This window comes from Danio rerio, chromosome 17, assembly GCF_052040795.2.
Source record: "Danio rerio strain M-AB ecotype USA chromosome 17, GRCz13ab, whole genome shotgun sequence".
Classification (NCBI taxonomy): domain Eukaryota; kingdom Metazoa; phylum Chordata; class Actinopteri; order Cypriniformes; family Danionidae; genus Danio; species Danio rerio.
Window position 1 is genome coordinate 37,687,230 of NC_141037.1, and position 72,089 is coordinate 37,759,318.

The following is a 72,089-nucleotide window of genomic DNA, read 5'->3' on the forward strand; positions in this document are numbered from 1 at the left end:
GGACAAACAGCTCTCGGTAATATTTCAGCATGCTTTCACTTTCGCATTTACCGGTAAGAATGACATCTCGCCCTGCTCATCATTCCCTCTTCATATAGCCGTATATATGGCTATTACACGATCATGATACACTGTGATATAGCCTGGGTCGTTAGTTCGTTGCATTGTTTTGTTTTCTCGCTACAATCGATACGCTCAATAGGACAGAGACCGCGTCTCATTCAGGCGATCTTGGACTGATTGATTTGGCGCGGAAGCGAGCGCAACTGCTGGATATATGCTAAAAAAACGCGCTAACGGGTGAAACGAGACAGATTCCGAAACAAACGTCTATGTGTGAAAGCACCGTAAGATTGTATTTGCACACAATTGACAGACAGTCGCAGCACGCAGCTCTGGCTCGATCTGGCAGGCAAAAAGGCAGCAGCTGGCCCGATCGAGCCAGTAACATTTTGTACACTGGCCCGAGTGTCTCGCACGCTGGCCCCGGGCCATCGGGCAGTCCTTATTGTCGAGCCCTGGCTCATAATATCGAGTGGAAAAAAAGAAAAAGACCGCTGGGAAGCATAACCTGCTTTGTTTTTTTTTTTTTTTTTTAATTTTTTTAAAAGAAACACAGTTTAGATCTGTTTAGGATAAGAGGAGTGTGAGTTATTGCCACCTATCATTGAATGTGAATATCGAAAACAAAACCAACTTAGCTTAACTCCTTTACCGCCCCTCACACAGCTTGATCCACGCTGGCATTTCTCCTCTTGGGCTTTGGTTTTGAAAAGGGAAAAAATCCCACCACCCAGTCCAAACTTTTAGGATAGCGGGTGTCAGATTTTCACAATCCAATTGCGCAACGATTTGGCTTGTTTCCCTCGCTCGAAAGCTTGACAGAGCCTCTGCCCGTAGCTACGATTGGTAAGCCGCGATTGGTGGGTGGCGGTTTTTGGGCGTGGCTTAGCGAAATGTCAGTTTAACAGGAGGATCCCGTGAGAGCAAAAGCACTAAAGGTATGAGACGCCATCGTAAACAAAAGTCAAGCGAACGCAAAGAGACTGAATGCACGAGAGAGAGAGAGAGAGAGAGAGAGAGAGAGAGAGAGAGAGAGAGAGAGAGAGAGAGAGGTGTATGTTGTATGTGAGAGAGAGAGAGAGCGAGTATTGGCACGCGAGTATTGGCTCGATCTCAAGTTCAAATTCAAATTCTCTCTGCGTTCGCTTGACTTTTGTCCACTCCGGCGCCTCATAGTAGTCACGTTGGATACTGTCGAATCAAAACAATCTACCGTGCTTTGATTGGACGTCAAGCCGAAAGCGCGCATGCTCACACACACGCGCGCGCGCATGCTGTCACACACACGCACACATAAACGGGGAGAGAGAGAGAGCGGTCCATGTCAACATACTTTTTTATCGTTGGGCTTTTCATGGGAAGCAGCAAGTCTTTACAAGTCAATAGGGGCAAGTCCTAGTCAAAGTCCAAGTCATTTATGTTCAAGTCCAAGTCGAGTTGCAAGTCTTTTTATATTTTGTCAAGTCGAGTCTAAAGTCATCAAATTCATGACTCGAGTCTGACTCGAGTCCAAGTCACATGACTCGAGTCCACACCTCTGGTATCAAGTGTACATATGTAGTGTGTATCATGTGTGCATATGTATATAGTGCAGCGTGTCTGTATATGTATGGAGTGTGCTTATGTATGGAGAGTATCATGTCTGTTTATGTATGGAGTGTATCGTGTATAATAGGATCAGCAACTTTCAGTAGCTCAGTGGTAACGTCACTTACCTATAATGCCAGAGACCCGAGATCTATACCAGACCCTGACAGTGTGTGTAGTGTGTATATTTATTTTATTGTACAATATATATTTTATATATATTGTCTAAATGAATAGTGTGTATCAAGTGTGCATATGTATATATGTATCAGTGGATCAGCAACTTCCAGTAGCTCAGTGGGAATGTCACTCGCCTATAACGCCAGGGGCCCGGGTTCAATACCAGACCCTGACAGTGTATCCTGTGTGTATGTGTAATGAATGTATCATGTGTACATATGTATGGAGTGTGTCAAATCTGTATGTATAAAGAATGTATCCTGTGTGCATGTGAATGAAGTGTCAAATCTGTATATGTAAAGAATGTAAATAATGTATCATGTGTGCAAATGTATGGAGTTTATCAAAGCTGTATATTTAAAGAGTAACAATTATGTAAATGTATATAGAGTATCAAATTTGTATATGTATAAAGTTTATCTTGTGTGCATATGTATGGAGTGTGTCAAATCTGTAAATGTATCATGTGTGCATTTGAATGAAGTGTTTCTAATCTGTATATGTAAAGAGTGTAAATGTATTGGATATATCATGTGTGCATATGTATGGAGTTTATAAAAAATGTATAGAGTGTATTGTGTGCATATGAATGAAGAGTATCAAATCTGTATCTTTATAAAGTTTATCATGTGTGCATATGTATGGAGTGTATCAAATATTCATATGTATAGAGTGTATGTATGGGGTGTGTCAAATATGTATGTGTATCATGTGTGCATATGATTGAAGTGTGTCAAATCTGTATATGTAAAGAGTGTAAATGTATTGAATTTATCATGTGTGCATATGTATGGAGTTTATCAAAAATGTATAGTGTATCATGTTTGCATATGTATGGAGTGTATCAAATCTGTATTTGTATAGAATGTATCATGTGTCTATATACATTTTTTTTAGTAACAAATTTGTATATGTATAGAGTGTATCATGTTTGCATATGTATGGAGTGCATCAAATCTGTATATGTAGAGTTTATCATGTGTGCATATGTATGGAGTGTATCAAATATTCATATGTATAGAGTGAATCATGTCTGTATATGTATGGAGTGCATCAATTCTGTATATGTATAGAGTTTATCATGTGTGCATATGTATGGAATGTATTAAATCTTTATATGTATATAATGTATAAAGTGAACATATGTAGTGTGTATCATGTGTGCATCTGTAAGGAGTTCATCAAATTTGTTTATGTGTAAAGTTTATCTTGTGTGCATATGCTTGGAGTGTATCAAATCTATGTTTGTATAGATTGTATCATGTGTCTTTATACACAATTTTTTTAGCAAATTTGTCTATGTATAGAGCGTATCAAGTGTGCATATGTATGGAGTGTATCAAATCTGTATATGTATAGAATGTATCAAGTGTACATATGTAGTGTGTATCATGTGTGCATATGTATATAGTGTAGCCTGTCTGTATATGTATGGAGTGTGCTTATGTATGGAGAGTATCATGTCTGTTTATGTATGGAGTGTATCGTGTATAATAGGTTCAGCAACTTTCAGTAGCTCAGTGGTAACGTCACTTTCCTATAACGCCAGAGACCCGAGATCTATACCACACCCTGACATTGTGTGGAGTGTGCATATTTTGTCTAAATGAATAGAGTGTATCAAGTGTGCATATGTATATATGTATCAGTGGATCATCAACTTCCAGTAGCTCAGTGGTAATGTCACTCGCCTATAACGCTGGGGGCCCGGGTTCAATACCAGACCCTGACAGTGTATCATTTGTGCATATGTATTAAATGTGTTAAATGTGTTAAAAAATGTATGTGTAATGAATGTATCATGTGTACATATATATGGAGTGTGTCAAATCTGTATGTGTATCATGTGTGCATATGAATGAAGTGTGTGAAATCTGTATGTGTAAAGAATGTAAATATAAATAATGTATCATGTGTGCATATGTATGGAGTTTATCAAAGCAGTATATTTAAAGAGTAACAAATAGGTAAATGTATATAAAGTATCAAATCTGTATATGTATAAAGTTTATCTTGTGTGCCTATGTATGGAGTGTGTCAAATCTGTAAATGTATCATGTGTGCATTTGAATGAAGTGCTTCTAATCTGTATATGTAAAGAGTGTAAATGCATTGGATGTATCATGTGTGCATATGTATGGAGTTTATAAAAATGTAAAGAGTGTATCATGTGTGCATATGAATGAAGTGTATCAAATATGTATCTTTATAAAGTTTATCATGTGTGCATATGTATGGAGTGTATCAAATTTGTATTTGTATAGAATGTATCGTGTCTTTATACAAATTTTTTTGTATCAAATTTGTATATGCATAGAGTGTATCATGTTTGCATATGTATGGAGTGCATCAAATCTGTATATGTAGAGTTTATCATGTGTGCATATGTATGGAGTGCATCAAATATTCATATGTATAGAGTGTATGTATGGGGTGTGTCAAATATGTATGTGTATCATGTGTGCATAGATTGAAGTGTGTCAAATCTGTATATGTAAAGAGTGTAAATGTATTGAATCTATCATGTGTGCATATGTATGGAGTTTATCAAAAATGTATAGTGTATCATGTGTGCATGTGTATGGAGTGTATCAAATCTGTATTTGTATAGAATGTATCATGTGTCTATATACATTCTTTTTAGTAACAAATTTGTATATGTATAGTGTGTATCATGTTTGCATATGTATGGAGTGCATCAATTCTGTATATGTAGAGTTTATCATGTGTGCTTATGTATGGAGAGTATCATGTCTGTTTATGTATGGAGTGTATCATGTATAATCAGATCAGCAGCTCAGTAGTAACAATCAGTAGCTCAGTGGTAACGTCACTTGCCTATGATGCTGGATACCCGGGTTCTATATCAGACCCTGACAGTGTATGGACTGTGTATATTTTATTCTAAATGAATAGAGTGTATCAAGGGTGCATATGTATGGAGTGTGTGGCATGTCTGTATTATGTATAGAGTGTTTCATGTTTTAGTGCAGCAACTTCCTGTAGCTCAGTGGTAATGTCACTTGCCTATAAGGCAGGAGGCCCGGGTTTATACCAGACCCTGGCAGTGTATTGTGTGTCAAATCGGTATGTGTAAAGAATGTATTGTGTGCATATGAAAGAAATGTGTCAAATTTTTATATGTAAATGTATTGAATGTATCATGTGTGCGTATGTAATGTATCAAATCTGTATATGAGAAAAAAGTTTATCTTGTGTGCATATGTATGGAGTGTATCAAATCTGCATTTATATAAAATGTATCATGTGTCTTTATACACAATTTTTTGTATCAAATTTGTATATGTATAGAGTTTATCATGTGTGCAAATATATGGAGTGTATCAAAAATCCACATGTATATAATGTATCAAGTGAACATATGTAGTGTGTATAATGTGTGCATGTGTATATAGTGTATCATGTCTGTATATGTATGGGGTGTGCTTATGTAAGGAGAGTATCATGTCTGTATATGTATGGAGTGTATAATGTGTTCATATGTATGGAGTGTATCAAATCTGTATTTGTATAGAATGTATCATGAGTTTTTATACAATTTTTCTTTTATCAAATTTGTATATGTTTAGAGCGTATCAAGTGTGCACATGTATGGAGTGTATCAAATCTGCATATGTATAGAATGTATCAAGTGTGCATATGTTGTGTTTATCGTGTGTGCATATGTATGGAGTTTATCAAAAATGTATAGTGTATCATGTGTGAATATGTATGAAGTGTATCAATTCTGTATTTTTATAGAATGTATCATGTGTCTATAAACATTTTTTTTAGTAACAAATTTGTATATGTATAGAGTGTATCATGTTTGCATGTGTATGGAGTGTATCAAATCTGTATTTGTATAGAGTGTATCATGTTTGCATATGTACACTGTTAGGCCTTACCAGGCTTTTTTACAGTAGAACACTGGCAACACTGTTGCCAGCTACTCACTGTAAAAGTTTGGTTACAGTAAGTAACTGGCAACAGTGTTGCCAGTTATTTATTGTAACTGAACCGATACAGTGAGTAGCTGGCAACAGTGTTGCCAGTTAATTACTGTAATAGAGCAGTAGTGGTAACTAACTGGAAACTGTGTACAGTTAATTACTGTACTGTTACAACTCACAGCATTATACTGCATACACATTAATAGTATGTCAAGGTGTTACTAAAATTAATTAGTATTCTTACCTGTTATTAAAAATAGAAGGCATAAAAATTCTGACAAATTTATTTAATTGTTTTGTCAGCAAACAAATATACAACAGAAAATGTATAACAAAATTAAGAAATCAGCAGATATACATATCATCTTACATATTACTGAGAGCCACAGGTCTGCACAGTAAGGCTGTGGTCACACTAATGTTTGAACATGCGAAATTCTGTCATATGGCACTGTAAAAAAGGAGTGGAATTAAACAAAATAATTAGAGATTGAAAAGGCAAGCAACTGGTCCATAATTTTTGTTCAGAGACGTCATGTTTTGATCTTTGATTGGTATCAAGCAATCACATCATGTGATTTCGCAGGTCAGAGTTCTCCAAGCCTGAACTTTCCAATGCTGCAAACTATAAAATTTGTCGCATGAGCTATCATTCAAGGTTTGCAGAATTCACATTCGTATGAATGGAAGTCTATAGGGAGAAAAGTGCAGTGTGACCGGGACTTTAAGCTGTAACTCTAATTAAACACACCTGATCAAACTAATTAAGGCTTGTTAGAAATCTACAGGTAATGTTAAAGCAGGGTGGGAACTAAACTCTGCTGCCCTGCAGTTCTCCAGCAACTTGGAGTTTGACCCCCATGGTATATAGCAGGGGTGCTCAATCCTGTTCCTGGAGATCTAACTTCCTGCAGATTTTAGTTGCTACCCATATCAAACACACCTGCCTGTAATTATCAAGTGGTGTTCAGGCCCTAATTAATTGGTTCAGGTGTGTTTGATATGCGTAGCAACTGAAATCTGCAGTAAGGTAGATATCCAGGAACAGAATTGAGCACCCCTGGTATAGCATACTTTTAAAGCAACTTCAAACATTTATTACAATCACATATGCAATAAAAAAACACACAACACACACAGAAAGTGCTGAAGTGAAATGTGTTACACTCTCCTCAATGCGAACCATGCATTAAAAAAAAAAAACTGAACAGCAAAAAACACAAAATAATTTTTTTATTTTTTAAATAATTAAAAAATAAGCATATGAAAAGAACACATAGAGTGTATCAAGTCTGAATATGTATAAAGTGTATTATGCTGATTCATGGAATCAGCAACTTCCCAAGGCTCAGAGGTATAATCACTCACCTATAACAGCAGAGACCCAGGTTCTATACCAGACCTTGACAGTGTATCATGTATATATGTGTAAAATGTATGCAGTGTGTATCATGTCTGTATATGTGTAGAGTGTATGAAATCTGTATATGTGTAGAGTGTATCAAGTATGAATATGTATGGAGTGTATTATGCTGATTTAGGGAATCAGCAACTTCCAGTAGCTCACAGGTAATGTCACTCATCTAAAACGCTGGAGACAAAAGGTTTTATTCCAGACACTGACAGTGTGTTTTGTGTGCATATGTATGGAGTGTATTAAATCTGTATATGTTTTGAGTTTATGATGTATGGAGTGCATCAAGACTGTAGGCTATTTGTAAAGCTTAACATTTGTGCATATGTATGGAGCATATCAAATCTGTATATGTATAAAATACATGCAGTGTGCATATGTATAAAGTGTATCATGTGTGTGTGACATGACACACACACACACACACACACACACATATATATATATATATATATATATATATATATATATATATAAATATATATATATATATATATATATATATATATATATATATATATACTATGTATGGATGTATAATGTATCATGTGTGCATATAGTGTAGCGTGTCTGTATATGTATGGAGTGTATCGTGTGCATCAGTAAGGAGTGTATCATGTATAATGGGATCAGCAACTTTCAGTAGCTCAGTGGTAACATCACTTGCCTATGATGCTGGAGACCTGGGTTCTTTATCATGTATGCATATGTATATAGTGTAGCATGACTGTATATGTATGTAGTGTATCATGTGTGCATATGTAAGGAGTTCATCAAATTTTTCTATGTGTAAAGTTTATCTTGTGTGCATCTGCTTGGAGTGTATCAAATCTGTGTTTGTATAGCTTGTATCATGTGTCTTTATAGACAATTTTTTTAGCAATATTGTATATGTATAGAGCTTAACAAGTGTGCATATGTATGGAGTGTATCTAATCTGTATATGTATAGAATGTGTCAAGTGTACATATGTAGTGTGTATCATGTGTGGATATGTATATAGTGTAGCATGTCTGTATATGTATGGAGTGTGCTTATGTATGGAGTGTATCGTGTGCATCAGTAAGGAGTGTATCATGTATAATGGGATCAGCAACTTTCAGTAGCTCAGTGGTAAAGTCACTTGCCTATAAGGCCAGAGACCAGAGTTCTATACCAGACCCTGACAGTGTGTGGAGTGTGTATATTTTGTCTAAATGAATAGAGTGTATCAAGTGTGCATATGTATATATGTATCAGTGAATCAGCAACTTCCAGTAGTTCCGTGGTAATGTCACTCACCTATTACATTGGGGGCCCGGGTTCTATACCAGACTCTGACAGTGTATCATTTGTGTATATGTATTAAATGTGTCAAATCTGTATGTGTAATGAATGTATCATGTGTACATATGTATGGAGTGTGTAAAATCTGTATGTGTAAAGTGTATCATGTGTACATATCAATGAAGTATGTCAAATCTGTATATGTAAAGAATGTAAATGTAAATAAAGTATCATGTGTGCGTATGAATAGAGTTTATCAAAGCTGTATATTTAAAGAGAAACAAATATGTAAATGTATATAGATTATCAAATCTGTATCTGTATAAAGTTTATCTTGTGTCTTTATACACAATTTTTTTTAGCAAATTTGTCTATGTATAGAGTGTATCAAGTGTGCATATGTATGGAGTGTATCAAATCTATGTATAGAATGTATCAAGTGTACATATGTAGTGTGTATCACGTGTGCATATGTATATAGTGCAGCGTGTCTGTATATGTATGGAGTGTGCTTATGTATGGAGAGTATCATGTCTGTTTATGTATGGAGTGTATCGTGTGCATCAGTATGGAGTGTATCATGTATAATAAGATCAGCAACTTTTAGTAGCTCAGTGGTAACGTCACTTGCCTATAATGCTAGAGACCCGAGTTCTATACCAGACCCTGACAGTGTGTGGAGTGTGTATATTTTGTCTAAATGAATAGAGTGTATCAAGTGTGCATATGTATATATGTATTAGTGGATCAGCAACTTCCAGTAGCTCAGTGGTAACGTCACTTGCCTATAACACTGGGGGCCCGGGTTCTATACCAGACTCTGACAGTGTATCTTTTGTGCATATGTATAAAATGTGTCAAATCTGTATGTGTAATGAATGTATCATGTGTGCATATGTATGAAGTGTGCCAAATCTGTATATGTAAAGAATGTAAATGTAAATATTGTATCATGTGTGCATATGTATGGAGTTTATCAAAGCTGTATATTTAAAGAGTAACACATATGTAAATGTATATAGAGTATCAAATCTGTATCTGTATAAAGTTTATCTTGTGTGCATATGTATGGGGTGTGTCAAATCTGTATATGTAAAGAGTGTAAATGTATTGAATCTATCATGTGTGCATATGTATGGAGTTTATCAAAAATGTATAGTGTATCATGTTTGCATATGTATGGAGTGTATCAAATCTGTATTTGTATAGAATGTATCATGTGTCTTAATACATTTTTTAGTAACAAATTTGTATATGTATAGAGTGTATCATGTTTGCATATGTAAGGAGTGCATCAAATCTGTATATGTAGAGTTTATCATGTGTGCATATGTATGGAGTTTATCAAAAATGTATAGTGTATCATGTTTGCATATGTAAGGAGTGCATCAAATCTTTTTTGTATAGAATGTATCATGTGTCTTAATACATTTTTTTAGTAACAAATTTGTATATGTATAGAGTGTATCATGTTTGCATATGTAAGGAGTGCATCAAATCTGTATATGTAGAGTTTATCATGTGTGCATATGTATGAAGTGTATCAAATAGTCATATGTATAGAGTGAATCATGTTTGCATATGTATGGAGTGCATCAATTCTGTATATGTATAGAGTTTATTATGTGTGCATATGTATGGAGTGTATTAAATCTGTATATGTATATAATGTATAAAGTAAACATATGTAGTGTGTATCATGTGTGTATATGTATATAGTGTAGCATGTCTGTATATGTATGGAGTGTATCATGTGTGCATTCGTAAGGAGTTCATCAAATCTGTGTTTGTATAGATTGTATTATGTGTCTTTATACACAATTTTTTTTAGCAAATTTGTCTATGTATAGAGTGTATCAAGTGTGCATATGTATGGAGTGTATCAAATCTATGTATAGAATGTATCAAGTGTACATATGTAGTGTGCATCATGTGTGCATATGTATACAGTGTAGCATGTCTGTATATGTATGGAGTGTGCTTATGTATGGAGAGTATCATGTCTGTTTATGTATGGAGTGTATCGTGTGCATCAGTAAGGAGTGTATCATGTATAATGGGATAAGCAACTTCCAGTAGCGCAGTGGTAATGTCACTTGCCTATAACGCCGGGGGCCCGGGTTCAATACCAGACCCTGACAGTGTATCCTGTGTGTATATGTATTAAATGTGTCAAATCTGTATGTGTAATGAATGTATCATGTGTACATATGTATGGAGTGTGTCAAATCTGTAAGTGTAAAGAGTGTATCATGTGTGCATATGAATGAAGTGTGTCAAATCTGTATATATAAAAATGTTTCATGTGTGCATATGTATTGAGTTTATCAAAGCTGTATATTTGAAGAGTAACAAATATGTAAATGTATATAGAGTATCAAATCTGTATATGTATAAAGTTTATCTTGTGTGCATATGTATGGATTGTGTCAACTCTGTAAATGTATCATGTGTGCATTTGAATGAAGTGTTTCTAATCTGTATATGTAAAGAGTGTAAATGTATTGCATGTATCATGTGTGCATATGTATGGAGTTTATCAAAAATGTATAGAGTGTATCGTGTGCATATGAATGAAGTGTATCAAATCACTTCATGTATATGTATATAATGTATAAAGTGAACATATGTAGTGTGCATATGTATATAGTGTAGCATGTCTGTATATGTATGGAGTGTATCGTGTGTGCATTCGTAAGGAATTCATCAAATTTGTTTATGTGTAAAGTTTATCTTGTGTGCATATGCTTGGAGTGTGTCAAATCTGTGTTTGTATAGATTGTATCATGTGTCTTTATACACAATTTTTTTAGCAAATTTGTCTTTGTATAGAGCGTATCAAGTGTGCATATGTATGGAGTGTATCAAATCTATGTATAGAATGTATCAAGTATACATATGTAGTGTGTATCATGTGTGCATATGTATATAGTGTAGCGTGTCTGTATATGTATGGAGTGTGCTTATGTATGGAGGGTATCATGTCTGTTTATGTATGGAGTGTATCGTGTGCATCAGTATGGAGTGTATCATGTATAATGGGATCAGCAACTTTCAGTAGCTCAGTGGTAACGTCACTTGCTTATAACGCCAGAGACCTGAGTTCTATACTAGACCCTGACAGTGTGTGGAGTGTGTATATTTTGTCTAAATGAATAGAGTGTATCAAGTGTGCATATGTATATATGTATCAGTGGATCAGCAACTTCCAGTAGCTCAGTGGTAATATCACTCGCCTGTAACACTGGGGGCCCGGGTTCTATACCAGACTCTGACAGTGTGTCATTTGTGCATATGTATTAAATGTGTCAAATCTGTATGTGTAATGAATGTATCATGTGTACATATGTATGGTGTGTGTCAAATCTGTATGTGTAAAGAGTGTATCATGTATGAAGTGTGTCAAATCTATATATGTAAAGAATGTAAATGTTAATAATGTATCATGTGTGCATATGTATGGAGTTTATCAAAGCTGTATATTTAAAGAGTAACAAATATGTAAATGTATGTAGAGTATCAAATCTGTATAAAGTTTATCTTGTGTGCATATGTATGGGGTGTGTCAAATATGTGTGTGCATATGATTGAAGTGTGTCAAATCTGTATATGTAAAGAATGTAAATGTATTGAATCTATCATGTGTGCATATGTATGGAGTTTATCAAAAATGTATAGTGTATCATGTGTGCATATGTATGGAGTGTATCAAATCTGTAAATGTATCATGTGTGCATTTGAATGAAGTGCTTCTAATCTGTATATGTAAAAAGTGTAAGTGTATTGGATGTATCATGTAGAGTGTATCATGTGTGCATATGAATGAAGTGCATCAAATCTGTATCTTTATAAAGTTTATCATGTCTGCATATGTAGGGAGTGTATCAAATTTGTATTTGTATAGAATGTATCGTGTCTTTATACAAATTTTTTTTAGTATCAAATGTGTATATGCATAGAGTTTATCATGTGTGCATATGTATGGAGTGCATCAAATATTCATATGTATAGAGTGTATGTATGGGGTGTGTCAAATATGTATGTGTATCATGTGTGCATATGATTGAAGTGTGTCAAATCTGTATATGTAAAGTGTGTAAATGTATTGAATTTATCATGTGTGCATATGTATGGAGTTTATCAAAATGTATAGTGTATCATGTGTGCATATGTATGGAATGTATCAAATCTGTATTTGTATAGAATGTATCATGTGTCTATATACATTTTTTAGTAACAAATTTGTATATGTATAGAGTTTATCATGTGTGCATATGTATGGAGTGAATTAAATCTGTATATGTATATAATGTATAAAGTGAACATATGTAGTGTGTATCATGTGTGCATTCGTAAGGAGTTCATCAAATTTGTTTATGTTTAAAGTTTATCTTGTGTGCATATGCTTGGAGTGTATCAAATCTGTGTTTGTATAAATTGTATCATGTGTCTTTATACACAATTTTTTTAGCAAATTTGTCTATGTATAGAGCGTATCAAGTGTGCATATGTATGGAGTGTATCAAATCTGTATATGTATAGAATGTATCAAGTGTACATATGTAGTGTGTATCATGTGTGCATATGTATATAGTGTAACATGTCTGTATATCTATGGAGTGTGCTTATGTATGGAGAGTATCATGTCTATGTATGGAGCGTATCGTGTGCATCAGTATGGAGTGTATCATGTATAATGGGATCAGCAACTTTCAGTAGCTCAGTGGAAACGTCACTTGCCTATAACGCTGGAAACCCGTGTTCTGTACCAGACCCTGACAGTGTGTAGAGTGTGTATATTTTTTCTAAATGAATAGAGTGTATCAAGTGTGCATATATATATATATGGATTGTATCAAAAATCCATATGCATATAATGTATCAAGTTTACATATGTAGTGTGTATCATGTGTGCATATGTATATAGTGTAGCATGTCTGTATATGCATGGAATGTGCTTATGTATGGAAAGTATCATGTCTGTTTATGTATTGTGTGCATCAGTAAGGAGTGTATCATGTATAATGGGATCAGCAACTTTCAGTAGCTCAGTGGTAACATCACTTGCCTATAACGCCAGAGATTGAGTTCTATACCAGACCCTGACAGTGTGTGGAGTGTGTATATTTTGTCTAAATAAATAGAATGTATCAAGTGTGCCTATGTATATATGTATCAGTGGATTAGCAACTTCCAGTAGCTCAGTGGTAATGTCACCCGCCTATAACGCCGGGGGCCCGGGTTCAATACCAGACCTTGACAGTGTATCCTGTGTGTATATGTATTAAATGTGTCATGTGTCAAATGTGTCATGTGTACATATGTATGGAGTGTGTCAAACCTGGATGTGTAAAGAGTGTATCATGTGTGCATATGAATGAAGTGTGTCAAATCTGTATATATAAATAATGTATCATGTGTGCATATGTATGGAGTTTATCAAAGCTGTATATTTAAAGAGTAACAAATATGTATATGGAGTATCAAATCTGTATATGTCTAAAGTTTATCTTGTGTGCATATGTATGGATTGTGTCAACTCTGTAAATGTATCATGTGTGCATTTGAATGAAGTGTTTCTAATCTGTATATGTAAAGAGTGTAAATGTGTTGGATGTATCATGTGTGCATATGTATGGAGTTTATCAAAAATGTATAGAGTATATCGTGTGCATATGAATGAAGTGTATCAAATCTGTATTTGTATAGAATGTATTGTGTCTTTATACAATTTTTTTAGTATCAAATTTGTATATGCATAGAGTGTATCATGTTTGCATATGTATGGAGTGCATCAAATATGTATATGTAGAGTTTATCATGTGTGCATATGTATGGAGTGCATCAAATATTCATATGTATAGAGTGTATGTATGGGGTGTGTCAAATATGTATGTGTATCATGTGTGCATATGATTGAAGTGTGTCAAATCTGTATATGTAAAGAGTGTAAATGTATTGAATCTATCATGTGTGCATATGTATGGAGTTTTTCAAAAATGTATAGTGTATCATGTTTGCATATGTATGGAGTGTATCAAATCTGTATTTGTATAGAATGTATCATGTGTCTTAATACATTTTTTAGTAACAAATTTGTATATGTATAGAGTGTATCATGTTTGCATATGTAAGGAGTGCATCAAATCTGTATATGTAGAGTTTATCATGTGTGCATATGTATGAAGTGTATCAAATAGTCATATGTATAGAGTGAATCATGTTTGCATATGTATGGAGTGCATCAATTCTGTATATGTATAGAGTTTATTATGTGTGCATATGTATGGAGTGTATTAAATCTGTATATGTATATAATGTATAAAGTAAACATATGTAATGTGTATCATGTGTGCATATGTATATAGTGTAGCATGTCTGTATATGTATGGAGTGTATCATGTGTGCATTCGTAAGGAGTTCATCAAATTTGTTTATGTGTAAAGTTTATCTTGTGTGCATATGCTTGGAGTGTATCAAATCTGTGTTTGTATAGATTGTATCATGTGTCTTTATACACAATTTTTTTAGCAAATTTGTCTATGTATAGAGTGTATCAAGTGTGCATATGTATGGAGTGTATCAAATCTATGTATAGAATGTATCAAGTGTACATATGTAGTGTGTATCATGTGTGCATATGTATATAGTGTAGCGTGTCTGTATATGTATGGAGTGTGCTTATGTATGGAGAGTATCATGTCTGTTTATGTATGGAGTGTATCATGTATAATGGGATCAGCAACTTTCAGTAGCTCAGTGGTAACGTCACTTGCCTATAACGCCAGAGACCTGAGTTCTATACCAGACCCTGACAGTGTGTGGAGTGTGTATATTTTGTCTAAATGAATAGAGTGTATCAAGTGTGCATATGTATATATGTATCAGTGGATCAGCAACTTCCAGTAGCTCAGTGGTAATGTCACTCCCCTATAACACTGAGGGCCCGGGTTCTATACCAGACTCTGACAGTGTATCATTTGTGCATATGTATTAAATGTGTCAAATTTGTATGCGTAATGAATGTATCATGTGTACATATGTATGGAGTGTGTTAAATCTGTATGTGTAGAGAGTGTATCATGTGTGCATATGTATGAAGTGTGCCAAATCTGTAAATGTAAATATTGTATCATGTATAAAGTGAACATATGTAGTGTGTATCATGTAGAGTGTATCATGTGTGCATATGAATGTAGTGCATCAAATCTGTATCTTTATAAAGTTTATCATGTCTGCATATGTAGGGAGTGTATCAAATTTGTATTTGTATAGAATGTATCGTGTCTTTATACAAATTTTTTAGTATCAAATGTGTATATGCATAGAGTTTATCATGTGTGCATATGTATGGAGTGCATCAAATATTCATATGTATAGAGTGTATGTATGGGGTGTGTCAAATATGTATGTGTATCATGTGTGCATATGATTGAAGTGTGTCAAATCTGTATATGTAAAGTGTGTAAATGTATTGAATTTATCATGTGTGCATATGTATGGAGTTTATCAAAAATGTATAGTGTATCATGTGTGCATATGTATGGAATGTATCAAATCTGTATTTGTATAGAATGTATCATGTGTCTAAATACATTTTTTTTAGTAACAAATTTGTATATGTATAGTGTGTATCATGTTTGCATATGTATGGAGTGCATCAAATCTGTATATGTAGATTTTATCATGTGTGCTTATGTATGGAGAGTATCATGTCTGTTTATGTTTGGAGTGTATCATGTATAATCAGATCAGCAGCTCAATAGTAACATTCAGTAGCTCAGTGGTAACGTCACTTGCCTATGATGCTGGAGACCCGGGTTCTATATCAGACCCTGATAGTATATGGAGTGTGTATATTTTGTCTAAATAAATAGAGTGTATCAAGTGTGTATATGTATGGAGTGTGTGGCATGTCTGTATTATTTATAGAGTGTTTCAGTGCAGCAACTTCCAGTAGCTCAGTGGTAATGTCACTTGCCTATAACGCAGGAGACCCGGGTTCTATACCAGACCCTGGCAGTATATCGTGTGTCAAATCTGTATGTGTAAAGAATGTATCAGGTGCATATGAAAGAAATGTGTCAAATTTGTATATGTAAATGTATTGAATGTATCATGTGTGCGTATGTAATGTATCAAATCTGTATATGTGTAAAGTTTATCTTGTGTGCATATGTATGGAGTGTATCAAATCTGCATTTATATAAAATGTATCATGTGTCTTTATACACAATTTTTTGTATCAAATTTGTATATGTATAGAGTTTATCATGTGCATATATATGGAGTGTATCAAAAATCCACATGTACATAATGTATCAAGTGAACATATGTAGTGTGTATAATGTGTGCATATGTATATAGTGTATCATGTCTGTATATGTATGGAGTGTATAATGTGTTCATATGTATGGAGTGTATCAAATCTGTATTTGTATAGAATGTATCATGTGTCTTTATACAATTTTTCTTTTATCAAATTTGTATATGTATAGAGCGTATCAAGTGTGCACATGTATGGAGTGTATCAAATCTGCATATGTATAGAATGTATCAAGTGTGCATATGTTGTGTTTATCATGTGTGCATATGTATATAGTGTATCATGTGTGCATATGTATGGAGTTTATCAAAAATGTATAGTGTATCATGTGTGCATATGTATGAAGTGTATCAATTCTGTATTTTTATAGAATGTATCATGTGTCTATAAACAATTTTTAGTAACAAATTTGTATATGTATAGAGTGTATCATGTTTGCATATGTATGGAGTGTATCAAATATCCGTATGTATAGAGTGTATCATGTGTGCATATGTATAGAGTGTATCATGTTTGCATATGTATGGAGTGCATCAATTCTGTATATGTATAGAGTTTATCATGTGTGCTTATGTATGGAGTGTATTAAATCTGTATATGTATATAATGTATCAAGTGTACATATGTAGTGTGTCATGTGTGCATATGTATATAGTGTAGCATGTCTGTATATGTATGGAGTGTGCTTATGTATGGAGAGTATCATGTCTGTTTATGTATGGAGTGTATCATGTAAGGTCACTTGCCTGTGATGCCGGAGACCCGGGTTCTATATCAGACCCTGACAGTGTATGGAGTGTGTATATTTTGTCTAAATGAATAGAGCATATCAAGTGTACATATGTATGGAGTGGCATGTCTGTATCATGTATGGAGTGTCTCATATATCAGTGGATCAGCAACTTCCTGTAGCTCAGTGGTAATGTAACTTGCCTATAACACTGGAGGCCCGGGTTCTATGCCAGACTCTGACAGTATATCATGTGTGCATATGTATGGAGTGTGTCAAATCTGTATGTGTAAAGAATGTATTGTGTGCATAGGAATGAAACGTGTCAAATCTGTATTTATAAATGTATTGAATGTATCATGTGTGCATAAGTATGTAGTAAATCAAATCTGTATATGTGTAAAGTTTATCTTTTGTGCATATGTATGGGGAGTCTTGGGGAGCATTTTGTTGTTTCAGATTTACCTCCTTCTAGAACAAGTCCTTGAGAAAGAGTTTGTCAGATCATCTAGACTAGCATACGACTGATCTAACCCTTCCCTAAACCCAACACAATGTGTTTTAATAAGCAAACGTGACAGAAAAGTGCATTGCGGTCATGTAGTTTTAAACAGAGCTTACTTTCAAAACAGCTTTAGCTGGCTCGGTTCTGGGTAAGCTTTCCATTTTTAGATGTCTAGTCGCGCTGCCAAGACACACATAAACACACAGCTGCGCGTGCGAGTGTAAACATTTAGCTTGACGCATTGTTTACATTAGCTGGGTAATGTACACCAGCCCTATTTACACCGTTTAGCAATTAGCAAGCAAGCTCTGACAGAATATGTAGTACAAACACTAGCAGTTATCTTTTTTCATCATCTCGCATATGTAAATGAGTGTTTGATTTTGTTCATGCAAATGTGAATTTCAATTAACTGCAAATTTTTAACAGGGACTTGGCGGCGCATTGTAGCCTGCCTGTTTTTCCTTGCCAAAATAAATTATGGATACACAAATAGCATTACACAGCGGAGATAATTACAGCTCTCAAAAAGCATCCTTTAACATGCAAATACATCACTTTGCTTTCTCGCGCAAAGTTCAATCAAAGACGAGCAGGTAAATCCAATCAGCGCTGGAGATTTATGATGCGTTTTATATTTGGAGCACACAGCCCCCACAAAATCCCCAGTTTTTTTTAGTTTGTCTTTATTTGTATTGCATCCGCAGTTCTGACTTAAAAGCAGAGAGGAAATTAGAGGGTTTATATGCTGATAGCGCTGACATATCGGGGTAGTCATTGCTCATATTTACTGCCTTCAAAATGCTTTCACAGCCAAACAGACTTTTTTATTATTATTATTATTCACAGAAGGGATTTCAGCAAATTGCTTCGGTATCAGAAGTGCCTATATGTGAGAATTGTGAAAACGGATCAGCGAGAAAAGAACTGTCAGTGTAAGAAATACCTAAACATAAAGTGTACTAAAAAGATTTTGCAGTCGCAGCTTACAATAAGTGTTTATCTTAAATCCTGTGGCCTGAAAGGATACTTTAAAGAGATATACCTGATTTAACCTATTTGTTTATACTAATACAGTATTTGCAGTCATGAATACGCTGCTATGGCCTTCTCCAAAATTTATTGTAGGCGCATTTTTAATATGTAAAGTCATTCCATTTGATACCAAAGTCATATAATACTGCATGTCCTTAGCCTTAAAATGTATTTAACTCTGAAAGGACACATGTGTGAACTTTAGAAAGTGTCAGCAGATTAAAAATAATTTAAAAAATCAGTTCAACTGGTTCCAAAAGTACTATTAATTCAGAGAAAATATTTAGCGTTGTAAACTGGTTACACTTTATTTGTTTTAATGTTTTAATTACATTTACTTACTATATGGTTGGAGTTAGAATGTGGGTTAGGTATACTTACATGTAATTATGCATAAATCATAGTAATTAGTATGCATGGGACATGTGTAACTATATCACCTTTAAATTTTACATAACATCTATTCAATAGTTGACACTTAGCTGATGATTGATTATAAAGCTTGTTTGCCATGCTGTCCTGGGAGAGAGCCCTGAGCTCATAAGATCCTTGAGTCCGGGGCTCCCTCCCGTTTGCAAGGCAAGAGGAGAGTTTGAGCTTAGGTAGATCTTGAGAACTCCTCTGTTGTAGTAACTAATGAACAGATAGTAATTGCTCTTCAGAGATAGCTACTTACTAGGAGCACGTCTATGGTGCAGATTTCGGTTAATCAATTAAGTTAAGTTGCATGTTTTTGGACGGTGGGAGGAAACCGCTGAACCCGGTGAAACCCACGTCAGAAATGTCAGTTGGCTCGCTCTTAAATGTCTGTTCTGTGCTTTCACTGTAATTAGACATGAAAACACTTTGAAATAAATATCAAAATGGCGAGATTCTCTCTCCTTTACACTACAGGTGCCATCTCCCCTCCATTTGCAATTCTCAAAATGCATGACTGTCAGCTGACGCGCTCCATAGTGATAAGCAGACGCTGTTTGCCAAACGTATTCTGTACACGCGATTTGAAGCTGAGTGAAAGCTCGGGGTTTAGGTGCGTATTTAAACAGACATATACACACAAATAATAATAGTAATATCTAAAGATGTTGATGTTGGTAGGTTTTTATTTATCAAACACAACTAATCCCAAATGAGCATAAAAAGTTAGGAAAGCAATCGAATGCTGGCATCATAGTGTTAGCTCTGTTAATTTTTAAAGAGACACCTGTTGTTTAATGTAATCAAACTGAAAAAAAAATCTAAATAAAAAAGAGATTAATTTGTTCCTCTTTAATCAGAATGTGTAACAGCTATTATTTAAATAAGCTGAACTGTTTGCTAATTTATTTGCTGCTAATGTATACTATTTATTTATTAATTTTTTTGTAAATAATAATTACAAAACATATTACTGACAATTTGACAGGTTATTTACAAAGAAATAGCTCCAAATGAGCCTATTTAGTAATTTCGGGATCCCTTATTATGCTCGGCATATCCCTTATTTTCACATCCCAGTGTTGAAAGGTATGATCTACTGTGAAGTGTATTTTATGCCCGAATGAAGAGAGTAACCTCAAAATGTTCACGCATCTACGAACAAATAGTGTGATTTATTCACGTGTGCTGCGTCTGGTGTGAACACAGCATAAAGGTTGATAGGTTCTATTTTGATGCTAACATAGACAATATAAACAACTATAAACTGTTTTCTGATACTTCTGTGATTATCTGAATGTTTATATGTTGTCAGTAATGTAATTTACTTATTTTAGGTGATTATTCAGACTTATTCTGGATTACTTTTAGTAATAAGATTCCAAAAAAAGTAATTGTAACTACATTATATAAAATTTTATGTAAAAAATGTATAATCAGTTTACATTTAATTACAAATTACAAACAATTAACAACTAATGACAGAGGTATTTTGATAATTTATTGATTCTCCTTCATTTTCCCTTTTCTATTGTTATACAGTAACTATTGTTATAATGTCTGTCCTATTGTTTAATTTAAACATTTGCCATGTAGGACAAAAAAAACTTTGAGGATAAAAGCACACTTTATTATCACTAGATGTACTTGTCCCCCTGATATTTACATTGATATTTTAACAATATACCAGATTCATTATTCTCTGATGTTGGTTAAACATTATATGTTATAAACAAGACTTTTTAAAGAAACATGTGCCCAACACCCAACACATCCAATTTTTTATAGGCTTCGCTCTTCAGAAGAAGAAAAAAGTCTCCCAAGAACAGAAATTCATACAGATATGTAACCCAGCTTCTGAAAAAAATCAAAGGTTAATTCTCCAGGCCTGCAGAAATTCTTTTGGTATCAATCTGTCACAGTAGAACTGACCTCATCCAAGCCGTAAATCTCTTTTCTGTCAAACGGAGCATCCAGAATGCGGAAGTTGTGAACTTGTGAGAAGTGAGGATCAATACCGCAAGGACAGGCTGAACGATCTGGCCAGAGACAATGTATTTGGTGCCTGGGTCCACACGGTCAGCCATTAATCCACTCAGCAATAGCGGACCGCGCTCAACACCCTCATGCCAGAGGAACAAGTGGTGTGTAAAACAGCCTGACGTCAGCCCTAGACATTACTGCCCAACGGCCAGATAAATCCATATTAACGGGCCTGGGAGAAACTCTGCTGCATACGTGCGCCGCAGACTGTGGAGAAATACGAGCAGGGCTTGTCATGTGTGTCATGACAACATACTCTTCCTGATGCATTTCACCATTACTGTAGTCTGCTGCAGTGCAGGGTGGGAAATGAGATGGATGGATCATTAATGAGAGACTATAACGACCTGAACTATAAGCTAACGAGGAAACTGAACAGCAGACACAGCACCTGCTACGGAGAGTGATCATAAGGGAATGCAAAGATTTTGTCATCATTTACACACCCTCATGTCTGTTGCCCGGAAACCGCATACCTTTCTTTGGTGAAAGCCAAAAAGGTGAGCTTGGGGGAATATCCTAGCAACTCATTTAAATGAACCCAGGAACTGAAAGCAAAAAAAAAAGGTCCATCAAAATTCCATTTAAGAGATTTGTATGGCATTATACTGGCAACCCAATTTAATAGATAATATACCTGATTACCTGAAATATACCTGACTTAACTTACATTACTGCAAAAGCTACAGTTGCTCCGGGTACGTTTCATTGTATGTTTCAGATAACAAATTTACTACAGGTTGCTGTCTACACTTTAGCAAATCTGAAATGCGTTATGTAGGGTGTGTTTTGTTGTGTTTCAGATGCACATCCTTCTTGTACATGTCCACATGGCAGGGCTTGTTGTACAGATCACCTAACGAAAGACTGACTTAAACCCTTCCCTAAATTCAACCCAGGCTCATTCTGAAAACGTAGTCTAGCGGACGTTTCTGGAGCCCGCGAAATACGTCCCGGGAGGTACGTATTTGTGCAGTTTTTGTTTTTGCGAATCCGCAAGAGGCCGCTGTGTGCACTTTTTCGTATCTCGAACGTCTCTCGCGAGTGCTGTTCGCGCCCGCGCTGTTCTCGCGTCAACCCATCAGAGGCCGCTGTCTGACTGACCGAATGATTGACTGCGCGACCGGCCAATCGGCTGACCCACCCTTCTCCTTCCCTGAACCCAACCAGTTTTACCGATTGACCCGCCCGCCCGCTCACTTCCCTAAACCCGAGCAACAATTTAGAAAAGCCATCTAGAAAAAGAAAAACCCTTGTCTTTTTTTTTTTTTTTTTTTTTTACCACGTTTTCAGATTTCACCACGTTCTCACCCTGTTATGAACTCGTTAGCTTTATTTGTTTTTGTCTTACCTGGTTTCTGGAACCGCTCTTCCCCAGACTCTAACCAAGATGCCTTTGTCAACTCCTCCTCTCTGCATCTGAAGTCCACTGACGCACACAATGAGCTGACCGGACAAACTGACTGCAGCGGGAAAGCCCTCCACACTGAGGTAAGCGGTCAGCTGGCAAGCACGAAAAGGAACGGCGTCACACCGCCCCGTAGCGTTCGCTTAAAAAAATGAAATGCAGCCAAACGTACCTCCCGGGACGTATTTTGCGGTCTCCAGAAACGTCCACGGGTCTACGTTTTCAGAATGAGCCTGGGTTGCCTAAATTCAACTCAAATTCAGTTGTTTTTTTTTTTTTTTTAAAGCAAACGTTCATCAAAAACACAAAGTGCTATGTAGTTTTACCTTAATTTTACATAGCTATTATCTCTTTTGTGAAAGTACGAGTCACTGGATTCAAAACTCAAACACTTTGCATCACAAGTACAACATTACAAGTCCAATACAAGTACATTGAGAGCTACAGAGCAACCTGGATATGCTAAAAAATTGGCCATATGGAAATAAAAATGTGATGAAAGCATATCTGATAAGTCATAGACACAGTTTATGACGAGTTCAGACAGTAGTATTTTTAAAGTAGCCATGCCACAGATGTTTTATACTGCATGAAAACATACAAGCGTTCTGTCGGTGCTGTGTTTGCACTGCAAGTTGGATCGACGACGGGGTTTCACACTGCATGACTTTACAATAGGAGAATCACAGACAATTGCCATGTCTCGGTACGTCTCACAACCAAACACATGAGAGAAATGACATAAAAAAGCATGGTCACGTAGTATATATTTTGTTATAACCTATATAATAAGAAAGAAGCCCTACTGGGGTGGAAAATGTACTTATTTTGCTGACCTGAGTTTTGAAGAGAATTCACAATTTCTCTCAAAATTTTTTCTTTTGAAACCCATTTGTGATATTGCTTAGATTACACGTCAAAGATGGTTCTGCTGCCAAATTTACACTAGTTTTCCCTCATTTATTGGGTCTAAATAGACCGAAAATAAGCACTTTTGACTTCTCCCCCAACCTCCCTCTAGCCTGCAGATATCCATACAAGTGGATGCTGCTCTCGCTTTGGCTGTAGTTAATCGCTGATGTTATTTTCAATCAAAACACATTTCACATGGCATGATTTGAATCGACAACAGCTCCAGATATTTAGCATGCCTAATACAGGGTTCTTACACCTTTTCCAACTTCAAATTCCAGCACTTTTTATGCACTTTCAAGGTGCATTTTTATGCTTTTCCAGCACCTAATAACCACGGTTAATTACATTTTTATATATTGTATGTACTTTTTCACATTTAAATCCATTGTGCTATTTAAAAAAAAAATAAAACTTGATGAGCACTTTAGAACATAGGGATAGTTTACCCAAAAATTACCCAAAAATCCAAGTTTTTGGGTAAGTTTACCCAAAAATGATTTACCCAAAAATGATTAAAAAATACATTTAAAAAAGTTTAGTTATTCGATGAAGTATGCTTTTAAGTGTGGTCTATTTTGACCTAAAGTTGATATCTTAAGAAATGAGCTTACAGTATTTACAGTAAAATTGTGCACATATGCAACCAAAACAGTCACAATTTTAAGCCCAGCAAATTCAAGCAGGTTCAAGCACTTTGTCCAAAATCCAAGCACTTTTCTAACCTTGAAAACATTATATTAAAAATCAAGCATTTTCCAGGATTTCCAGCACCCGTAAGAACCCTGCTAATATCTGATGGGTGTCGGTGACTCATTTGTGATTCTTTCAGATCGCGTCTTTGATAGTTCATACTGTGTGATTGTTATGTGAACGAGCACCGATTTGCCTGTGATTTCAGACATTTGTAGGCAATTCCTCAAAACCTGTCTTCAAGCCAAAATCAGGTCAAGGCAGGGTTTTTGTGGTTTAAAAAAAAATGGTTAAAACATGCTTTTTCAATGAGCCTGTATTAGATTTTGGTGCATTAAAGTTATGCTGGAATGGTTGTGTTTACAGCACATATCAACAAAAGTATTACCAAATTACAATTACCAGAGGGAAACTAATTATACTCTTTAAAACCTGACTTGAGGGCATGTCAATTAAAGAGTAATGGAACACGTGTTTATTGATGAAAATTAGGTAAAAAACAGTTTAGCCAACACAAGCATATTAGTGTTTAGTCTAATAGGCAGATCTACAGATCCTAAAGTCCCATGTACAGATTTATTTAGTCGCTTTGGATAAAAGTGTCTGCTAAATGCCTAAATGTAAATGTAAATGTTTTTGCTCTGTTAAACATAATTTGGGGAATTTTTAAAAAAGAGAAAATAAATCAAAGGGGGGCTAATAATTCTAACTTTAACTGTATATGCAAACGACTTGTTTTAAAATGAGCTGAAACAACACATTTTTGAAACATTTTGTCAACATTTAGTTTTTTGGAATAACTTAATTGTTTTTATTTTCAAACCACTAAAAACTGTAGAAAAAACTAATAAGTTAATTAATTCCTGCATATTGTCCCAACACAAACTGTGATTGTGTAAACCCAGCATATTTACACACATTATTATGATACTATAATAACTCATATACACATTAGAATCAAGATTTTTTTTTAATAATTCATGTATTCCTTTAACTAAGCACTCAGTGTAACATGGGTTGTAAACTGAAATGCTAACTGTTTATTGTCGTGTTGTGTTCTTTTGGTTTTAGCACAGTGTTCATGAGTCTTTATTTTGTTTATTTTTCACACATGCATTACCAGTAAATTGCTATGAAGAGACAATTTATGAATAGATACTTAGTTCTGGAATTTTTTATACATATTTTTTTTGAATAGGAAACTGTAACATTAACAGTAAAAATCACAGAGCAGAATCAACATATACTAGGAAAAATAAATAAATAAATACATATATTTACTACGTTAGCTACACCCAATGGGCCCAAGCCCAAACTAATCCCAATTGTATTTTTGCACCCCTTTTTAAAAGCATGAAGGTAAAACATGAACGCGGTTATGAATGTATTAAAACATGTGCTTGTTGTTGTAAAAATTCCAAATAATGAGAAAAAATACTAATTTGTGGATCTCCTTACATCCGGGTGCAGCTATACTGCCGCTGTAGATTGTGTATTCTGGGAAATTTTCTTACCCCTTGGTTTCGAGTGTGGTCCTGAAAAATCTGTTCAAAGGGGTATCTACCCCTTCCCCTTAGCCCAACGTCTTCAAGCTAAAGAGAATTGTGACACCCTTACCCCTTGTTTTGCACATTCACGTATGGGTAGGGGTAAGGGGAAGGACTAAGGGGTAAAATTGGGATTGGGCCTTTTAGTATTGCTGATGAAACAAATATTCAACATAATTGAAAAAGCAAAAAAGCAAAAAAGAAAAGGCGCAGATAAATCACCTATTGTAAAATTATTCTTGATACATTGCTCTTAATTATGTTCTATCAGTGCTGCAATAGATGGCTTTCTTAGAACATGAAACAGAAATATTGAAATCTGAACAAAAGCAATCAGACAGATGCTGTAATTACATACTGTGAATGAATCATTCAGATCAGTTTTATGAATTGGACCAACACATTCATTTGCAAGATCCAACTGAGAGAAGAAAAAAAATCCTAAATTGGACACTAGGCCTTTCATGAATGTGATTTCAAAAGATTTGGAATACAGTGCTTGAGTTAAAATGGCTACATTTATGACATTTTATTGTGATTTTTTTTTTTTGTCCTTTTGGTGCTTGACAGTCCCAGCACTTAATAACTGTTATTATATGAAAAAGGGGGGTATTCAGCATAGCCATCTGCTTTGCTTTCCATAGTAAAAGTCACTAATGATATCCATTCATATTTTTGGATGAACTGTACTGTATCTGTACTGTACCCTCTATCAAATAAAGCCTCATACAATTACAGTAAGGCAAGGCAAGTTTAGTTATATAGAACATTTTATACAAAATGGTAATCCAAAGTGCTTTACATATACAAGAATAAAAGAAACAAGAAAATAAAAGCAACAAAGAATTAAACTGATTAAAATAAGATTCATATGTGTAAAAACAGGATTTAAAAGAATGAAAATGAAAAGAATGCAAAAACATATCTTAAAATATGATACAAAAACCTTCCTCGTGCCTTCAGATATCCAAACACCCTCAGATGCCAATATTTTTTTTTTAAAGACCAACAACTTTTATTTTGGTAGAGAGCACATAAAATGTTTTATTTATATTCCATACATAAATAGTGGGTAGTTTGGTGCCATCCCAGCGCTCTTCACATTTCTCTCTGACAGTATCACTGCTCACCATCATGCGCCAAGTTAGAAATAAATTGCATTTTGACTGGTGATTCACTAGCAGGAAAAGCATTGCAATATAAAAACATGAATAAACAAAATCGCTCATGAGCACATGTGCAGTACAGCACAGGGAGGTAATCTACTTTAGGCACGGCCCTTGAAATTAACTCTCAGAATCTGCACACACATATGCGCTAAGAAGATTAATCAAATATTTTTTCCTCAGCAATGCTAGTCAAATGTACCATATTCAAAACATTATGGTAATTATTTATTACGTTTACCCAGGAGTCATTGTGTGACCACGAGTAACGCAAATTGAGGGATGACTGCAAGTGCAGTATCAGTGCTCTGGATCAGCAAAGTCGGGGCCCAAAACTAGCCGTCCATACAGAATGATGGTGTAAGCACATGCTCAGCTTTGAGTTAGCCAGCGGAAACAGACAATGCTAGAAGGCATTAGACTGAAACAGACTGAGCTGAATTTTAAAACTGGCTTACTTTGGACACCAAGCTCAGATGGAGCAGAGAGGCTTACAAATATGAAAAATATATATATCGATATATATATACACTCTAAAAAACGCTGGGTTGGTTTTTTAACCCAAATGCTGGGTTGAGACTGCTGGGTAACAAAATTGGGTTGATTCAACCCAATTTGGGTTGAAAATCGATCTTTATCTATAACCCAGCAGTGCTGGGTTGGGAACGCGGACGTGAAAGAGAGCACGCACGTCACGTCAACATGCAGGGACATCAACGTGAGAAACCGCCATTTTCTTTGCGCTGTCTTTGAGGGGAAGCGAGTGAAATTCTGTGTGAGACGTAAGTTATTTAGTGTGTATTTAACAATTTTCATAAGAAATAAAACACTTAGTTTACTTAGTATAATATACACGCGCTTTTTTTTCTGTTTCTCCGCCTGATGGCCGACTTGTTGCTCCGCCTCACGCTGACCTGTGCTCGCCTTATGGCTGAACTGTTGCTCCGAGTCCGCCTGACGAGACACCTGTTTCTCCGGATCTGTTTCTCCGCCTAACGGCGACCTGTTTCTCCGGACCTGTTTCTCCGCCTAACGGCGACCTGTTTCTCCGGACCTGTTTCTCCGCCTAACGCCCGAGCTGTTGCTCCGCCTAACGCCTGACCTGTGCTCGCCTCACGCCCAGCCTGTTGATCGGTGGACGGGTAAGCGCGCATGGCATCGGAAGGAGCTCGAAAAGTATAAGGTAACTAATGAAACTAACGTGAAGCATGTTTGATGACCACTTTATAAACACAACACCTAGGATAATTTAGGAGCTTTTTATTGTAATAAAATGCCTTTTGAATGACACAGATTTTTATGTTGGCTAGGTGATGACAGTAAGTAACGTTACTGTGATTTGTGATCTTTCTGGGGTGTTAACTGTAAAGCAGTAAGTAGTATTTTTACTCTTGTATTTCTTAAGTTTGTTCATGGATTTTTGTGACAATACTTTGATGCATAAGTGTTGAATTCAGCTTCTAACAATGTTTTTTTTTAATCAAAATATATACAATAATTGTCCTGCTCTGCATGTACATTTTGTTTAGCTGTACATCTGTACATTGAATAGCAAATGTTATTAATTTACTAGGAGCATTTTACATTCTAGACGTGATTTGAGCTATCTTTAATTAATCCTGTATGTAAGGGTCGTTTCATGCTAACGGAAATGTCTGAGCTAAGGCTAATTCCAACCTAATCATCTTCGACTGCAAAAAGAAAAAGTTTGACCACCGTTTTATGTGACACCCTGGATAATTATTATCATTTAGGAGTATTTTTGTGATATAGTGACTTTTGGCTAACATGATCTTTTTTTACTTAATTTTGCTTAAACGCTTTTATCTGTTATTCTTTTTCAGATGGATAATTGCGTGAAAATCAAACTAAAAGAATGCAATCTTGAGGAGTTAATCCCCACATTTGAAGGTATGTAATAATATTTTACTTGGTTCATTGTAATCATTAGGGCTGCCCTTGTCTAAACATTTGTCTGGTTGACTTGTGATGTTCATTTGAAGCATTAGTTGAATAATTACAGATTTATTAATAAACCATTTATTCATTAATTCATTTTCTTTTTGACTCAGTCCCTTTATTAATCTGGGGTCGCCACAGCGGAATGAACCGCCAACTTATCCAGCATATTTTTTACACAGCGGATTCATGCAGCATACATTGACTTTGCCAGTGTGGACTTTTTTTCTGCAACTAGTGGGTAGCACATTCGCCTCGTAGCAACAAGGTCACTTGATCGATCCTTGGCTGGGTCAATAGGCCTTTCTGTGTGGAGTTTGCATGTTATCCCCGTGTTCGCGTGGGTTTCCTCCAGGTGCCCTGGTTTCCAAAGACGTGGTAAAGGTGAATTAAGTAGACTAAATTGTCAATGGTGTATGTGTGTGAATGAGTATTTGTTTCCCAGTGATGGGTTGCAGCTGAAAGGGCATTCGCTGCATAAAACTTATGCTGGATATGTTGGTGGTTCATTCCATTGTGGTTACCCCAGATTAATAAAGCGACAAAGCTAAAAAGAAAATGAATGAATGAATAATAAATTTTTAGTTGACTAATGGTTATTCAATTATTATGGGGCAGCCCTAGTAATCATTAGCCACTTCAATACTTTAAACTGAGAGATTGAACTCTAATGCCAATTTGTTTTTGTCTGGTTATTTTTTAAAATCTGCTGTTCATGCAACCAGTGACATTCTCTTGTTTTATTTTTAGCACAGGAGCGAACCTTTCCTCGTTTTTAGGTCAATTTGAATACAATTCAGAGGGTAAGGATTCAATTAAAGGTTTCTCGATGCATAATGATGCATTTAATGCATAATGATTGTCTTAGTTATTTTATTAACAATGAAAATGTTATTTTTATGTTTGTTATTAGGGTGGCATGGGGGCGCAGTGGGTAGTGCTGTCGCCTCACAGCAAGATGGTCGCTGGTTTGAGCCTTGGATGGGTTTCCCCTCCACAGTCCAATGACATGCGGTGTAGCTGAATTGGGTAAGCTGAATTGTCCATAGTGTGTGTGTAAATGAGAGTGTTATGGGTTGCAGTTGAAAGGGCATCTGCTGCGTAAAACATAAAAAGATGTCACCCAAGATGTTCATGTCATTCTTTCTTCAGTCAGAAAGATTTTTTTTTAGGAAAATATTTCAGCAATTTTATCCATCTTGAACTGAGATTGTGCCTCATTTTTGAAGTTTTTAAAGAAAATTTAAATGCGGCTTCAAATTATACAAATACGGTTGCAAACAGTCCCAGCTTAGGAAGAAGGGTCTTATCTATTCTCATTAAGAAAACACAATTAAATACTTAATAATTTCAAATGCTCATCTTGCCTTACTATTACTTATTAAAGAAAGTTCCTTAGGCAAACCTGTTGTTGCATTGTCATCTTCACTCGGGCCAAAAAATTGCAGCATGGTGCCATGGTCAGTGGTTAACTAATGCCAACACTGGCTGATAGCTTGGTGTGTTATGGCCTTAATGCTTCTAAAGGTATTTTAGGTGTTCTAAAGTTAACTCTAAAGATATTTAACTTTTACACTTTTGAGTTTTTAATAAATCTTACTTCTATTTATTTTTTCAGATTGGGACCAATATTGCTGAGTATCTTCATCCATTGAATTCAAGAATCTATTAAGTTTCCTCATGTTCTCATCCTTGGAGACCACCACTTCTTTCAAGCCTTTGCTCACGTGCTGTGCTATTTATTATTGCAAAGTACATTACTTGCCAAAGTGGACGTTTGCTATAAAGCATTCTACATCTTTGGTGTGAACTACCCCAAGCAGTGTTCCCTGGTGTGGCAGACTGTGGTTTATGGACATCCTGGGGAGGAGACACTAGCAGTAAGGGTTCTGCTAGCATTAATTTTTGCTGACAAACAGTAATCATTAATACTGTGACCTCACTGCTTCCTTGGATTCTGTGTTCTTTAACTTGTACTTTGGATTGTGGGGGAAAAGGAGCACCCAGAGAAAACCCACACGAACACGGGGAAAACATGCAAACTCCACACAGAAACACCAACTGACCCAGCTGAGGCTTAAACCACCGACCTTGTTGCTGTGAGGCAATCGTACTACCCACTGTGCCACCATGACACCCATTTCTAAAGAATAGTTTTAATAACTCATTTCTAATAACTGATTTCTTTTCTCTTTGCTATGATGACGGCACATAATAATGGACTAGATATTTTTTAAGACACTCTACACTGCAGTTACATTGCAACTAATGTTTCTTACAGACTCTTTTATATCTCAGGATTGATGTTTGCACATGATTGTTCGAGTAAAAGTTAAAAAAAGTTTTCCTATTTCAAATTTGTTTTAAAATGCTTCCATCCTCAGGTTTCATTTTAACTTTTATATCTGTTTTTTCTTCAAAACTGCATTTACATTGAACTTGATCATCCTTACTGATGATTGCTTTATAGCTCATATATTGATGTTTGCACATAATTGTTAAAGGGAAAGTTATAAAATGTTTTCTTATTTTTTCTTAATATAAAATTTGTATTTTCTTAGTTTTTATTGTTTGTTTTGTTTTTTCAAGCTGTTTGATGCCTTTTCATTATTACTTTCACATATTTTTTTCTGCATTGCAGTTGATGATTTATATGAGAATATGTTGATGTTTGTGCTCAAATTACTTTCTGACTTCAGTCATTTAGATGCATTTTCATTATTACTTCCTTATTGTTTTTCTCTACTCTGCAATAACATTGCAATTGCCTTACTGATGATTCCTGATTTATAAATGATGCAAATGTTTTTGAATGTATTTCAAATATGCATTTTCTTAAGGTAATTTGTCTGATTTCAGTCTGATGCATTGTTACTGAACTTTAGTCAGTGTTTCTGTGATACAGTTTGATAAATTTTCACAGAAATCGTCTTAACCCTTTAACAACCCTTTCTAGAAAAAAAATTGGATTGCATTTCTCAACTGCTAATGTCGCTATTGAACACAATCAGTACATTTTAACACATGTTATAATTTCTAAAATATCAACCTCTACCAAATGATTGATATGTATGTTTATGGTAAAAGTACCAGAATTATGAAAAATCTGAAAAATTATGTGTAAGACCAATTAAAAAAATAATAATAATAAAATATATATATATATATATATATATATATATATATATATATATATATATATATATATATATATATATATATATATATATATTTAAAATAAATATTTTGAACACTAAATCATCTTTTTTCTTATGACTTTAACAGTCATTATTTAAAACAGTAAAAACGAGGTCAACCATTTGGTAGAGCAGGCAGTCAAAGGGTTAATGCTGAGGTGCAGATGGGAAAAATCTCAAATTCATTTGGACACATTTTATCTTTTGTCATAAATAAAATTCCATTACTGAACAACTATGTATTGCTGTAGAATTGTTTTTATTTTAGTGATTTTAATCATCAGTTTCTAGATTAAATTTCTGACCCATTTTGGGTTACATTCAACCCAGCAGTGTAGTAATTTTTAACTAATAGTTGGGTTAAAATCACAACCCAGCATGCTGGGTTAAACTTGTAACCCAACTTGCTGGGTTAAAGTAACCCAGCGTTGGGTTTGTCCCTTTTTTACCCAGCGCTGGGTTACCAAAACAACCCAAATTGGGTTGTTTTCAACCCAGCAGTTTTTAGAGTGTAGATAAATATACAAATAAAACATTAACACATACTAATTTATTATGTCATTATTTTAATTTAATAGACACTATGTGATGGTTGTTAACATTGGCAGTCCAAATATTATGCTGCACTAATGTACATAAAGTTTTTTTTTTTTCATCTGATTTAAACGATCCAGTCAGAGCGATGCTCCTGTTAAATGACTTCATGTTTCAAATGATCTGTTTATCTATTTATTAATTATTATTTTAATCAAGAGGTCTGTTTAGAACACATCTTCCATTTTGGGTTTAATGAGAAACGGTCAAAACTAATTCATTAACTTCAAATGATTCATTAAGATCAAATCTGCGGTTAGTGATTCACTGATTCAAATGATCCATTCAGAGCCAGTGTACAATTGGCAATTCAAATGACTTGATCAGAGCCAGTCTTCAGTTAATGATTCACTGATTCAAGTGATCCAGTCAGTGTTAATATGAACAATTAAGGATTCACACAATACAGACAGAACAAGTCTTCACCAGTTACCAATTCACTGATTCAAATGATCCGGTCAGAGCAAGTTTCCACTTCCAGTTAATGAATCGCTGAATTCACAGTTCTGATCCAAGAACAGGAGCTTGAGTGATCACAACTGATGGCATACATTGTATACTTGGTATGAATCTGCTGTAAAAAAAAAAAATGTTTTAAGTATAATGTCTAAAATTCTTTAATGCAGATATTGCAGTCATGGTTGGGTATTAATAAACAGGAATTTTTATACTAAAAGAATCATTACAACTGGCCTAGTCCCTCATATGGCTAGCAAATAACAAATAAAACTAGTATGGTTCAATATGTTTTTTACTTTTTATTTATTTATTAATTAATTCATTGAAAGTTTATTTGAGCACATGTAGATGCAGAACACATTATTTTTTATAATTAATTTTAAAGTACATTAGGTTAATAATGTAAGTATCAGTCAAATATAATGCTATTTTTTACTTGTTTGCATTCTTGATTAAGTGCTAATTAACAATATTAGTTTGAGTAATGTTTTCTTACAAAAAATATAAATATGAATCAATCAGAGACTAAAATGTTTTACTAGAGTAATATTTTTTAGTCTATCTGTATTTTTACTTAGTACTTGTGTACACATCATCCGCCACTACTTCGTATTAAACCAATGTTTTTCAGTTTCTGAAGTTTAGATATTCATTTACTTTCATGCTGTTTTGAACACACAAAGGGACATTTCAGAGGACATTTCCGGGGTTTTCTGATAAACAGCTTGTGTATCTGAATTTCTGGATACTCAATTTGGAAGTGAAATGGATAAGTATTAGATCTCGGTGCTTCTCAGCATACAACCGCTGTCCTAAACAGAACAAGACAACGAAGGACACTGGACATCAATTATTAAAAGGAACCATATTTATGCAGATTGGGGTATGGAAAATAATTGGACACCGGCTTTTACAACAACACTCCAATGTTTCCCCTAACGAAGATTATAGCATTTCTCTTGTTAAGACGGTTGTTGTTGTCAAGATCTGGAAGTTATTGCAAAATCTAAGCTGTGTGGCTGGTGGTGAGCAGCTGAGCATTTTTGCAAGCCAAAGTCAACTTTAGGTCTGTGATCTGTTGATTTCTGCCACAGTAGAAGGGTCTGTCCCTCAGTAAGCTGAGAGAGGATGTAAACAGATTGTCTGCGGACTGAACTAACATGTCAGATTTATCTGGCCTTTTTGAAGCCGGGGTGACTATATCTCATTGGTCTCGTCTGGTTTTTAACATTGTATTGTTGAAAGTCATCTAAAGTTCAGGTCTTTTCTCTTTTCTTTCTTTCTTTCTTTTTTTTTTTAGTGAAGGGCCACTTCACTAAACATAGCGGCAACTGTACTAGATTGATTCGATGCATATCAGCATGGCTGCAAAAGTTTATAAATTCTTTAATCCCCTAAAAAGTGCTGATGTGGTTCTGCTGCTGCACTTGTAGGACGAGTAAACATACATACACAACAAAGATGAATGTTTCTTTTGATTTTGAACTCATTTTTGCTGACCTATTGTACGACTAGAAAATATCCTATCAAGTTTAACATGTTACCACTTGATTGGTATTTAAACTGTATGAAAAACAATGAGTTTCTTGGACGAATGAAGAATTAGATTGCTTTAAAATCAAATTTATATTATAAATTGCTAAAGCTATGTTTAGACTATTAGTCCGAATCAGATTTCATGCATACGGTTAAAATGTGATTTTATTTAAAAAATGTGAAAAGCAGGGAGTAAAAAAGCTACACATAACACACAATCAATCAATCAATAAATAAATAAATAATTAAAATCGTATTCAAATATAATATCCAGTCTGACCACATGGGTTGGATTTTGTGCAGCTTTTTTCTGCCTACTTTCAAAGCACACACAGTAAAAGTTACAAAACACATCAGACACTATTTGTAGAAACCATGCTGAATGCTTTTGCATTCATTCTTTTTCAAGATATGCATTGTTGCAAAGTACAGCCAGACAAAAAAAAAAAAAAAAAAAAAAAATACAATATACCACTATGGTCTTTCCCTGTTGAGACAGTCAGAAACAGATAATAAATCTATGCCTGCCAGTTTTTAAGGTTTTTGTCAGCCTGATCTCATGAGGAAACTTATTTTACGTATCGTCAAAAAATGGCTTGTATGAATTCAAGTGATTTAATTCATCGTAACATGATTTTTAAAGCGGTGGTCCAGAGTGTATTTTTTAAGGCTTGGTTGTGTTTGTTAGATGCAAAGCAATGCTCATGCTTCATTTGTTAAAAATCATGGTATATATATATATATATATATATATATATATATATATATATATATATTTATATATATATATATTACTTTGATCATATACAGCTACTCAGCTAACATGAAAACAACTGTCATATTTCCTAATTCCTCTGAAAGGTCCGCCCTCATGAAGCTCTGATTAGTCAGCTAACATAATGCGCTGTGATTCACAGATCGGCTGCATTTCACCAGAAAAAGCTTTATGCCTCTAATAGCATGCACTGTGCCTCTGTTGTGTCAACACTGTCTGTCAGGAGTGTGTTTCCGAAAACCAAAGTTAGCCAACTAAGGTCGCAAATTCCATTGTTACAAGCACAGTTCGTTGATTTGGCACTTCCCAAATCAATCATTCCAACAAACATTCGCAAACTGCGTCACAAACTCCTATGCTTGCAACTACACCCCTGGAGCTGTAGTCAGAAATATAGTTCCTGGCTGTGTATTATTCCCAGTTTTCCCCCCTATGCCCTATTTCTTTAGAACATTCTGACATTTAAACTTGGAATTATTTTTAAACAAAGCATTAAAGATATCTCTCTTAGGTGTAATTTGCTTTCAAATGATTTTTACAGTTTAGTTTTAACGATCTTCATATTGACAATTGTGTTCATTTCGCAGTGCACTTTGAAAACGTTGTTATTTTGAACAGCGGTGGCTCATGAGGAAAGCTATAAGTGACATTATTTAAAAGCGGAATTTATTTTACATCTCCAAAGCTTGTGAAAACACATCAGAACACTATTTGTAGAAAACATGCTGAATGCTTTTGCATACATTTTTTTCCAAGATATGCAGTGTTGCAAAATATAGTCATAGTAAAAAAAAATACAATATACCGCTATGGTCTTTCCCTGTTAGGACAGAGTCAGAAACAGATAATAAATCTATGCTTGCCTGTTTCTAATGTTTTTGCCAACCTGATCTCATGAGGAAACTTAACTAACTTACATATCGTCAAAAAATAGCTAACTTGAACGAATTCAAGCGATTTAAGTCATCTTAAGATGATTTTTAAAGCGGTGGTCCAGAGTGTATTTTTTAAGGCTTGGTTGTGTTTGTTAGATGCAAAGCAATGCTCATGCTTTAATTGTTAAAAATCATGGTATTCTCCAAAGCTTGTGAAAACACATCAAACAAAGCTTGTGCACTTTGAAAACATTGATGTTATTTTGAACACAGCCGTGGCTCATGACAAAAGCTATAAGTGACATTATTTAAAAGCTAAATTTATGTTACATCTCCAAAGCTTGTAAAAATAAATAAATAAATAAATAAAACATAGCATTTGTTAATGTTTTTAGCTTATAGTAGCTTATTTATTAAGTATCTGTACTGTATTTGACATGGGCCTGTTGGTTACAGCAATTCTGCAGTGGCTTGCATGCGTCAAATAAAAAAAGTAGACTTCTTAAAAAAAAAAAATAAATAAAAAAACAATATTCTACTTAATAATAAAACTATCATCATTACAATTATTAATATAATAATTAAAGTAGGATTTTTTTTCATTTCATAATAAATAATAAATACTAAATTTAACTTCTTAATAAATAGCCTCATTATTTATTAATTTGTTTATTAATTTATTTATATGATTTATATATGATAAACTATGGGTTTTGGGAAACACTCATCACTACATTGTTCTTTTTTCCAAACAATGTATCGTAATATGATTGTTAAGCCACGAGTTACGTTGTTGTTTGAGAAACAGACCCCATAGTAGCTGTAGCCGTATCAGTTTGAGCCTGAAGCAGACAGAAAACGAAACTGAAATGAAATGACATTACATAACCCTATCCCTCATTGACGGATGAGCAAATTATAGTAAAATGTACAAAAGAAAATGTATAAACTAATAAGAATTAACCATTAGATCCAAGTGGTATGCATTGTTGTGAGATTGTGTTAGTTCTGCCACTGCATAATAAAGACATAAGAGGGACTTTACGCACCTGGTGGAATGCCAATCAAACTCTTACCTGCAGCAGCCAAAATTAAGAAGTGAGTAACAGAATAAGACATTAAGAAAATTATGAAAACATAATACGAATAATTGCTTCTGGCATTAAATAACAATTTACTGTTATCAAACCTCATTCCATAAGAAAATGTTAATGTGTTAACTAATTTAGTAAAGCACCACAAATTAGAAGTCAAAGTCCCATAGCAGAACTGCAACATGTTGTCATCTTGTAAGACAGCATCTGTATTGCAAACACTTTTGCTGTTTTTGCACATGTCAGTGTTTATGAATAGATTACATTAAACAGAACACCAGTAATCTTGACAAACTATACAGCAGTGTAAAGATAAAACCAGCCATTGCAGCAAGTTGTTTTTCAATGGGAAGCTTATAAAGAATGTACAGTATTTGCTAAATGTGTGTAAGTTGTACAGAGAATGCTTATTAGATATGGAGTAAACATCATGATAGCACACGCATTCATTGCTGTACATCACAGTTTATTTTGAAAAGTAAGAGTGCTCAGATTAACATCTTATCGAACACATTTAGTCCACAATAGTGTTGAAGTGGTTGTTCATTTCTGTAAATCACAGTTTCTTTCGGAGACCTGTTGTGTACATTGTTTACTATGTTACTTACGCACAAAAATGGCTTCTTTGTAGTAAAAAAGCAAGTGAGACCTGATATAAAATGCATACTGTAGGCATACCAATGCAATTTCCTTACAATCTGTAATTAGTTCCAGTCAGGGACAGAAATATTGTATTGAGATCTGACTTTGTAAACTTGGCTTTAACCTTTTTTTTTTTTTTTTGAAAACATGAAATTACTCCATTTAAATAGATTACTTTTTACAAAGTGGGATGGATTTTAAGTGCAGGGACAGAAATCTCTATGTTATAATAAAAAAAAAAATATTGTCATTTGTGTTTCAAAGATGAATGAAAGTCATACGCATTTAGAATGGCATGAGGGCTAGTGGCAGAAGTTTTATCTTTAAAAGGACTACTGTAGCCCATTAACAGCAAAAGAGCAGATGTTAGAATCAGAAAATTAAGCACTGGAAACAGCTTGCAAGGTAACATATAGATACAAACTGTGTCATTGAAGTGTGGAATATATATTATACAGGACTTTACATTAACTTTTTGGATCACCAGCCACAGTGGCTAGTAGTTTTTCAACGTTACTAGCCACTCTGCATTTTCACTAGCCACAATTTTGTTGTCGGGAAAAAAAAAAAAAAAAACCCCAAAACTTTTTTTTTTTTTAGGTGTAACAGTCACATATGTGTCCCATGTTGCTAAAAACACTATTAGGACACATATATTTAACAAATTATTCGAAGCTGCATCACGGACATGCGATCCTTGTGTGAATTCCAGCATGGAGACTGGATGTCTGTACTGGCCGGTACAACGTGAAGTCTATGAGTTTGCACCATTAATTCATAAGAAAGACTTGGTTTGAAGCAATCAGTGAACTCTATTGTAAATGAGGTGCAACTTCATTAATATGCATGATATAGCTTTGAAGGCTTTTTTTTTTTTTTTACCTGTTACAGTGATCAAACGGCAGAGAGATGCCACGTTGTGTTGTCAAACTTAAATAAAACAAATGTAAGAAGCAGAATTATTTGGAGATATGGGTCATCAGTGTTGCGTTTATAAATGTACTGCAACGACGATTTTGTTTTCATTTTCTGGCGATGAGAGCACTGCTGACATGTGGAACCACATTTGTGGATTACATAACATACCGAGAGCAGATTTGCCACTCGTCTTCTTTTAAAAAGACATGCTTCCAGTTGGTGTTGATTGTCCTGTCTCTACATATTTGGTAAGTGTTTGATCAGTGTTCTTTTTTTATGTTTAATAGATGTCAAAGTTAGTTAGTATCGTCAGCAGTTCTCTTTCAGTTTTTAGAGACATAACTTAGTAAAAATGATCTGGCTACTAAGTTTACAGTACGTTAAAATCACTACAATATTATGGACTAAAATATCCACTGAAAATGCTGCTCTCCGAATGGGAACACCTTAATCAAACTATTATTGTTGGCTATGACATTTGCCACATTTTGTGACAGAATAGTCTATACACACAGCTGTTTGATACTATTCTATGCACCTACCGAGTCTCTGCATCTACCAAGAAATGCAGAGGTTTTTTTTTTATTCCCTACGGTGTATTTGGGGTCAAAAACTCAAGTAAAACAACAATCTTCCAGCAGTTCCTTGCATCCAATAACACATTTGTCACAGGGGCATGCATAAATGTTCCTGAATGAAAGTGAAAGTGTCAAACTGCAGTTAAGGTTGACAAATTAAGGATGAAACACCTGAAATTTCACAAAACTCTTAAGGGAAATGTGGATAGCATGATGATGCAATGATGGTAATCACACAAATGATGTGCTGTAACATGTTAAACAGGATCGTGAAAGTGTTACTAGTAGTTGTTGTAGTGGTGTTTATCTCTCTCTCGCTCATTCCGATTTATTCGCAGGTGTAGCGTATTACGGTGGATCGTGATTGGCGCTTGGATTGGCGGAGGCTGTTTTTAAAACCTCAGAGAGCATGGATTTATCGGCTACCCGCTCTCTCTCGATTCATTGTTCGTTATTCTCTGTGAAGATGTATTGCTTGAGTGGTGAAAATGAGTGTATGTTTCTGGTGTCTCTCATGGCGTTTTGTGAAATGCAGATGAGAAGTTGTACATTCTAACCTGAGAAACCCGGTTTTCTGTCTCCCTGTCTGGCTTGAAACATGGTAGGGAAGTTCTGTTTATTATTTTCATTTTCTCCAGTGTTGTTATTATGGAGGTAAGTTTTCTGTATTTTTTTTTTTTTTTTTTATCTATTTTTCCATGGAAGTTTTTTCTAATTTAGTTAGTTTGGTTTATTGTCACTTATTTTGGCTGAACCCCTCCTGATGTTATTTTGCTCCTTATTTTCTGTAAATAAATCACATTATCCTGTTAATTTATTAGTGGTTTGTGTTTTGCTTCATATTTTTGGGGAGGGAAAGCGTGGGGACACCAGGGATTATATTTTTATTTCCTAGTATCTTGTTACGTTTTGGTTAAACTTCTTTTTGATTAAGGATGTTTAATTTAATTCATAACAAAAGGAGCATTGGACAAAGAGTAACAAAACCAACTCATGTAAACATCTTAATCATATTATTGTCTTATTCAGATTAAGGTAAGTAATTTGACTACTGATGTCCATGTAAACGTAACGTTAGTCACTGTTTTTCTTTCCTGTGTTTGTTGGTGCCACTGTAAAAATCAGAAGGTGCTCGTAATGTATGTAACTCCCCTTTTCATGCAAACCTTTCCCTTTTTTGCCACTCGACACTCCCACCTAAACAAAGCTAGACCCACTCACTTTCCTGACTATTCAAAGTAGAGGTGTGAAAAAAACCCTGCTAAGACAGGAGGGTTTCATGGCACTTTAACACACTATTCTTCTGCTATTCTCAAAGTGTTCTCATATCTAGACTGTTAAGTCCAACTTCAGCACTTCTGTTCTTAGCTATATCTGAGACAATCACCTTTTACACAACATGCACTCTCTTAAAAATTTGAAAAGAAGCGTTAATAACCTTCACAGCATGACTGCTTTCCTTCAGTTCAGCAAATGCAGTAACTGATGTCTGATGCTCCTAAACATTTAAGTCATGCACAGTCTCAAAAATAGACTTGAATAACTCCGATACTTGATGCAATCATGCAAATTTCTCCTCAATGCTCATTTCCTCAAACGTTTTCCCATTTATCCATGTTTTCACTCTAGCTGAGCTCATCAGCTTGACTTCAAAGGGATGAGACGAAAGAAAGGTGTGAATGTGCCGATTTTAAAGGCTGCGGAAGATGTTTTGAATGAAACGCAGAAAACGATAACCTTGATATCTTTAAATTGAGCTTTTTAAGGTTATCACAAAAGTAAATTGCTCCTTTCACAAAATATCCAGATTTCAATTCCACATTAAGCATGATTGGAGCTCAGGTCAGAGGTCTATTTTTTTTAAAAATTCAATAACTTTAATGCTTTTTTTCCGCAGAGTACCACGCAGCAGAGGTTTTGCATGACTTCCCGTGCATTTCAAAAGCTAACTTCGCTCCCAAGTCTATTTCAAAGAGGTTATTGGGGTTTTAAGATGGATGTATCCTTGGTTGCAGGGCGAGTGGACTGTTATGCCCAAGTTTGAAAGGATTCCCAGAGGTCTTCGTGTTGTGTGCATGGCTGATCAGTGCTCAGGCAGGTCTTGGATGAGGAATGAGGCAGGTGCGGACCTTGGAGGTTTGGGTGATAGCCTTTCAGCCCGTGATTCACTGAGACTCTTCCATAATCTGACACTTTGCTAGCTATGATTGAGTTTGCAATTCGGTCGCAACTCTTCTTACTGCATTTAGAGTAAATAAATTACTAGAAGTTGTGGAAGTTATGAACACCTGGTGCATCATCTACACATTATGCCATCTGACAACCACAGTCATGTGTAAGAGTTGACCTACAAATGGCCAAATTTTGTTCTAAGGGACTACATTAGGTCTCAAGGCCACTGAGCCACGGAGGGTTTTGGTTTCTTGTGTTCAACTCTGCCTATTGACCAATGAGCTTTGGGTCAAAGGGGGCGTGTTCTGGTTTGCTGAAGTCAGCAGGATCACCATCCTCTCATTTTTCTCACCATGGCTCTGGCACGACGCATGGATTTGATCAGTGGCCAGATTTCTTTTCACACTTCCCTTTGCTTATTGGAAACTGATGGAAAAATTCCATCTCGTGAGAGTGTGGAGAGAGTGATAGAGGTTCAGAACATTTAACATGATTTGTGGGCAACCGGGCTTGGACTCGGGGGATGATGCAGTTGGTAATCAGGGACAATAGATACAACGTTTAACATGATATATGGCAGATTGTATTGCTTTGTATTGTGTTTGAAAAGCAATAAATCAGTTATGTGGGTCGTCATCAAAAATTGAGTTTACCTGAATTGTAAATGTCTTTGAAGTCAACAAGTATGCGTCACAGAAAAAGTAACCTTACACTGAAATGTAATCGTGTTTTCCAACACTGAAAAAGACTTTCAGACTCTGATTCCATGTCAGACATACTTTATTTTTGTTACCTCAATGTTATTTGATTATCTTGCTGAACATATATGGTGCACAGACAATGTCATGTTGTCTAAGTACCACATTTGAATTTTAATTTACTTCAACACTGTTAAATAGTACTGTATGTTCTATACTGCAAATCAATTAATACATATGGTAACACTTTAGTTTAATTACAAATTCCCACTATCAACTGCTGGTCTATTACCTGTTCATTATTAAGTTTTTTTTTTAGCTGTTTACTGTATTAGCATTTATAAAGTTTGATCTTATTTTATGTCCCTTATCCTACCCAATACCTACTGTAAGCCCAACCATTAAAGATGCAGTAGGTGATCTGCCAAAATGCTAACCGCTTAGCATATTATCTTTGGACGGCGGGGAGGGACTGTGATTCAAAGCCACACCCCCTGAAATCGCGAGCACTCGCACCATGTCACAACAGCCGACAGACAACTATGTCATTCGCCAGTTAGTTAGTGCCAGCGCTGTGCAGGAATTACATGAAATACTTTGCCACACTTACATGCTATTTCAGAGCGAATATTCAGAGTCGCATGGAAAACAGTATAGGAAGGCTATCATTGTTCAAAAATGACCCAATGTGAATATAAAAGCAGCTTCAGCTCAATAAAGCAGGCTAGGTGGAATAGCGCTATTTACTGGTGTTTTGTTGTTAAACTAAATATAAATCTACATTATAGATGCTGTCAAAGAACCTTATGAAACTGAAAATAATCACATCAATCTTTCACCGGGAGATTTCAGTGGCTGAACCACATGTCTGTGCATATAAGTCATTCATAACAAAACACAATCTAACATAAAATAGTTTCAAAACAGAACATTACCTGTCTAACAGTAATACTTCAGCCATGGTGTCGTCCTTCCTCCAGCGTGCTAAAGTAATTCCAATATTGATTCAGGTTTTTAAAAGTTTCAATTCAGCTTTTGATTTCTCCCGGTTCGTCTCGTGACCGCGCGGCCACTTTAAGGGCGAATTATACCCGCGTCTTGCTTTACAGTAATCTGCCCGAGCTCGGCTGTCCTTCGGCGCCTCCGGCTCCGACTCGGCATCTGCGACTCGGAGCGCATGCGTTTGTGATGCAGACGGGCACACACTAATGGCGGATCTGCGTGAACAGATGCGCAGAAGTCGGAATCTACATTTGCTGACAGACAGTCTGATCAGCCTATCGGAATTAAGGGAGATGACGGTCCGACTCTATTTAATTGGATAAACATTTTTTAAATTTTATGCTTTACCAAGAATATAAAAATACATATAAACACATTTAGATCATTTACTGTAATCATTGGACTGTGAAGAGACTTTCAACCAGCACAACAAAAAATGTTTCTGAAGACAATCACCTACTGCACCTTTAAGTTACTAAAGATTAATAACTTGCTGACTGTTATATTGAGCTAAAGACATAAAACAAAAACAGAGTTAATGGTGTGCTAATAGTGAAAATTGTACCTTATAATAAAGTGTGACCATAAATAGTACTACTGTACATCCGCCATGATGTTACTGTCACATGACCTACATCAGCATGCCATAATGGGCTTTATGCACAGCTAGAAGTTTAAAGCCAATGATAAACCTCTGGTGAAGCTTAATGGGAGTATTTTAAATTTCATAAACTTGTTTTTAGGGCATCAATGTTGTAATGTAATTATAATACATTCAGTTAAATAAACTTAAGGATTCATTTAGTTGTTAATAAACTAATGTAGAACATAAAACAAGATGAAAGTCCATTGTAACTGCTAGCGTCGTCAATAGCAACAGGCTAGCACAGAAATCCCATTGAAAATACTGGGGTAGAACAAACTGTCATATTTTTAAGACATGGCAAAGGGGAAATGGAATTTAATGCAGTGCTTCTTGTCTGATCTGAGTCCCACTTCATATCGTGTATCTAACAGGCAGTGTAGATCTCTGATTTTTAAAGATATCAGATTAAACGTGACAATATTGTAATGGAAAGACGAGAATTTTGTTCACCGGAAGCCCTTGGGCTGCCTGGCTGAAAATTAAAAGTCCATAAAAAAAGTGCAGCCCATCCCGTTCTTTCACATTTGTCAGTTTTATATGTGCAATTGTGAATGCTACACTGTAAATCCTGATAAGCTCAGAATAACCTGAATATTAGTGTAAACAGACAACCTCAAAACAATGAAGCAAACTTTTCCCCTGATTTTGAACCTAAATTGCATGTCTGAGCAGTCTAAAATGAAAATAACTTGCAGTTATTTATTTAATATTTTTTTTTGGTAGACTTTTACTCACTCTTTACAGTAGGAAAAACAAACCGTGTGGAAGTCCATGGTTACAGGTTTCCAACGTATGTTCAACAGAAGAATGAAAGTCGAACCGGTTAGGAACAATTGAAAGATGAGTAAACACTGGCAAAAAAAAAAAAAATGCAAAACATTAAGTGAACTGCCCCTTAAAAAATGTTACTTTTTTCCAGCTCATCCCCAATCTATCAGCAGGCTCTAATCTTCACCACATTACCCTATATACCACAAAGTCTACAAAACTTTGCTATAAACACTAACACGTGTTTACAATTACATATTACAGTTGAAGTCAGAATTCTTAGCCCCCTTTTGAATTTTTTTTACTTTTTTAAATATTTCCCAAATGATGTTTAACAGAGCAAGGGAATTTTCACAGTATGTTTGATAATATTTTTTCTTCTAGAGAAAGTCTTATTTGTTTTATTTCGGCTAGAAAAAAAGCAGTTTTTTTAATTTTTTAAAAACCATTTTTGGGACAAAATTATTAGCCCCACTTTAAGCAATTTTCTTTTTCAATAGTCTACAGAACAAACCATCGCTATACAATAACTTGCCTAATTACCCTAACCTGCAAAGTTAACCTAATTAACCTAGTTAAGCCTTTAAATGTCACTTAAAGCTGTATAGAAGTGTCTTGAAAAATATCAAGTAAAATATTATTTACTGTCATCATGGCAAAGATAAAATAAATCAGTTATCAGAAATAAGTTTTTTAAACTATTATGTTTAGAAATGTGCTGAAACAATCTTTCCTCCCTTAAACAGAAATTGGGGAAAAAAATAAACAGGGGCGTTACAAATTCAGGGGGGCTAATAATTCTGACTTCAACTGTATATATATATATATATATATATATATATATATATATATATATATATATATATATATATATATATATATATATATATATACACACAAAACGTTTATTCCCCAGGACAGTTCCACACTAAGAGCTACAAATTTGTGAAATAATCTCACAAATTATAAATACTTGCTCAAAATGTTCTTATAAGTGTAGCGTTTCAGTCTCCTGACATTGGTTTGTTTATTGGTTTGTTTATTGCACATTTCCACATGGCGTTTTTCTCCTACCCACCTATTACTTCTTCAGAAGTGCTAAGTTTGTACTGATTAAGGGAACTTAAAATATGTCACAGCTGACTATGTCACAGAGTTCCCTGAACTACAACAATCTTTTATTTTAGTAAAGAAAAGTAAACACTTTCCCTTAATTAATCCAAACCGTTCAACTTTTGGTGTGAAAGTTTTCAAATTCTATTTGGACATACTACTTTTTTGATATAGTTTACTTTTTTCTTTCATGTACTATGTAGTAAAAAAGATTTACGCAAAGACTGGATATTTTCACTCTGAAAAACTAAGGTAAAAAAAGGTAAAGGGTAAAAAAAGTGTGACTAAACAGAGATCCAAAACAGCATAAATGTAAAAATGCAGGAGGGAAAAACTCTTTTAGATCACATATAGAATTTTGGCCACATTTATTTTTTCCTCCAAGACACATTTCAGGAATTATCATAGTCATAGTATGGCATGTGTACAGATGAACAATCTGTTGTCTTTGCAATAAATCTTAAAGTTCTGGAATTGTCACAAGCCATGTTACAGTCACAGTGTGAGTCCTCCACTGGGGCAACTGAGACCAAATTCTTGTCTATAGCGTTTATCATACAGTCCAACATAAAAGACTGTTTTCGCTGCACAGCATGCCATGGCTTTTACCCAAGATCTCATTGGGATTATGGAAAATGTGATGCATAGCAAAGCCATCTCAAATGGTTTTAAAGCACATAATGTCCTCCGTTTCAATCTGCTGCCTATATGCGGCAAATAACATTGGATGCAAATACAATTAGAATAAATTAAGTCTAACAAAAACAAATTAGGATGATATTGATTGTTAGCTTCTTGTTATTTCTCTTGCCAAAAAGGCTCATTATTAAACGTCTCTTGTCCTCATGGGGTTGCTGATGGCATCCTGAAATAATTTCATTATCCTATGCACAGCACGGAGAAAAACTGTGAGAATTAAACAGCATACCCAAGACTGGAATAGAGATTTTCAGATCTCTCTCTGGGGTTGATTGCAATGTTTTCTATCAGCATCCTATCAAAGCACAGATGTCAACAGCAATTCAAACAAACCCATTAGACTGTGTCCTTTTGCATGGCAAGCTATAATCATGGTAAAATTAGACATGTTTGAAAGTGTGAAAGCATACAAAATAGCAATGAGTGTCATATTGTTGATGAAGATATGGATCGATGGTTCAGTCTGGCGCTGTGTGTCCTGAGTACAGATGATAATTGCGCCGCGTACGGGGCGGATCTGCGTGAGACTGTAGATCCATAATTGAGGACATGTTTCTGTGATATGTGTAGAAATTATCAGTAATTGCTTCTGACCACACGGCAATGCTAATTTCCTCAATAATCAAGAGCGGCGTACACTAAAATGGCTTCTTTGAGAAGTTTTAAAGTGCCAGTGCTGAAATGCGAAAGCGTCTTAGTTAACTCATCCAACAACTTGATGTGTCTCCTTTATAAACTTCACAGACTGACATAAAACCAAGATAAAGAGCTTCATTAGCTTGGAAAAAACATGTTTAGGAAGTTCAATGTGCCCATGGGCCATACCAAAATCCATACAGACAAAGCTGTGCTAGTTCATTATCACTTCAGTCATACAGAGACAGGCAGTCATAATCCGCATATGGCATAATGTCAAGAAACAGTGCTATTACAGAGACAGAAGCACAAGCGCAGACAACATCAGGTGTTGAAATATCAAGTGTCGCAGAAGATGGCTTGTAAAGTTCTTTCATTTCGGGTTAATCGGATGTATTGCTATAGCAATAACTGCTGAGTTATGTCTGTCAAAGATGGTAAAACTCCTCAGAGTCTCATTTTGCTTGCCAAAATTGTAATCTAAATGTTCACTGTTACTGTCAGGATAATGGCAGTCTGAATGGCCCTTCAATAAGGAGCACTGTTAAAGGGGTCATGAACTGACAAATCAAAATTCCCCTGATGTTTTGACAGAAGAGGTCGTTGTACTAAAAATAATATCCTGCTTTAAGTTTCAAAACTTTTTGTGTTAGTATAAGATCAGCTTATATTGAAGTTAATCTGCAAAAATGGCTGTGGATTGTAGTATGTCGTACAACAAGACAATGTGCAGTCTCAAGCTCTGGAAAAGCACACAGTCTTTGAATGGGCTATATGCACAGCTAGTGTTTTTCAGCCAATGATGAACTTACAGTGAAAGGTTTATGTGACTATTTTCAATAGATGTAAGGTTCCGTTTACAGCATCATCGTTGTAATGTAATTCAAATGTAATCAGTTAAATAGACCTAAGCATCCATTTTTGCGTAAAAAGAGATAAAAAACAGTTTAATTGCAAACATCATTAGCAGCAGGTTAGTGCAAAAACTCCGTTGGAAAAACTGGGGTAAAATTCATTTCCATTTTTACAGATGGTGCAGAAAAATTTAATTTACACATTTTTTTTTACTTGTTCAAACTACTTAATTAGAATAAGCTGAAACAACACAATTCTTAAGATTTCCTTGGGAAAACTTTTTTTTTTAATGTTTAATCCAAATAATTTGTTAAAAGTGTTAAGTTAACTTATTCGATTTGTGTTGGGACAACATTAATAAATTGTGTGGAACCTTGCACTTTTTTACAGTGTAATGCAGTGCTTCATGTTTGGTCTTATACCCACTACCGTGTCTCAGCCAGGCAGTGATGATTGTTTTTTTTTTTTTTTTTAAGAAATCAGGTCTTAAATGCAGCGGTTTTGTACAGTATGACAATTCAACGGAAGCCTTGGGACTGGCTGACTGAAATTAAAAGTCTGTGTGTATACACTGCTTTTCTTTTCATCTGATCCTAATATTATGAAAGAGTGAAAGTTTTTAATAAAGTTTTTGCTGTTTTTTATTACTCACCATTGCTTTGTCTGTACAGTCTTTACAGTTTATATCTTCTGAACATTTACATGTTTTAACATACATCTTGTGAGCCTTTAAAGAAGGATGTAGACTGTCAAACATGTTAAAGTTTACAGTAGTGGGCACAAAACTGTCGATTAGAATTTTTTAAAAATTTAAATATACAAGCTGTCGACAAATTAAACCGGTAGGTGTTAGCTTCCATGTCGGACACGTTTATTTTAAAGATGGACACTGCAAAAAAATGCTGGGTTATACACAATTCTTTTATGTTGTCCCAAAACAAACCAATTAAGCTAGCATAATCGTTTTTACAAACTAAGGTGGATTCATACAATCATACAATTCAACAATTAAAAAAAAAAAAAAAATCTTTAGAATTGTGTTGTTTCAACTCTTTTTAAATAAGTAGATTAAACAAGTAGCAAAAGACATTTTGTGATTGTGGAAGACAACACATTAAAATATAATAATAATAATTATTATTATTTTATTATTATTATTATTATTATTATTATTATTATTATTATTATTATTTATTTTATCAATTTTCTGTAAAAACATTATTGAAGCAAAAAGCTGATGGTCTTATCAAGAATTAGCATTCCAGCAGCTAAATTTCTACACTAAAACCTAAAAGGCACCTATTTTACCTCTTTTTTAAGATTTAAGAGAAATCTTTTGTGTCTCCAGAATGTTTCTGGACAGTTTCAGCTCAAAAGACTCATTACATTATTTATTATAGCTTTCAGAATGTTGGAACTTTCTGCTCCAAACACAATGTAGCCGTTTTTGTTGCCTGTGCTTTGCTGCCTTTCCCACGTGCCTGTCAGAGTGTGCCTCAATCTCCGCCTCAGCTGCGTCAGAAAAACAGCACATTGAAAGACATGAAGGAAGCCGATCGCACATAACATTTGTGAGAAGCACTACAGTAAGAACGTTACCAATGATTATTTGATGTATTTGTTGTGGAGTTAATTTAAGCCTATCTGCAACAATGAGTCTCAAACAATGTCGCTTCAAAGTTCATGCACACACACACACACACACACACACACACACACACACACACACACACACACACAGAGCATGTGTTTAACTTTGCACTGTTTTTGCACGGCAAATGTGACAGGATACATGTTAATATCCACTACTGTTTGGATATCCGTTGTTTATGTACAAAATAAACCTAATTTATAGTCCACAAACCAGGATTGAAACGTTTACTTTAACAATTGTACAGACATTAGGCTGTGGCGATAAAGTGAAGATGGTAAAATTTCTGCAATTCATTACAAACATGCACTGTTTTAAAAACAGTTTAAACTTGTAAAACTCATTCTTGATCACATTTGATGATGACTGATGATCACAGAGAGCTGAACAGATCTTTTAATCCCGGTTGCTTTGCGCACGTCCTGTCTTGTTGACATGATTATACACAGTACTACATGTTAATTCGCAGCTGTCAATCAAATCAGTAAGCAAGGAAACCACACTCCTACCTCACGTTGCGATGGGGCTCAAAATAGGAAGGATTTGGATCCTATATTTTAACGTCAGGAAATTTTAAAAAAGAGATTTATTGTGTTTCCATCACTCCAATATGACTGTGGACCAAGTGTGCCGCAAGCCTGCGTTTGAGTGAAGGTCTCGGCCGTTAGATCGTCCCCTGGTGGCTGGCTGCAGTACAAGTCATAAAGCCCGCCTCCTCCGTGTTAATGAAGGAGACTTGAGCCCAAATAAAAAAAAAATTATTACACTTGCAATAAAATGTCCTGAAAGATGGTTCTGGTCGATTAAGGCACTGGTTATTGTGCTGAAATAGGTGCAGAACTTCATTTTTATAAACAGTTTGTTTTTAGCAGTAATTTAATGCTGGGCGTGTCATCGTGATTGACAGCTGTGATTGACAGTTTCTCAAAGCAGCGCGTCTGAGCTTCGGCAGGAGACTGAAGTGTTATTATTCGATTTCTGTGTTATTTTACCATGACAAAATGAGTTCAGCAGTGAACTATAGTTTCTGACATACATGATCCTGGTGGAACACTGTTTATTCGCTAAGGTCAGGGCTTTTTTTGGGCTTTATTAGTTTGCTGATACACGCTTAACCACCCAGATAGCAAAATACACTCGGGCCAGTTCCGGCTAGATTCTCGCATGCCGGAGACTTACCCCTCAGAGCTCAGACTGACTACCTCTGCTGGACCTACTCCGGATGCCTGGACTCACTGCCCGATTCCAGCCCGAGTCAATCGAGCTAGATGCGGCGGCTGATCGAGCCGGCACTGCCGCATGCGAGTCGGAATCAACCCGCAACGCCGCGAGTAGGTTATGCGCTGCGGCCCGGAGCTGGCGCGATTGAATATATAAAACCCCTTATATTTGTTAACGTTATTACATCCATTTGTGTTGATGACAGCAAATGCATGCTGAGAAGTTCGGGGGGGTGTGGTTGATTTTACATAAAGCGTTTGGTTGGAAGCTCGACTCGGCTCATTTTTGGCTCCATCAGACAGTCCTTCTGCGCATGTCAAGGCTCCAATTTCAGCAGTCTTTTGCGACAGTTTGTGCCCGTCAAGCAGGCGTTTTGCCCTCAAGGCGTTCAATGGGAAAAGGGGCTGTCGCGTCGTCCATATTTTTTACAGTCATTGCTGTGGACACACTATACCTACACACAGTTCCAAAAGATGATTTTCCTCATAGGTCCCCTTTAATGGTTTTTGGACCTTTTTTACAGTATGTTAATTAAAAGTCCACTTAAATTTCTGATGAACTCCATCTAATCCTTAAGAAAAAAATATTTTTTTAATTCAATCCTAGAGCTGACATGCAAATATTTGGTGTTACTGAACTATATGAGAACCGTTTGTGTGACGTTGCACATATACACTAATATGGTGTATATAAAAATGCAGAAATAATGCTTCAGAATGCACAATCTTCACTGGCAGCAAATCTCTGAACACCGGGACATAAAAGAAGAGAATTGAAATCCAAATTGCACCTAGCTATTAAAATGGGTCTGCTTAAGCTTGCTTTGACGCCTCATTTGGTGCCTTTTTATCAGGAAGAAATCAACTTCAATTTGCCTCCCGCAGCAAATAGCATCATTTTTTTTTTCAACAGAGCCACTGGAATCCAAACCACCTCTTAAATCTCACTGTTTTTATCCTGGTCTAATCCATGAATATTCATTTGCATTTTTCCATTTCCAAGGTCTCCAGCAGAGACGCAGAGGGGTCACAGAGGGATGGCGTTTTCTCTGTGAACTCAGCAGGTGCTTAAGCACAAGATGCGATAACTAGATGTACTCAATGAGAATGCTAAGACAACTCATCAAGTCCCCGATGTACAGCACTGGCCTAATAACACAGCGTGCAGTAGATGGCAAGATGCGACGTATAACCTTCCTTAACCTGCCATTTATCCTCAATCTCCGAAATTTGCCCCTTCCAAGGACACTGACACATAATGGAGCGCTTCATTTGACTTATTTAGCTGTGCATGTGTGAGCACTGGACAGGCCTTAAATTGAACTTGGCCACACTGGTGTTCAATTGTCATTTACGCAAATGCCACTTAGCACAGCTTGAATATAATAGGGATACATTTACCATACAGATAATCTCGGACACCTGTACCATTTTTAATTTGCCCTGTAACAACGTGGAGGACAGTTCTTAGACAGATTCACCACTGGGTTTCATGCAAACTTTTGGCACCATAGGTAACACTTTAGGTAAAATTAAAGGCAGTATTTTTTCTCTAAGTACTATTACTTAAAACCAGCAGTCTTCATGTCACATGAAAACATGAAAATAAAGGTACTACGTATGTGCTTTTCGTTTTTATGTATTTCTAATGTGAGTTTGATTACCATCTTTTATGACATTTATAGCCACACTGAAAGCACCAGCAGATAGTTTACCTCATTATCGAAAATAAAATAATTGGCAACGTGTTACATGATTGATTTGATTTGGAGTTAAACCAAAGTAATTCAGTTAAGTTAGAGAGGATATAAGTCACTTTCCAAAACCTTTTCATTCAATGTTCCACAGTGGTGAAATGATCTTTCCATTCCTATTTGTACTGCAGATTAATTCAATCAACATTAAAACAACAACTAAAAACCTGACTCTCCTGAACCTCTGTGAATAAAACCAAGACCCTCTCTTCTCTCCTTGACTTCACCACATGAAAACACCAAAACATTATTATTTCTGAGTGTGCCTCATACAGGTGAGTGGATTTGACAAACCACCTGCAGAAAACAAACTACTTCATCTCTCTGACACTAACTAACATTTGCACCAGTTCCAAATAACAAACTGCACAAGCAAAGCTAAAAAATACAAAGGGAATGTATGTAAAAATTTTGACAGTCTATAAGTAAATAAATAAAAAAGTATTTCATTATTCTGGCATTTAGCAATTCAGTAAAATAGTAAACGTTTAGTATGATTTACTATCAGGCATTTAAAAAATGGTTATGTTCCTTTTTTAAAGTGAATGTAAACATATGGTTTCAACTGTAGCTATTTAGTAAATCTTTTTCATCCATTCATTTATAAAAATACAGGAATTTGATACGATGCACTGAAAACCATGTCCTCTAATGTGACATATATCCACTCTAGGATCTGTCACTGAAACCTATGATGCGCACCTGTTAAGTTTTTGTCTCAGAATGTTTCAGATGATTAACTTTGTTATAAACCACTATAAAATGTACTTTTATTGTCCTTTAGTTACTCTCACTCTATTTTATTAAATTAATTTTCTTAATTTTAGGATGTATTTAAGTGGTCCCATTCAAGATCTAGAGACTGGAGCCCAAGACGTGCTCCTTTTTTTTCTCTCCAAAATGTTTCACATATTTTGGAAACCACTAAAAATGTCCATTGGTGTGACACCCCTATTTAGTGAAAATGTACAGCAAGTCATGAAGAATAAATATATTTTTATTTATAATTTAATCTATGAAGTTAAATGTCCAACAATGAAGTTTAATCCATCTCACTCAATATCTATATTTTAGTAGTTAATTTTCCTAAATTTAGTATGTATTTATTTAAAAGCAGCTTTTAAGTTTTTAAAAACCTTTTTAAAATTAAAATTTTTAGCCATTTTAACTACGTATATATTTATGATAGTCTACAGAACAAACCATCCTTATACAATAACTTGCCTAATTACCCTAACCTGCCTAGTTAACCTAAGTAACCTAGTTAAGCCTTTAAATGTCACTTTAAGCTATCTAGTCAAATATCATTACTGTCATCCTGACAAAAACAAAACAAAAAAATCAGTTATTAAGAATGAGTTAATAAACTATTATGTTTAGAAATGTGTTGAAAAAAAAATCTGCTCTCCGTTAAACAGAAATTGGGAACAAAAAATAAACAGTGGAGGCTAAAAATTCAGGGGGGCAACTAATTCTGACTTAACTGTACTATTTTTTTACTGCCCATTTGTCAACTGTCCACATACATATTGTATACATACATACATACAATATATGTTTTTTGTTTATTTATTTTTTTTTACTTATTGAACTGTGCCTGTAAGAATGTGGGATAGACCTTAAAGCATTTAAGTCTTTGTTGTAAATCAGTTATTTACACTCCCTGACCAAGTCAAAATGTTATCCCATTGTGCTGTGCCATATCTTTAAAATACAGAGTGAGCGCAGTATTTTCTATGGTTGTACACAAGAGTGTTCAGTTACTGTCCCCTCATAGCACTAAAACATATTTTCACCTCATTTTAAGGTTGAGCATTTAATTTAATGGTCAGGTATATTTAATTGACTACATTATGATTATAAACTTAGAAATACATTATAAATGCTGGTAAAGGAACTACGTTAAATTGAAGGTAAAGTAAACCTACCTTTCACTAGAAGTGAAAAGTGCTGGCTTAAAGAACATTCCATGCAAATGTTCATTGCTATTACCTGTACCATGTTAATTTCCCCAGCAACAGTAAAGAAGTCAAGGACAGCTTCACTGTTGGGATTTGTGCAAACTGTTTGCAATAGATGAATATGCATATACACATGTTGTACATACAGTACAATGGAATGTATCATTTTACTTACTAAAATGTAAAAGTATGAGGACTGGACTGGCCTTCAAATTGAACCAGGTCACACCGATGTTCAGTTGTCATTATCACAAGTGCCACTTAGCACAGCTTGAAGATAATAGGGCTACATTAACCATACAATTACCAGATTACCTTGGACACCTACCATTTTAATTTCCCTAGCAACAGTTTAGAGTCTATCCTACATGTAACATGAAGTGAATCTTTTCAAAGTTAGCAAAAAAAATAAATAAAACCCAAAATGCAAATTAGATGCATCCATCCAATTAGATGCTAGATTCCATTCAGTTGTTAAAGTACACATGAAACCAAAACATACCATATTGATTTTGTTAGCTCTCATTGTTAGTTTTGTGGTGAACAACTGCACATCACTAAGAAAAAAAATAGTTTACCTTCTAATCTTTAATTGAAATAAAAAAAATAATAAAAATACACTCCCTATTTGTTTTTAGTTAAATTCACAGATTACATGTGTCTGAGGTATAGGGTGTGGCTAACATAATTAAGCATGCCTCTCCAACATTCAGTTTAAACAGTGCTATAGCGACAAACCGAAATGGTGAGGAGGAATTCTCCCGAAACACTTTTCCCAATCTTTCTGAATGAAATGCCTACTTTACTACATCCAATTAGCTTGCAGTAGAAAAAAAGGCTTGTCTAAAGTTTTCTCATTTAATATTGGTTTCTCTAGGAACTGGGTCACAATACAAAAAAAAAAAAATGTTAGCTGCTTCCAATTTATGCAGACTTAAAAGCAGCTAACTAGAGTATTGGTAACCTAGTAACTGGCAATAAACAAGCCAATCATAATAGAGACAGCTGATATGTCAGGTGGGTGTAATGTTTGTTATCTGAGTTTAATTGGTAAATGTGGTTATTTTATCATATACAATTTTACTGGTTTTAATATATATTCTATTGGTTTTAGTCAAAATGGCAATAGTCTTTGGTTCTTGTGTATGTATATTTAGTATTGTGACTATACCTCAGACAAAAATAACTATCTGTATCTGAACCAAATGCCCACGCAAAAGTTTGTCCCACACATATTGATAGGTGTGAAGCAAACAACTCATAAAGTTGCATAGCTCAAAGAAACTAATGGTGTGACCCAATGGAAGGATCAGGAAGCTCATATAGAGTTTCTGCTGTCTGTGTATTCTAACATCTCCAATAGGAGTTTCAGGCAGTTTAATATCATTTGCTGTAAATAGAGATCTTTAGGTTAAGATTCTTGAGGGATGCATTAACATCTCTTCTGAAGAACTGTACTACACTGATTTAAATACACTGATTTCAAAAGTCTTCTCCCCATAATAAATTCAGCACACAATACTTATTTAAAGTATTTTAGCAGTCTAGTGCATTGGCACCTTAGCACATTAAGCCAAATGTACAAAGTTTCAGCAGTCTTTACTGGTATTTTTTTGCACTCTGTTTGTTGCATGCTAAATCCAATAAATGTCAATGGAGTATGTCCCAAAATACATTAGAGCAATTCCATGCAAATGTCAACCTTGCCATAAAAAAGTGAAACTATTTCTAAGAGGTTTGTGTAGGCTTGTATTTTACTGTACTGTAAAAAATTATCTGTCCAAGTTTTTGAACTATTTTATTTGATCACACAAGTGCCACTTTAAGATTTCACATTCACAATGGACAGATATTACATCCATAACAAAGCTTTTTTTTCTCATAAATGCAAACATGTTATATAAATATATATATATATATATATATATATATATATATATATATATATATATATATATATATATATATATATATATATATATCAGAGGACCACACCGGGTACCACACCTGTCAGCTAAGAACAGGAAACAGGGGCTACAATTCACACAAGTTCACCAAAATTGGACAATAGAAGATTGGAAAAACGTTGCCTGGTCCAATGAGCCTCAATTTCGGCTGCAAGATTCAGATGGTGGGGTCAGAATTTGGCATCAACAACATAAAAGCATGAATCCATCCTGCCTTGTATCAACGGTTCAGGCTAGTGGTAGTGGTGTAATGGTGTGGGGATGTTTTCTTGGCACACTTTGGAACCATTGGCATCAATTTAGCATCGTCTTAATCCCACAGCCTACCGGAGAATACTGTTGTTAACCAAGTCCACCCCTTTATGACCACAGTTTTTCTATCTTTTAATAGCTACTTTCAGCAGGATAGCTCGCCATGTCATAAAGCATGAATCATTAGTTCACTGTACTCAAATGGCCTCCACAGTCACCAGATGTCGTTACAATAAAGCACATTTGCAATGTGGTGGAACGGGAGATTAGCAGCACGAATGTGCAGCCGACAAATCTGCAGAAACTGCATGATATTATCATGTCAATATGGACCATAATCTCTAAGGAATATTTCCAGTACCTTGTTATTAATGCAGTTCTGAAGGCAAAAAGTAGTCCAACCCAGTACTACTGTAGTCAGGTACCTAATAAAGTGACCGGTCAGTGTATATATTCGTTTTTCATTTATATTTTCAGTTTTAACTACAAATGTTCCATAACACTGAAATTGCTCATTAGATGCTATTAAAATGTAGTGATTTAGATTGTTAGTGATTTTAAATTGTATTTTTTTAGTGGAAACCATTAGTATGTTACGACATAGAGTGGAGGAACTGACGTCACCTTGTAGGCTAATCAGCTGTTTGCAAAAAACGTGTTTCCTCGTGTAGCGAGCCATGTAATACCACGTCGCCCTGGGCACAAATCCACACCAGCTGGATCTCCCATCAACCTCGGATCGCTCACAGCTGGACCTCATCAGCCAGGGAGAGATATAAGCCAGCCCCACGCAGGAGGAAGTGAGCTTCATTTTTGACATGACTCCCTGCGCTAACGCTTGTCTCTCTCTGTCTCTCCCACAGCCGAATCCAGCTCGTGACCGATCCAACACTCTACTTCTCACCAGCCTTCACCATCTCCCCGGAGCACTTGAGCACGCACCATTAAGAAGAGCACTCATTCACCCCAATATCACTTGTAAATAAAGGCACCCTCCGGGGCATTGTTTGTAACATTATCTACGGTGTTTGTGTTTTCCCTCTGCCTCGCTACAACTGGTGGAGAATGCGGGCATTGCAGAGGGAAAAATTCAGAAGAAACACTCACCATTAAGTAGAAAATAACCGCTGAATTTTTCTCTGTGTTTGTTACAGACAGGCATCCGCTCTCTCTCTCTCCCACGCTTCCTCTTACTCGGCTGTCAACATCCCGTCGCCATGTCGGTGGAAGAGGTACTGCTCCACCTAGCGGAGATCTCCAGGAAACAGAATTCCATCTCTGAGCAGCTTACAGCCAGACAGGATCGACTGGAACAGCAGCTCCGCCAGGCGGCCAGACACCATCCGACTCCCGAAGTGAGTGCGCATCATCATCTCACTAAACTCAGCGACCTGGATGATATTGACGCTTATTTACATACCTTTGAGGTTATTGCCGAGAGAGAAGGCTGGCCAAAAGAAAACTGGGCGAGAATGTTGGCTCCGTTTCTCACAGGAGAAGCACAACGAGCATATTTTTCACTAGAGACACCTAAAAATGAAGATTACAAAGCGTTAAAAAAGGAAATATTAGCCAGAATGGGGCTATCCACAATCAGCGCAGCCCAACAGTTTTCCCAGTGGTCTTACGACGAGAAACAACCAGTGAGAGCGCAAGCAGCTCAACTTTCTCGCCTGGGAAGGCTATGGTTATTGGGAGGAGATCCCTCGGCGGTCCAGGTCGCTGAGAAGGTGATCATCGAGAAGATGATGCGTGCGTTACCCCGACGTTTGCGAACACTCACCAGCATGCGAAATCCTGAGTCACTGGCCACCTTGGTGGAAGCGATCGAGCTGGCTGAAGCTCACATCGCCAGAGATAATGGGGAGAGAGCGGCTCTGCCACCCCGGAGGGTAAGTGCGCCTTGGCGACCGGTGGAGGGCACAGCGCGACCAGGCGGCAGACCAGCGGTCCCCAGCCCGATGGACGAGCCGATGCCCACCGAGCCGACGACGCACTCGACCCCGGCCTGGACAGCAGGGTGCGCGGTTCACCGCAATATCCCTCCCGAAGCTCCCACCCATAAAGTCCAACTAGAGGGAAAAACACAAACGGCCACCTTAGACACAGGAAGCGCCATCACTCTGGTTCACCCGAAGACTTTGAAGTACCGCCAAGAAAGTAAAAGCCTTATTCCAATCACGTGTGTACACGGTGATACCCGCCACGTACCCGCCCGAAGAGTGACCATCGCGGCGAAACCAGGCAGCTGGCGCATTGAAGTCGGGGTCGTCCCAGATCTTCCTGTGCCCCTCCTACTGGGCAGAGACTGGCCGGGGTTCGACGAACTCCTCACTCACCACCACGCTCTATCGGCTCGTTCCAAGAAGAAGAACAAGTCACGGGCTCATCGGGACCGCAAACCAGCGCTGATGACCACCGAGAGCGACAGAGGGGGTGAGTCATCAATATCTGCTAATTTATACTTTGATCTATTTCAGCAGATAACCGCAGGAGGTGATTTTGGCAGAGCACAGAGGGAAGATGAAACGCTCAAACACTGTTGGCCACAAGTACGGATCATCGACGGTAATGAGCGAATTCCCAGCCCTCACCCCCTCCCACATTTCATTGTGGAAAATGGTCTGCTGTACTGTGTCGCAGAGAGGCGGGGGGAAAAGAAGACACTACTGGTCGTTCCGAGGACCAAGAGGGAGACGGTCTTGGAACTGGCACATACCCACCCGATGGCTGGACATCTGGGAGCGGCCAACACGGTGAAAAGGATCCGCGATCGTTTCCATTGGCCGGGGCTAGACGGGGAAGTAAAGAGGTATTGCCAGGCATGTGACATCTGCCAGAGAACGTCTCCCCAACGACCACCCCCCAGCCCTCTAATACCACTACCCATCATCGATGTGCCCTTCACCCGAATTGGTATGGACTTGGTAGGGCCTTTGCCGAAGTCGGCCCGGGGACATGAGCACATCCTTGTTATCCTCGATTATGCCACCAGATACCCTGAAGCGATTCCCCTGAGGAAAGCCACGTCATCGGCCATCGCGAAGGAGCTGTTTCTGCTATGCAGTCGAGTGGGAATCCCAACGGAGATACTGACCGACCAGGGCACCCCCTTCATGTCCCGGTTGATGGCAGACCTCTGTCACCTACTCAAGGTAAAACAGCTAAAAACCTCTGTATATCATCCACAGACGGACGGCCTTGTCGAGCGCTTTAACAAGACTCTGAAGCAGATGCTCCGACGGGTGGTGGCAGAGGACGGGCGCGACTGGGACCTCATGATCCCGTACGTGTTATTCGGTATCAGGGAAGTCCCCCAGGCCTCCACAGGATTTACCCCCTTCGAACTGCTGTTTGGCCGCCAACCCAGGGGCCTATTGGATGTGGCTCGTCAAGCCTGGGAGCAGGAGCTAGCCCCCCAGCGGTCGGTGATTGAACACGTACGGGACATGAGAGAACGCATCGACAAAATCATGCCCATCGTCAAGCAACACCTGACCGAAGCCCAGCGCGCCCAGCAGAGATTGTATAACCGGCCCGCCCAACCCAGAGAGTTCCACCCAGGGGACAAGGTGATGATACTCATACCTACCACAACGTCGAAGTTCCTCGCATCCTGGAAGGGACCATACACCGTGGTAGAAAGGGTAGGGCCGGTAAATTATCGAGTCCGTCAGCCGGGACGAAGACGGGAAGAACAACTTTACCACGTTAATCTCATGAAGAAGTGGGTTGCAGCTCCAGGTCATCTCGTTGCCTTCGCTGAAGAAACTCTTCCCGTTGTCCACATTGGTGAGCAACTCTCACCAAACCAGAAGGCGGAGCTGCAAGCCTTGGTTGGTCAGTTCAAGGATGTGTTCTCGGAGAAACCGGGCCGAACCTCCATCATCCAACACAACATTATCACCCCTCCTGGCACCATCGTCCGGCAAAGGCCTTATCGAGTTCCAGAGGCTCGCAGGCTGGCTATCGACGAGGAAATCCAGAAGATGAGAAGGTTAGGCATCATCGAACCATCCCGTAGCCCGTGGTCCAGCCCAATAGTGATGGTCCCCAAACCCGATGGCACCCTCCGTTTCTGCAACGACTTCAGGAAACTCAACGAGATCTCCAAGTTCGACGGATACCCCATGCCTCGGGTGGACGAGCTGCTGGATAGGCTGGGTGGAGCCCGATTTATCTCCACCATCGACCTCACCAAAGGCTACTGGCAGTTACCACTCAGTGAAGACGCCAAGGAGAAAACCGCCTTCTCCACACCCGGTGGGCACTGGCAATACCGGGTTCTTCCCTTCGGGCTCCACGGGGCCCCAGCCACATTCCAAAGAATGATGGACATCCTGCTGAGGCCCCACCAGCCATATGCAGCAGCCTACCTGGACGACCTCATCGTCCACTCAGAGTCATGGGAAGAACACCTATCCCGGTTACGGAGGGTGCTCTTAGATCTTCGACGGGCTGGGCTCACAGCTAATCCCAAGAAATGCCACCTGGGTCTAGCCGAAGCCAGATACCTCGGCTTCCACATTGGACGAGGTCTCATACAGCCACAGCAAAACAAGGTCAAGGCACTACAGGAAACTCCACAACCCACCACAAAGACCCAGGTACGTGCATTTCTGGGGTTAGCGGGCTACTATAGATGTTTCATACCTAACTTCTCATCCATAGCCAGCCCTTTGACAGACCTGACCAGAAAGGGGCAGCCGGAGAGGATAAGATGGACCAAGGAAGCCGACGATGCGTTCCGGGCCCTAAAGAAGTCCCTCACGTCCTCACCGGTACTGCACGCACCTGACTTCGGCTGCCCCTTCATTCTACAGACGGATGCTTCCGACTCGGGCCTGGGCGCGGTCCTCTCCCAGGTCCACGGCGATGAAGAACATCCTATAATGTACGTGAGTCGGAAGCTGACCCCCGCAGAGACCCGCTACGCAACGGTGGAGAAGGAGGCCCTGGCGATCAAGTGGGCAATCCTGGAGCTAAGGTACTATCTCCTTGGCAGGAAATTCACTCTGGTGACCGACCACGCCCCACTACAATGGATGGCTACAGCGAAGAACAACAACGCTCGGGTCACCAGGTGGTTCCTGTCGCTCCAGGATTTCAACTTCGACGTTCAACATCGAGCCGGGGCCTCCCACGGAAACGCAGACGGACTCTCACGGCTCTGGTCAGGATGGACAGGTCTGTCGAAACATTCTACCCCCCCTCTCAATACACTACTCTTCCTTCGCAGGACACCGAGGACCAGGACGACGCTAAGGGGGGGGGAATGTAGCGAGCCATGTAATACCACGTCGCCCTGGGCACAAATCCACACCAGCTGGATCTCCCATCAACCTCGGATCGCTCACAGCTGGACCTCATCAGCCAGGGAGAGATATAAGCCAGCCCCACGCAGGAGGAAGTGAGCTTCATTTTTGACATGACTCCCTGCGCTAACGCTTGTCTCTCTCTGTCTCTCCCACAGCCGAATCCAGCTCGTGACCGATCCAACACTCTACTTCTCACCAGCCTTCACCATCTCCCCGGAGCACTTGAGCACGCACCATTAAGAAGAGCACTCATTCACCCCAATATCACTTGTAAATAAAGGCACCCTCCGGGGCATTGTTTGTAACATTATCTACGGTGTTTGTGTTTTCCCTCTGCCTCGCTACACCTCGATAAAATCCCCATAGGATTTTCCCACAGGCTTTTCGAAGATTCCAGATAATAAGCTCTGTGCTCAAACACTGTTCATTACACTTACACGTTTTGTCCAGCCGGATAATCCTCACACAAAAATACAACTTTTAGCACTTTTTGATCTTAAATTCAAACGCATAAATGGAAAAGCTAACATTAGGCTATGAACGCACTACAGTGCCTTTAGGGCGCTCGCCTGTGATGTCACCTTACACTGCTAAAGATAACTTTTCAAGCTTATATTTAGAAATATGGTCCATAACAAAGATTTACTCTCTCGGTTTATTTTTTCATAATCCACACTACATATATAAACAAACAAATATGCAAAAACACATAGACCTACAAGCCTTTTGGATAGTTTTTTACATGGGAGATAGATTTTGCTTTGGTTTACGGTTGTAAAAGTTTTAAAACTGTATGTATAAATGTGCCTTTATAGTATTATCATAAGACATGTTTAAATAAGTGTATCGCTCGCATACAAACAGCCCACTTACCTTAGTAACAGATGACAGAAATGAGGTGTGAGTGGCAAGCAAAAAGCAGCCCACACAGTCACATATGCTATAAATCTTAAAGAGGTGTAAATATTGCAATTATGACAAAGTTAAATGTGTTACCTATAGTGAAAAATCTACTTTTCAAGCTGTTTGGTAAGACATATGTGTAGGTATAGTGTATAGAATGTCTTATTGGGGTGATATAAACACACCCAGTCTCTTTTTTTTCAATTTAACAACATAAAAACGGTGGACCAATTGAAGCGGTTTTAAGATCGACCGCAACTTGACTTAGAAGTGCGGTCCCCCCGCCCACCAATACCTCACGCCAATGCCTCACGCACACGTCCCTCTATTGGAAATAATGAACTTGCCTTAAGCAGGTCGCACACCAGAAGTGCCGCTCAGCTACGCGCAACGTCAGGCCACGCAGCGCCATGCATTTTAGAATTCTAATCATAGGTTCCTATCAGGGTAAACATAACGGCACCACTAGGCGGCAGCTGTCCGCAGCGCCCAGCCGCAACTCAGGACACTGTTCATTTTTCTGCCGCGCCACAGAGCGCCATCTGACACAAATGATTTTGTAGTCTCTGCTTGGTCTGTGTCCAAGTCGTACATGTACGGCTGAATTCAGGTCCTCTCACTCATGTAGTTTTTCTCTGTCTGCCTGTCTGTTGCCAAACACAGAGCGGGGGGAGCTCTTGGCTCCGGCCCCTTGTTAAGTCGGGCGGGAAGTCGGAACTAATTTTCATGTGAAGCATCACACTCCTAAAACAGCAACCTGTGTACACGTCTCCAAAATGACACTTTTTTAACACAATAAAAAAAATAATAATTCTCAATTGTGTTTTGAACTGAACCTAAACAGGCAAACTCAGAAGAACCATAATATTAATATTAAATCTTTAAAAAGTGGTAAACTAGCTGCCCTTTAAAATGAAGAAGAGAAAAAAAAATGACAAAAAATCAATCAATTGATCACGTTAAAATGACAGTTACTCTGTGTATTTTTTACACATTTATTAATTTATTCACAATTATTTGCATTACTGAGAGCAGGAAAGACAGGCTGCAGCGGTAAGCAGTAACTTCACAATATCGTTTAATTAAAAATTACAAGTGAAGGCATTATCTACACACAATATGAATTCCCAATTAGAAAAATACTATACAAACTATAAAATACTATTCATGAAAATGCTTAAATAACAGACAAATCCAAACGCCCATCGCAAGCGGGCTGCGTTCTAGACAGATCAGCTCGATGACGTTCGATGTCTCCGACACCGCCTGTAGTCCAATTTACAACTTGATAGCAACAGTCTTTTTAAAGAAGCGTAATCGATTTAAAAAATCAAGACTGTGATGTTACTAATGTGTTTTATGTTGTAAAATAAAACGTAAAGTTATCTTGAGTTGGTGTTAGCCATTATTAACTGAAATCCCATTGAAAAAAAAAATAAACATTGACTTTGGGACAAGGAAACCGGAACTGATAAAATGCTAACTCGCTTCCGAGTTTTGCATACAAATTGAAGTCATAGCTCCTCCAATCTATACACACATACATACAATAGAAATCTTCAAGCTTACTTATTGAACTTTGTTTGTATGAGCACTGGACAGGCCTTAAATTGAACCAGGCCACAACAACATTCATTTGTCATTTTCCCAAATGCCACTTAGCACAGCTTGAAGATAATAGGGATACATTTACCATACAATTACCAGATTACCTCGGACACCTGTACAATTTTAATTTCCCCCACAACAGCGTAGAGGACAATTCTCAGACAGCTTCACTGCTGGGTTTCACGCAATTGTTTGGGTATACATACATAAATGGATACGTGGTGTGTAGGTGGTTGTGTCCGTGTGTGTGTATGTTTACGAGGCATCATCACTGGATGTAAGATGGAGAGTAAACAGTGTATATCCAGGGGGTCTTCTTGAGCCGTCACACTAATGCCCAGCAGTGCTCCCGCATGACAGCCGCAGATTACTCTCCAAATTAGGACTCATTTACAGCAGCTGTTGGACCAATTTTACTTGGGGAGGGAGAAATAAGCTCTCATCCTGTCTAAAGTGATCTGTAACCTACAGCATGGCCTTGAATATGTATTAGATTTGTTCGAGGAGCGGATAGAAGAAAAGGATAGACTGTACTGTGGTTACTTGCTTGGCTGGGTTTGGTGTGGAGGTGGTATACGAAACAAATGCAGGATTGCAAAAATAATGATGATAATAATAATAATAATAATAATAATAATAATAAACATAAATGAGTGGTGTTTTGTTTGCAATGTGCAGCATTACTATTTTAAAGAGGACCTATTATGAAAATATCACTTTTAAGAAGGGGTTAAACACAGTTGTGCGGCATCAGATTGTGATTACAGTAAGCATTTAAAACATTTATTTGTTATATTTTTATAACCACACTTGCTAAAAACAGTCTGCAGAAACACTTTGATTAACATTCTACCATTGTACATATGTCATCGAAAGGGGGATAGGCCCACCCATAAGTGACAACCTCTCCCTCATTAGCATAGACAGCCATGAGTGAGAAGCAGCCATCCATTATTAGCGTTTTCACACCGTACTTCCTAAAGATAATGTCAAAGGGAATTGTAAATGTTGAGCTTTAGAATGCACAAATGCACAGTATATTCTCCACAGACTGGCTTCTTCTAAACTATTTTTTTTAGACAAAAAAATTCACATTATCTTTTTCACAAAGATGATGTTAGTCCTGTTTTGAATCTGCTGCTATGCTGACACATACATTTGTCGATCCACTCTCTTTTAATAAGGGGGCTGGGAGCACAATCATATTTGCATTTAAAGTGATAGTGAACAAAATGGTACAATTTGGAGCAAAGCCTAAAAGGAGCAGTTTCAAAGAGTTATCAATAATATTTTGAGCTGAAACTTCACATACACACTGTAGAGACACCAGAGACTTATTTTAAATCTTGTAACGGGGGCATAATAGGTCCCCCTTAAAATCTGGTAAAACAAAATTAATTGTATTACTTGATACTGATTTTACTAACTAAATGTTTACAAAGTTAATTTAAACTAAGGAATACACCACAAAAAAATGTCAGCTCAAAAAATTGGACTACATACTTTTCTTTTACAAATTTATCTTTGTACAACATAGGCTCATTCTGAAAATGTAGCCCTATATACATTTCTGGAGATCACGAATTATGTAGCCAGAAGTATTTATGGCTGTGTTTCGTATTTAAAACAAACGCTACAGGGCAGTGTGATGTAGTTTCTTTTTGTGCTTACCAGCTGGCCACTTAACTCTGTATGGATGGCTTTCCTGATGTTACAAGTTTTTCCAGGTAGCTCGCCATGTTGGCGGTCTTGAGACGCAAAGAGGAATTGAGCATGACGATGAGGTTCTGGTGAAGAATGGTTCCAGAAATCAGGTAAGACAAAACAGAATCCAAAAAATAAAATAAACAAGTAAATAACAGGGTGAGAATGTGGTAAAATCGGAAAACGTGGTAAAAATCAGACGAGGGCTTTTTTTTTTTTTTTTTTGCTGGGTTTAGAGAAGTGGGTGCCAATTGGTGCTTTTAAAAGCACTACTTGCTGCGTTTAGGGAAGGAGGAGGGTGGGTCAGTCAGTCAGTCAGTCAACAGCAACCTCTGGTGGATTTACACAAAAACAGCAGGGCAAATGGCACTCGCAAAATAAATTTGAGATCTCAAAAACCATACACAGTGGCTTCTCGTAGATTCGCAAAATCAAAAACTGCAAAAAAAAAAAAAAAAATGTAGCTCCTGTGACGGAATTAGCGCTCTCCAGAAATGTATATTGGGGAATGTTTTCAGAATGGGTTGTATTTGTAATGCCGTTTATTTGAAATGTTTATTAATAACAACAAAATAGCAAGCATAATAGTTGTTGTTATTGTTTTTATCATTATTATTATTATTAGTAGTAGTAGTATTAATTTTAATTTATTTTTATTTTTTAAATGCAATCAAAATGAGTCACAATTTGTCTGTTGTCAATACTTTTATTTTACATACTAAATGTTTAAAAGATATGACAGACATATAGTAAATGTCCAAATCCTTTTAGCACAATTTTTTTTGTACCCCATACAGGATTCTATAAATTGCCCTCTTTATTTTTGTAATGCAATACAAAACCAACCTCAAGACTTTAATTTTAAACAAACAAACAAACAAACAAACAAACAAACAAACAAACAAACAGATAGATAAATAAATATATAAATAAATAAATAAATAATTGGAAGGAAAAGTTATAATTTAAAAACATATTATTTATTAACAAAATTTTGAAATTAATTTAGTTAACTAAATTTCTTTCTTTAAAAGAAAAAAAAACTTTTTTTTTCGCAACATTTTTAAGATTTCTTTTAATGCAGCCCTTAGCTAATGCAGAGAAGAATCCATAAATCCATTGCAATAATCCTATAAATTGCCTATTTCCTTTAAGCCAAACACATGGAGGTAAAATACAATCTAAAGATGTTCTTGACACGTTTCTTGAGATTTACCAATCAATCAGAGCACAGTCAGTAATGCGAGGAGATCGGTGAGTAACTCCGTCTCCCTGCTTCGAAATTCTCAATGATTGACCTGAGGCACATCTACTGTGATGAGACGCCGGCCAAGCGATGGTCCTTCAGTTCCATCAGAGAAATCATTTGAGTCAATTCACTCGCTGATGAGGCATGAATATATGTGGCAAATTCTGTTCGGGAGTGATTTATCCTAATTGTCACACTGGGACCTCCTATTACACTACTGCAGAACGGGTCAGTGCATTAGAAAATTAAAGCAGAGGCATTCATTTTAATTCTATTTGTAAATTCTCGCCTGTGGGATGAAGATGTGCTGAGCATGTATAAATGCGTCTGTATGTCCCCAGAGTGAGCCCAGTGTTGGCCTTTCAGATGCATTCACCTCTACGCGTCCTGCACTGTGAAGGGAAGCAGACCCTGCCTGGATGTGTTTTGTTTTATGTGTAAGTGTGTGTGTATCCAACTCCTCTCTCCTCTTAGTTCCACTCACTGCTTTTGTCCGGCGCACCGAGACCATCATTTCCACATTCATTATAAAGTCAAACCAGCGACCAGCAGCATGAATCGTCTAGCCGTATCATTTACTGTATGGATGGTCTTGCTCTAACCTTATTCCATTCCAGAGGTATTAAATGATTCAATTATTCTCTTTGAATTTAATGGAACATTAGGGAATCAGTCTGAAATTGATATCGGGCACAAACTATTACGGAGTTAATTATTGCTCCAGGTAGTTTTATAGTACCGACTCTACATATATAAAAACTCTATTTTTCTGTCTGGCTATGGAAATATTCTGGAACGATTGCTTGTGATTAATTGATATGGTGATTCGATAGAGACAGAGCAAAGCTGATAATGTCCAAAGGGCTCGGAAAATAACTAATCCAACAAAATCTACAATTTGTTTGTCTTAAATAAGCAGGTTAAGTAAATAATAAGTTGAAAATCAATAAATGAAATAAGAGTTTTGTGTGGTTCTAAGAAGAAAGATATAAGTATAAGATTGTTTTCAGAAGGCAGACTTCTCATTTAAGGAGATGTTGAAGACATTTCAGTTTGCAGTCCTGAAACTCAGCACTCGGAGATGAAGAACTGCATCCTGACAGTCTCTTAATGACTTGCATGTGGAGTTACTACACTGAAAATGGATCTTTAAATTAAGCTGACACTTTGTTTAAAGGACTGTACGGTATACTAAGGCACATTTTCCCTTGAGGAACCCCAGGTTAGGTCATGGGCGTGATGGTGTAAGGAGATTTCAAGGTTAGTTTCTGTCACACATACTTTGGTTGTCAGTCAGAGAAGCTAAGAAACCGAGCTTACCAACATTATATATTTTTTATAAGGGAAACCTTTACGCACAGACATCAATTAGTCTATAAATAAATACTTTTGTTTGTTAAGTGCAAATATTCGTTTCAAAACTATTTCTAAATTCAGTTCTAATTTCCAGCAAACGAATAAATGAATAATAATAACAAAATGTGCTCAAAAACCTGAGTTATATCCTAAAACACATGCTGTGCCCCATATGGTCTAAAACCTGACAGGTGGGCAAATCTAAGCTTGTTTTTAATAAAACAAATATAAATATGGATATAATAAATAATACTGCTAATAATAATAACATTATACAAAAGCAAATTGTTATGAATGAACTGAAAAAGCCTCCCGAGATGAAGAAGGCATAAAAGCAGTGATTTTTCATATTTATGTAGGCTAGAAAATAATATGTTTTGTAATATTTTAATCCTTTATATTTATATCCTATATCTATTCTTTTTATATCCTATATATATCTTTAAAATTTTAATTTTTTCATATGTAAAGATATTTGCCTATTGCTCTCTTGTGCGTATTAAGCAGTGCGTAAGCGAGGCGCAACTCTGCGCCGGAGTTTAGACCGGGTTAGTTTTGGTCTAATGAAAAATCTATTATAGTTTCTCAAAATAGCAACGCGCCAGCGGTCCGCCTTAGAACGCCTTCCTTTTTAGACCAGAACGCCTGTGGGCGCACAAATAAGTGCTAATGCATTTGCTATTTAAACAGCCTAGCGCAACGCCTTAAAACGACTCTTGCGACAAGCTGAAACTACCAAAAGACTATTGCGCCGCGCCTTGCGCCACACTGTGCCAGGTGTACGATAGGGCCCAATGTATTTTTGTGCGCTTAAACAAAACAGATTTTCTTAAACAGATACATTTATTAAAATAATATTTTAGTCACCAAACAGATTTAAAAATTTTAAGTAATACAATTCAATTCAAGCTAAATATTGTAAAAAAAAAAAAAAAAAAAAGTACAATCTACAACTTTTCATCTATTTTTTTCTTCTCTTGATTTTTCCTCTTTTTTAAATTTGTATTTATTTATTTTTTCTATAACATACATCTGGGTGTACACATTTTTGGACCATTATCATAAGTTATTTAGTTAGATAAGCTCCAGATTCGGCTTTAATACTGACTAATCAAATGTATATGCACAAACAAATTATTGTACAACTGTTTTTAATTATATATACATGGCTAATAAGTTTGACTTTAAAATGCTTTTTAAAAATATAAAAACTGTTGTTATTCTAGACGAAATAAAACAAATTAGACTTTCTTCAGAAGAAAAAAATAATTATCAGACATACTATGAACATTTCCCTACTCTGTTAAACATCATTTGGAAAATATTAAAAAAAAGATATATGATGGCTCAATGAAGAATATTTCCTTTCCACAAAATACTTCAAAATGGAAAAAAAAATGTTGTTTGAATTGTTAAATTGTTAATTAAAACATTCTTTGGGAAGCCAGATGGTTTTTATATGACCTCGATGCAAACCCCTATTTATGTGTCTTTTTATAGCATATATAAATAAATATAAATATATAAATACTTTGCTGTTGATTTAGCCTTTTTGTTGTTGTTTTTGTTACATTTTATTTTAAGGTGTCCTTGTTAAACAAGTGTGATGTACATACTATAGTAATTACAATTAACTATACATAATTACATGTAACTAACTCTAAACCTAACCCTCATTCTAATCCTAAACAAATAGGTGTATGTGATTAATTAAAAATACTAGCATTTAAATAAATAAATATGTTATAAAAATGAAACAAGCAAATCTTAAAATAAAGCATAACCTTTTTATCTTTAACATGAGATGAAAGAGGTAGCACAGTGAGTAGCACATTCGGCTGGGTCAGTTGGCATTCCTGTGTGGAGTTTGCATGTTCTCCCTGTGTTTATATGGGTTTCATTTCAAGTGCTCTGGTTTCTCCTCACAGTCCAAAGACATGTGCTATGGGTGAATTGGGTAAGTCAAATTGGCCGTAGTGCATGTGTGTGACTGAATGTGTATGGATGTGAAGAGCATCCACTGTGTAAAACATATGCTGGATAAGTTGGCAGTTCATTCCACTGTAGCAACCCCAGATTAATAAAGGGACTAAGCCGAAAAGAAAATGAATAAATGAATGAATGAGATGAAAGAATACCATTTAAAATGTTGATAAGAACGGCATACACATAATAAGTTGTTGTAAGGTGATAATATTGTAAATATTTTTTTTTTATTTACTTTTTTTCACATTTTGCTCATTTAGCTTTATAAGAATACATGCATACATGCATACATACATACACTCATGCATACATACTTATTTGTCTGTTTTTCAAACTCATGGTTCTTGTAACTGTTTACTCTACCTTATCCAAGTCAGCATATTGGAGATGCTAATGTAAAAATACATGTATTTTTGGGTGAAATATCCATTTAAGAACTGCAAATTTCCTTCATATATATTCTCCATGCTGTACATATGATGTATTTTTTATGTAAAAACCTAACTATTTTAACTTTACCGCAAAAAGAATCAATACAGCACAGATAGTAAGACTGCAATAATTTCCAGTTGGATGCCTTCGTGTAATTTTCTTCATTTTAGTTCATTTTTTTTTTTACTCAAAGCAAAAGCAAAGAAAAACACCTTTGTAAAAACAGAAGACAGCAAAGGCAACGCTGTTCAATTCTGACCAACATAT

At 36.5% G+C, this 72,089-nt stretch overlaps 1 long non-coding RNA gene across 3 annotated transcripts; it reads left to right on the plus strand.

Moving 5' to 3' along the window:
* The first annotated feature begins 28,369 nt into the window (after positions 1-28,369).
* Positions 28,370-32,639, plus strand: LOC103908864 (uncharacterized). 3 transcript variants are annotated; one of them, XR_015513638.1, is made up of 6 exons: positions 28,370-28,428; positions 28,556-28,617; positions 29,090-29,156; positions 29,955-30,007; positions 30,118-30,233; positions 30,823-32,639. It is a non-coding gene; the product is annotated as an uncharacterized LOC103908864 (long non-coding RNA). The 3 variants fall into 3 exon arrangements; XR_015513640.1 differs by having other exon boundaries at positions 29,960-30,007; positions 30,823-32,017; XR_015513639.1 differs by lacking the exon at positions 28,556-28,617 and having other exon boundaries at positions 30,823-32,017.
* The last annotated feature ends 39,450 nt before the right edge of the window (positions 32,640-72,089 follow it).